The sequence below is a fragment of the Suricata suricatta genome, chromosome 4, assembly GCF_006229205.1.
Source record: "Suricata suricatta isolate VVHF042 chromosome 4, meerkat_22Aug2017_6uvM2_HiC, whole genome shotgun sequence".
In the NCBI taxonomy this organism is placed as follows: Eukaryota; Metazoa; Chordata; class Mammalia; order Carnivora; family Herpestidae; genus Suricata; species Suricata suricatta.
In genome coordinates this window covers 71,855,281-71,919,147 of record NC_043703.1, presented here as the reverse complement: position 1 = coordinate 71,919,147, position 63,867 = coordinate 71,855,281, and the positions used below count along the sequence as shown (strand labels likewise).

The following is a 63,867-nucleotide window of genomic DNA, read 5'->3' as shown; positions in this document are numbered from 1 at the left end:
TTCTGTTTGGAGTATCATTGAAACTACTGTATTGTAAATGACGGAAAATAATTGCATATGTTAAAAAAATAAATTGTATAAAAAAAAAACTGTCCTTGTTCACATAGCTAGTTTTATGTTCTTGGCCAGTCATAGAACGCTGCCCTTGCCTGGGCTGGGCTGTGGAAATTGGAGCCTGGCATGTTCCAAATGAAGCCTGCCTCACACACCCTGTCCTATGGGTCTTTCCCAGCCTCTCCCGGAGCAGGGGGGAAGTGACTGCTATGTTAGGGTACCCATCAAACAGATTTGGAGATGGAGGTACAACGGGGTCTGACCCAGGTGGGTCAAGACAGTGAGCCCCAGGGAGACATGGGCGCTTTGCGAAACCCGGCACTGCCCATCCCCTGCACCCTGCATGTTGGTCATTAACAGCAGGACACAAGTCAAGAGCTAGGTTTACTAGGAAAAATGGGGACATTGAAACCTCATCAATTAAGCCCAATGAGAAACGCTTCCTCCTTCAAAAACTAAAATGCTTTTGTCGTCAAAAGACCTTTTCATTAAAGCAGTTATGTCAATATGCCATCTGGGCACAAAGAAAAGAGTTCCTCTGAACGTACGTAAACGCTATTAGTGTTACGGTTATTCAAACTGTAGGTGACAGTTGAGTTTCAGCCAGGGTGCCTGCATTCCTACCTCTCCAGGTGCCTCTTGGAAACCAGATCATTCTATTTCAACATTGCCATTTCCCGTGACTAATACAAACAGAAGTTATGAGGCTCCCTACTTTTAATCAGGTTCCTGGGTTGAGAAGAGTTTGATCTTTTTTAAAAATTTTTTTAATGTTTTATTTATTTTTGAGAGAGAGAGAGAGAGAGAGAGTGAGCAGGGGAAGGGCAGAGAGGGAGGGAGGCACAGAATCAAAAGAAAGACAGGCTCCAGGCTCTGAGCTAGCTGTCAGCACAGAATCCAATGCGGGGTTTGAACCTACAAATGTGAGACCATGACTTGAACTGAAGTCGGACGTTTAACTGACTGAGCCACCCAGGTGCCCCAAGTTTAATCTTATTTTCGTCTTGTTCCACCTGTATGTAACTAAATATCGATTCTGAAAAGAAGGTGCTTCACTTCTTAGCATGAGTGTTTCAAGGTTTGTCCCATCATGCTTTTCCAAGAGCAGATTTTCATGTTCGAAACTCTAGGGTGGCTTCCAGATTAAAAGTTTGTTTGAACCTTTTCTCCCCAGAAGGTCACAGGTAAGGGTTCCTCTGCGAAGAGAAGAGTTTCGGAGTCTAGGATACTTCCTTTCCGGCATGGGGGTGGGAAGGGAGGCTGGGAGCAGGGCTAAGTCAGGCCTAGGTGGGAGGAGGGCAAGAACACAGACTCCGCCGGGACCTCTAGGGTCCCCATTCAGTTCCGCAAAAAGCAGAGGTGAGGGATGGAGAAAAATGTTTTTGTCTTGTTATCTTTTTAAACAAATTGACCCTTTTCAGAAAACGTTAAGGTCTGTCATCACTGAGAATTAGATATTGTGAAAAAGCAAAAGCAAAAACTTCCACAGTTGACCAGTTAAAGCATGAATAAGGTTATTCACACAGGGTAAGAAAAAAAAAAAACCAAAAAACACTTTTTTAGTGATTTGATAAAGCATTCCAAAATGCAGGAATCCTTGGACATGTCCCCGGACATTGGAATTTTGGGTTTTATGATCTGCCTGTAATTGAAGTTTTTGGTTAAGTTTTGAAGGGAGAGAAAATTAAACACTTTAAAAGCCAACACCTTGTTTCTCAAAGACATGACCCGGGCAGATTTTTATGGCTTCACTAGGCTTTTGAGTTACTGGCTGGCACTCTCTTCCTAATTCTCAAACTGCTCCTAGCACTTCCTCTTTATGGCGGGGGGCTGGGTTTCCGGCAGGGGCAGGGCGCCAGAGCAGACCTGCCCGGGCCCATCTCCCTGCAGAAGGACCAGCCGGCAGCAGCCCCTGGTGGGGGGTGGGGGGGAACATGGCCTCCAGGTGGGGGGCTGACGCTCAGGTGGGGGGTAAGCCCAGGCCTAGCTGTTGGCCAAATTATAAACTGAGGGAAGTGGGAATGGAAAAGACCATCACTGTGTCTGGGAGACAACTAACCTTCCTTAAATCACAGTCATCTTCGTGCAGGACATTCCCGATGTGCCAGGGCGGCTGGTGCAGGCTCACAGGAATCTTCCAGTCATTTTTCGGTTATTGAACATTGCTATTACTGAGAATTAAATTATGTACAAACCAAGGGAAAATAATACCCGAAGATCATCACATTCTGATTTGCTTTCACTACATTTACTTTTTATCATCTCTGTCCCCCAGGCTATTTGGGTCGCTGTGACAGGGCCATAGTCACACTCTCTGAGGGTGGATAACCGGGCCTCTTCCCCCACTTACTGCCGGACGTCACGGCAGTCGATCGAAATCGTTGCAATGGGAGCGGTTGACGCCACAGAAGTTGGCTAAATGCTATAAATCAGAGCTTGGTTTATTGTGTTGTTGATTGTCTAGACTTAAGAAACTGACGGAGAAGACGTCAATACCACAGATTAAACTTGAAAGTGTATCATGTGCTGGCGGCACAGTTGTGGATACTTGAAAAATGGAAATCTATCCTTCCAGTATTTGTAAACATTATCTGACTTAGCAGTCACACACATCCTTGACAAACGACTGACGCTTAGACATAGTCTTTGTTGTTTGACTCTTGTACTGCTCTTAAAACATATCACCCAGGGGCACCTGGGTGGCTCAGTTGGATGGTCGTACGACTTCAGCTCAGGTCAGGATCTCACAGTTCGTGGGTTCGAGCCCCGCGTCGGGCTCTGTGCCGACAGCTTAGAGCCTGGAGCCTGGTTTGGATTCTGTGTGTCTCTCTCTCTCTCGGACCCTCCCCGCCTTACACTCTGTCTCTTCTCTCTCTTTATCTCAAAAATAGGGAAACATTAAAAAATTTAAAAAGGCCATATCAACCAACATTTGTGTCAGAACCACATTTCTTCAGTTACAACTATAGTTTGGCCACAGATTCAAGAGTTCAACCAATGTCCACAGAAAGCTCTCTGAGACTCCATTGGCTGTGTGGAATTCCCAGTGAGAGTACTGCATATGTCCTTGTTTGTACGTTGCGTGTCACATGTCTTCTGCATCGGTGACACTTATACTGAAGCAGTATGCTGAACATATACAGAGATGCACACGTGCAAGCGTGTACACACACACGAGCTGGTTGCTAAGTATCTATTAGCATACCCTGGTGTAGTGTGACTACAGACCTCTAGCACAGTGGCCAGAGAAACTTCTGACAGCAGCCCACTCTGATAAGCGAGAAACCATGGCCCCCCTACTTCAGTTTCCGCAAGGTAGAGGGAAAGATCTCAAGTCTACTCAGCACAATTATGCACGTTTTCTACTTAGCAATGGGGACACGGATGGTGTACGTTTGAGCCTCAGTGCGCTGATGTGTGTACATATAATTATGGGGAAACCGGAGGCAGATGCTGAAATATGCCCCTTGCACGCAGCAACGCTCATCAAACAACCCAAAACAACCTAAATTGACAGTAAAGAAGCGAAATCAAAGCGAATTATAATTTAAAACCGAGAAAAGCACCACAATTGTAAAGCCTGACAACGTCTTCGGTGCTGATAACCAAGTGCGCCTCCCCCAAACTGCAGGAACCCCAACTATGCCGCACACACCGGGAGCTAATCCCTGCTGGGCTCCCACAGCTCTCTCTGGGAAGGAACCCAAATGGACCTGTCAGTATATTGCAGCCTGGTGCTAATTTTGGTTTGTGGATAATAAACAGTGCTGATTCCTCATGACTCACGGCTTGGATCCCAAATTATTAAGGCCTTAGTCGTCTGTAAATATGTCAGGGCCTGTCATTAACCAATGAGAAAGGAAGGGAGGAAGGACCTAACGGGTCACCTCAGCTCCCGGCTCAGCGCACGGGGCCGTGTGACAAGGTGAGAGGCCCTGTGGCCACCCAGACATTTCCCATGTAAATGCTCTGTCCACCAAGTGCAACTCAGACTTTGGAGTCCTGGTGCTCTGTTAAGGTCCTTGCTGGTAGTTACCGGTGGTGAGCAGGGACCTCTGCGGAAGCATCAGATCCTTCAGGTCATCAAAGAGTCAGCTGGTCCTGGGGCCAAGTCCGTCACAGAATGTCTGCGGTTAGTGGGAGGTGACCCTCTTCCCCAGGAGGGCCGAAGGACCTCCCTCACTCCGGTCACTACAAAGGCCCGGGTCCCTGCCAGGCGCTTAGGCAGACAGGCCCCGATCAAATGCAGGCCGAGCAGCCGGTTATCTGCACTTGGGAAATTCTGGGTCTGCTTCACAGTGCACTTTAAAGAGCTTATCTTTCTGTTTATTTGTTCTCCTGATGGAAACTGCATTGGCCCAGTCACCCAAAAGTGACCCAGCAGCCCGATGTCCTCAGCCTCGGTCCAGGGAGGTGACTTGGCAGTTAAAGGTTATACTTTTTGAGAAAGGTAGTAAAACATTAATGGTGAGTCAAGTTCTTTCTCTTTCGCCCCGTAAGTTAGCTGGGTGATCCTGTTTGCTCTGTAAAGTGAACTGTATTTGCCAAGGATGATGTGAACCTCGCAGCACAAATGACCGTGACTTCCTCCTGCCGCTGGGCTGCTGTGTTGAGGTGAGCCTGGCAGGAAGTTATCAGGTGGCCGGAAACAACCCCGGGGAGCCCAGGACCACGCTAATCACATCCTCCTAGGGGGACAAACGCTGCCTGTGAGAACCGCTAGACTCGAGACCAGAGTACCCAACGTGCTAGCAAGGCACAGACTTCCCGGCGCCCAACCCTCGCTGCCAGTGTGCGGATGCCTGTGCGTCACACAGAGTGATGGCCGCTGAGGCTGGGAGCCAACTCGCTTTCATAACTGAAGGCTCTGATTCGGTTTCGGTTTTCTGGCCCCTGGACTCTCAGGTGGCCTTGGACCATGCCTTGGATTCTACATGAAGAATGTGATGTGTTTTTGTAGTTGTTGTCTGTTGTCTTGCCACTGGAATGGAGACTGCACCAGTGTAGGCCGTTGGCCTGTTTCGCTCATCGGGGCTGTCCCAGTGCTTAGAGCAGTGCCTGGTGCGCAGCGGGGACTTGGCTAATGACCAGATGAATCTTCTCACCTGTTTCACACTTGTTGCCCCACCCCCACCCCCCTGCCTTTTTGGCACCCTCCCCACCCCCTGGCAGACATGGGTGTGAGGTGGCACTTGGGAGATGACAGGATAAGACCAGCAGAGCCGGGGAGCTAACATGGACTAGGCTGGCACGCGTTGGCAGGAAGTCATCTGGCTCAGAGGCCCTCCAGGGCCAAGGGCTGAGGTCAGGGAGGCAGACACCTCTGTTTCTGCTGGGCACAGATGGGGTTGGTGCAGGGCAGGGGCTGGATCAGCAGGGATGCACCAAAAACACACCTGGGTTGCCCTAAGGAGGTGGGGAAAGCTGCTAGTTTTAAATATCGAACTGAATCCTGTCCTCGCTGACTTCAAGAGCATGGCTTCATAAAGCCATTTCTCGGGGACCATCCGCCGTCTGGTGGGAGGCTGTTCCTTAGTGCCTGGAAATGTCTATGGCCATGCTGAGGCTCGGAGAGTTCTGCTGTTTGTGGTTCTGAGTCCTAGCTTTCCTAAACACAGTCCAGAAGTTCTCCCCTTCCCAACGCTGGGCTGAGAGATTGCCCAGATCAGCGGAATCATGTAAGCAAGGTGAGACAGACCCTTATCAGTCACCACATTAAAAAAAAAAAAGGCTCTGTCTCTCGTCACGAGTATCCAAGACGGGAGCATCTCCTGAGTTAGGCAGGAGGCTGTTAGCTTCCTGGGGGCCTGAGTTTTGCATGCAGAAAAGCGCATGTACATCAGTGGTCCCAGCGGACGACCAGGGGAAGTTCTTTGTCACCGTCCAGGCTGTTCCTAACCTGGAGATACAGGTGAGACCTCCAGCTGCCAGCGACCGGGCTCGGGAAACAGCCATTTGGCAGCCCGCACTCCGGAAGCCTGTCCCGGACGCCTGAAGTCAGTCCCACACGGTCTCAGCAGGCCGCGTGTGTCACCGCTGTTCGCAGCGTGATAAAAGGCCCGCGTGAAACGGCCGATGCATCCAGAAGGGGGCGGGGAATCCAGGCTGCGCACAAACCCCTCTTCCTCACCTCGCACTGCCTCTGACAAACTAGGCTTATCCTTGGCACAGACGGGTGGCTGCCTAGCATTTGGCAGTAATCAAACTCATTTCTTATTTTCTAAACAATATAAAAATCAAAACCACATAATTGAGGCAAATAACAAATCTTTCAGGACCGTGATTACACCATTTGGCTGTTTACTTTAATCAAATCACAAACTAATGATCAAATTTGGATTTGATTACGTGCTTATAAAAATAACCAAGGAGCCAATGTAAGTGACTGTCAGTCACAGGCTTTTCAGACAATGGCTGACCTTACAACACGCCAATTACATTTTTATCAGGTAGTTAAGATAATTACCTGTGGTAAATGTGTTAGCGGGACAAATATAGATCGCTGTAAACATTTGCTGACCACTTTAGATGCTGCCTTGCCGTATGGGAGGAATCAAGGGTACAATAGCAGTATGCAGATGTATTTACACCCTCTGATGTCATAAAATCCAATAAAGTTTTCCACCCGGAGCCTGTGTGTCTTTTTTCCACCACAAGATGGCTCTGTACCGTTTCTCCTTAGAAGCAACCTGGGCTCCAGGGGAATTCAGGTGTGCAAAGCGTGCAAGCCCTGGGTGGGCGGGGAGGGGGGCTGGGTGGGTACCATTTTCAAAACTGGACAGGCAGCTTGAACCAGTGACTTCAGCCCCCCTCCTGGGTGAGTGAAGCCCCCTCATCTCTTCCTTCCTCCTGTCCCTGATGCCCCGGGCTACCCATCAGCCTCCACACTGGCGGGTGCACTGCCTGAAATCTGCCCCCGGTGGTGACACTTTATATATATTTTAATACACCACTTACTCTTTTGGCTATTTGTGTGAAGACCATCCTTTTCCCCACCCCCCAAGCTTAACAGGACTCAAAACTGGCTTTCCATTAGGAATGTGAGCCTACCCCACCCCCATTCCTCCACCTCCCGTTCCTGGACCTGCCAGCTGGTACTCGTCCTTTCTTTTAGGAAGGCTGTGGATTTATCTCATGGTTTCCAAAGTATTTTCTTTTTGTCTTAGCCTAAGAGCCTCCAAAATGGTTTTACCGCATTTGGCTGGTCTGAGTGCTTTCCATGTATTAACCCATCTGATTTTCCTTTTGGCTTCTTGACTCTGCTAAATCAGTTACCAGCCAAATGTCTTGCTTTGAGGCATACAAGATTTTCTTGCTACAGTCTTGTCTCTTGTTCTTTTGTCCTTCTGGGATAATATGCTTTTGGGGGGAAATATCCATTCAGTCTTTTTATTAGGATTTCAGAAGTAAGCAGTAAATGCTCATACTTAGTCCACCATCTTTATTAAGAAGCCCAAAGTGAGCACTCTGTTTATAGGAGTTCGTGTACTTATCACAATAACCCTGTGCTGTTAATATCCCTGCTTTTCAGATGAGGAAACTGAGGCACAGAAAAGTTGAATAATTTGCTCAAGGCCACACAGCCAGGAAGTGGAAATGGAGCCAGAATTAACCACAGACTGACTTTACAGCATTTATGTCTATCTCTGGAAGAAATAGAAGAACTGACTGACAGTCTGTTTAAGAAGCAGACAGAGCGGGGCACCTGGAGGCTCAGTCAGTTAAGCGTCAGGTCATGATCTCATAGTTTATGAGTGGAAACCCTGAATCAGGCTCTGTGCTGACAGCTCAGTGCCTGGAGCCTACGTCAGACCCGTGTCTCCCTCTCTCTCTGCTCCTTCCCCACTCAAAAATAAGCACTAAATTTTTTTTTAAATGTTAAAAGATGGCAGCAGAAAGTATAAACACATAAAAATAGTGTGGAAAATTTTAAAAACTCAATAGACAGTTTAGAAAATAGAGGTGGGGAAATTTTGCAAAAAGAGAGCAAAAAGAAAAAGGAGTGAAAAATAGGAAAGAAGAGGTGAGAACAGGCAGGCAGTCAAGGGCATCATGTAAGAAGTGATTAATGGTCCAGTGGTGAAATAGGCCACAGCAAGACACAGCACTGCATATCCCTAGAAAGTTCCAGAACACTGAGGGGAAGAAGATCCTAAAAGTTTTGGAGCCCTTGAGGAAAACCAAAATCCATGCATAAAGGATATGTGTCTATGTCTCTGTATATTTAATATATACATATAGTACATAAAGGATCAGGAATCAAAATGTCTTCAGACTTTTCAGCACAATGCTAGAGGCTAGAAGGCAATGAAGCCAATGTCTTCAAAATCCTGAGGAAAAAAGATTTCCAATTTGGAATTCTATACTCAGCCAGATAGACAAAAGATATTTTTCTTTTTAAAAATTTTTTAAGTTTATGTATTTAGTTTTGAAAGAGAGAGAGAGCATGTCAGCACAGGGGGAGCAGAGAGAGAGGGGGACAGGATCTCAGGCTGGCTCTGCACTGTCAGTGCACAGAGCCCAACGTGGGGTTTGAACTCACAGACCGTGAGCTGAGATCATGACCTGAGCCAACAGAGTAGAGGCTTAACAGCGGAGCCACCCAGTGATCCCTTCTGTAGAAGAGTCCCCTAGGATTGTTATTTTATAGCCGTTTAGGGGAATGGAAGGAGAAGTGGGTGTGCATGGGCGCGTGTGTATTAACCTTCATGCTCCGTTTGGGAAAATCAAGAGACGGAAACAGCCCTGCAAGATGGTGGTTGAGAGATGTCATGTAAATGAATGTACCAAAAGTAAAAAAGAGAAAATCTAAGATGAATACAATATAGTTGCTTCTGGAGGACAAGAAATGGGAGGGAGCCTGGGTTGGGGCAGGATTCTCCACCGCCACTCAGAGGCATGCTGCTTTGTTAAATGCAAGAAGCCTTGTTAAATGATTACCCCCGGGGTCCCCCAAAACAGACCGTGAGACAAGGATTTGTGCACGGGATTTAGCAAGGAGACATTCCCAGGGGACATAGCGGGGCAGGGATTCCTGGGCTGGCCTCTCCCACACCTCTGACTGAGCTCCTCCCACAGGCCGCAGATGGTGGGAGGTGTCCTAAGGCCCCAGGGTGTGCCTCTGGAGAGAGTCCCAGCTGCTGGCCCCCAGAAGGATGGTGTCAGACCTCAGAAATGTCAAAGGACCCGGGTGGTGGCCTTAGATAGCTAGAGGTCCTAAAAATAGAATTCACAAGTCTCCAAGTTGTATCTCCAGCCAGACTCTTCCTGACTTCACTGGGATGGGCAATAAACCCACTTGTTCGATTATAGGCCCCTGGTAGCTCCGGGCCCGGAGGGTGTGGGAGAGCTGTCGCCCAGGGAACATTTGTTTGTTTGTTTTTTCGGGGACCCAAATACCTCAGTGTGTGCGTTTAAGCGCGGGTTCCAAATACCTCAGTGTGTGCGTTTAAGCGCGGGTTGGAGCCCGTCCTTGAACCCCTGAGGTCACTGCAGGCAGGCGGCTTTGCCTTCCTAGTTAGTCTCTGTGCTGTGCTTGGGCTGCTGCTCAAGAAGTTTATTCTTATTATTTTTAATTTTTATTCTTTCTTTATTTTTATTTTTTTAAGTATTTATTTTTGGGAGCACGCAAGCGGGGGAGGAGCAGGGAGAGGGAGACAGAGGATCCAAAGCGGGCTCTGCGCGCTGACGCGGGGCTCAAACTCAGGAACCCCAAGATCATGACCGGAGGCGCAGTCGCTGCTCAACCGAGACCCCAGCCACCCCAGTGTATCCTTATTATTTACTGTCACCCCCCCTAAAGCAATTTAAATAGAAACACCAGTGCTTAAGTATATTTTAGTCCAATTATAAAATTCAAACAGCCCTTTTGGGCAAATACAACTGGCAACCCAAGGTTCTTAATGGCTCGAGGTAATTTAAAAGAAAAAAACCAGTCCTTCAAATTTTCTCAGAGGACACTGAGGACCTTACTTCCGGATTTCCATACTTTGACTGCTAAATAGGAGCTTGTGTGATGACATAACTGAAACTCACAGGGTCTTTTTTTCCACATCCTGGCTGTAAGCCAGGGAAGAGCTCACGCTAATGTTTTTATAGTTTTTACCACGAAAATGGCATTGGCCCAGGTGGTCTGGTTGTCAGCTCCCAGGCTCTGCAGGACACCCCCGAGCATCCTGAGGGGCTGGCTGGTACAGCCTTTCACACAGAGATCCCCAATGAATGTCTCAAAGAACCAACCTGAGGCCAGGTTCACTCCCATTATCGCAGGTCCTACCCACACATGTCGCCCTGTGGCAATGGTGCCACACGTAAAAAATGGTAAATCTCTGTGGGAGGGGAATAAGCAAGCCACTCATTTACAGTCAAGGGTTGTTGTCACGTGTGATGGCCCCGGAGAACATGCTCCCTTCTAAGCTGACGGTGCTTCCTCTCCTGGGCTCTCTACCCTTTGAGATATTGGAGGACGCCACTGAGCTGGAGACTACCCATTCGAAATAGTCGCTAACTCCAGGTCTTAAAATGATGACGACAACAAAAAACAACGCAAAGATCTACAATTCTAAACCAAATTGCTGGCTCTAGTTAGTTTCAGCTGCTCTGAATGTTACTTGTGGAAAATCTTTTTCTACTCACCCTCTGGAGCAAGAAATTCTTTTTTTTTTTTTAAGTTTATTTATTTATTTTGAGAGAGAGAGAGAAAGTGTGAGTGTGGGGGAGGGGGAAGCAGAGACAGAGAGAGGGAGAGAGAGAGAATCTCAAGCAGGCTTCGTGCTGTCAGCATAGAGCCCGATGTGGGCCTCGAACCCATGAACTGTGAGTTCATGACCTGAGATAAAGTTGGACGCTCAACCGACCGAGCCACCCAGCAGCCCCAGAACCTGACTCCACTTTAAAACCCTGTTCCTCAGAGGCTGGAGACCACCCTCCTCCCCACCCCCAGTAGTCCTGGCTGGAGAGCTTAGCGTTTCTTGTCCTCTCTAGGGGGGCTGCTTTGGAAAAGATGCCTTGTCATATCATCTTTCCGTTCCCAAGGGAAGCCTGGTGAGGTCTTCTGTCGGATGAGCTGGAGGCCACTGTTCACATAGCCCAGTGAGTCCAAAGACGGTCATGACCACACAGTGCAGGAAATAAATGCACAGTTTTCTGAGTTTGAAACAGAAGAGAAAGCCTGGAATGCTGGCCCAGACAGAGCATTGTGCCCACAGTCGAGCTCCCCTATGGCGGTTCCCATCTCCGTAACAGGGGCGCTCTAGTTTGTTTGTTTGTTTGTTTGTTTGTTTTAAACGTTTTCTTTTTGAGAGAGTGCATGCAGAGGTGGGACACAGAGTGGGGGACAGAGGATCTGAAGTGGGCTCTGCACTGACAGCTGCAAGCACAACACGGGGCTTAAACTCACGAACTGTGAGATCATGACCTGAGCTAAAGTCAGATGCTCAAGTCGGACGCCCAGGCAGCCCTGGAGCCTTGTTTTCCAAGGAGATTTAATAAATATATATTTTTTAATGATTATTTTGAGAGAGAGAGAGAGAGCACATGAGAAGAGTAGGGGCAGAGAGAGAGAGGGAGACACAGAAACCGAAATCTGAAAACTGGATCCAGGCTCTGAGCACAGAGCTTGACGCAAGGCTTGAACCCACAAACTGGGAGATTATGACCTGACCTGAAGTCAGATGCTTAACTGGCTGAGCCACCCAGACACCCCTAATAAATCTTTTATGAGTAAATGAATGCCATAGCAAATATTTTAGAAATTGCCACGTACCTGCTCTCTGCTGTGAGGTAAGAAGTACAAATGATTCTCTAGACTCAAGAAGGGTGCAGGTGTCACTCTAAAATGTAGACAATGAGGGGCGCCTGGGTGGCTCAGTCGGTTAAGCGTCCGGCTTCGGCTCAGGTCATGATCGCACGTTCGTGTGTTCAAGCCCCGTGTCAGGCTCTGTGCTGACGGCTCGGAGCCTGGAGCCTGCTTCAGATTCTGTGTCTCCCTCTCTCTCTGCCCCTCCCCGCTCATGCTCTGCCTTTCTCTGTCTCAAAAATAAATAAAACACTAAAAAAAAAAGTTTTAAAATGTAGACGATGAATAAACAACCCCACCTATTGGTAAAGGGGCTACTCCACAGAACTGCCCAGAACTCACGGGTGTGAGGACGAGAAAGAGGTCATAGGGCATGGGGACCGCAAGGATGAATGAGCAAGCGTGTGGCCTTTAGACTGTCACTGACACAGGACCCCGAGAACACAGGGCTTCCTCGTCAGCGAGTGAGAATAACAGTCTGCCTCACAAACGCAGGGGACGGATGAATGAGATGGTGCATGTAGAAGTGGGTCCAACATTGACCTCAGTGATTGAGAAGAAAAGGGGGAAATAGTATTTCAAAGTCAATTTACAGGGTCCAGGGAACCCATGAAGCAAGTGAGAGAAAGGTAGAAGATAAAAATGTCAGCAGCATACTAGAAAGCGATAGTTCTATCTTTTGTTCAAGGCAAAAATTAATGTTTTCTATGAAATGCTTCCTGGACCGATAAATGTTAGACTGAGTGAAATGTCACAAAACCTCCCAGTGTCATTTCCACTGCTTTCTGGCGGTAGTGGGAAATATAGTGATTCAGCTCAGAAGCATTTATTGGCATCTACCATGTGCCCGGCCTTGTGCTGGATGCCGGGGTCACAGTGGTGAATGAGGTCCATGGATCCCTCCAGAGCTTGCATGCTGCTGGGGAAGGTGACCTAAAGAATTTCAGTGAGGGGTGTCCAGTGCCGAGGGCGGGGACTTGCCAAAGACTGGCTGGCATGGAGCAAGTGAGAGATGGGTAGGGGTGAGCAATGAAGGAAGTATAGCTGGGTGAGACAATGGTGGGCTCGACCATGGTGCTAGCAGTAGAGGTGAATGGAGAGGGATGGATTCTGCTTCTGATGGAAACCCAAAATCCCTAAATGTGCTTGCTCATCTCTGCTGGGGGGTGTGTCTGGTGGCTCAGGGAAAAAAGCTGGTGGAAGGATTTATCAAACGCAAAAATCTTGTACTGGGCGTTGGGGGAAACTGCTACATTCAAGCACCTGTCCCCATGGGTCATCAGGAGGCAACTGGGTCTTGCTTGTTAGATGGAATCTGGCCCCTCCAGACTAAAATGGATTTGAAGTGGGAGGGAGTGATTTAGCCCAGCCTGTGGTGGGACCCTGGTAGGCTGGTTACAGCTACAGGGAAATCGATGGATGGTCAGACCGAAGCTGGAGGAGGGCTAATTAGAGAGACCAATGGAAATGCATAGTGAGAAGACAACCAAGAAGGAGAAGGTACTGGGTTTAAGCACCATGCATGGGACGATTCCAGGAGAACACGCAGAGTGGGTGCTGAGAGAGGGCTAGAAATCTGCTGACACAGCCCAGCAGGGAGCAAGGACAAAGATACAAGGGACAGCCTGGGGGACCTCTTTTACCTTGGCAATTAGACAATCAGTGACTCCTCAAGGCTCCTTGGGAGATGGGCAGTAGGGTGAGAATGTGGCCGAGGGGTGGAATCTCTCTTGCTCAATCCAAAGGCAAAATAGAGGGAACTGCACCTAACCAATGACTTCCAGCTCACTTTGGGTTGACCTTGGCCGATGTAATCGTGTTCAGCCATTCATTCATTTTTTTGTTTGAGCCAGTATTTGAGAACCCAGCGTCCATAACAGTTCATGGTGTTCACTCAGATCGCAGTAATGGTGGTGACGAGAGCTAATATTCACTGAGCAATTCCTCAGAGCCATGTGTTTTGTTAGGCGCTTTACGTGCGTTTTCTTGTTTAACCTTCACAGCCTATGAGGCAGGTGCTATTGTTTGTAATTGACTGATGAAGAACCTGAGAGGTTAATTAACTTGCCAAGTTCTCCTTACAACTCCATGAGGGAGGTAGGGCAGGGTCTCCTCTATGGTATAGATGAGGCAAAGCAAGGTGGGAAGAGTTTTCTGAAGTCATACTTGAGTCAGTGGTGATTGGGGCCCAATCCAAAGGTCTTTCTAACCACATGCCTATAGAAAGAAGAAAGAGCATGTGCTTCTACTTCTTTAAGTTAAAGGTGTGTTTGCCTGATCCAAAGGGCAATGGCTCTGGCTAACCACCTTGCTTATGCTGGACCAATCCAAGAGAAGTAAACACTATAGATAAGAGTAAAATTGCAGTGAAAGGAACTACATGTTGAAGGTCTTCCCAAGCTGGACACATTTGAGCTATTTTGTCCAGTTATCACAACAACTACATCGATTCTTGTCATGCTGTGCATATGACTTGGTTAGGAAGAGACTTGTACAATGGCTGGATGCTTGTGTCAGAGTCCCCTCTCCTGTCAGGACGCTCTTTGTTCAGACGCTCTCTCCTTAGGGTGAGTTTAGGACCACCAGGTCTAGAGTCATCTCTAGAATGAAATGAAAGATTCTGACTCTATGTGTTGCTTATGCTGTATAACAAATTACCCCCAAACTTAATGGATTAACCCAACACATATTTATTACCATACAATTTCTGGGCATCAGGAATCTAGCATAGCTTTACTAGGTTGCCTGCTTCAGGGTCTCCCCCATGCTGCAATAAAGGAGTCAGCCAGGGTTAGAGTCTCATCTGAAGGTTTGACCAGAGAAGGATCTGCTTTTATACCCATACGGTTATTGGCAAGATTCAGATCCTATTCAGTCCTGTTGGACTGAGGGCCTCAGCTCCTGCTTGGCTGTTGGCCAGAGGTCACCCTCAATTTTTGCTGTAGGCTTCTCCAACATGGAAGCTTTTTTCATCAGATTGTACAAGCCAAGGAAAGGAGGGGAATCTTCTGGGAAGATGGAAGTCCCAATATTTTGTAACCTAATCATATCCCATCGCCTTTGTTTTATTCTATGAGTTAGAAGCAACCCACAAGGTCCAGTCTGCACTCGAGGAGAGGGGTAATTGCATAAGGACATGAATACCAAGAAGCAGTGATTACTGGGGCTCACAGAAGCCTGCCAACCACAGGTGTATCTTGAGAGTGAAAGGCATATGTCAGCAGCAAATGGGGAAAAAAATTAAAGGCTTCTAATTTTTTATGACTTGAAATGCTGACCCTTGTGCTGAGCACCACACAAGAATTAAATGTCTCACATAATTCTCACAACAACCCTGTGGCATATATATTATTATTCTCATTATATAGATAATACAAAGTTCAGAGGGATTCAGTAACTATCACAAGGTCAAGTAGTAAATGGTAGAGCCAGGATTCTAAGATCTGTCAGACTACAAAGTCCATCCATCATTGAGTTGCCTTTTTACTTATAAGCTCAAATGTCATCTACTTGCTTCCTTCTCTCAAGTCACCCCCTTGAGCCCAGACCTTCTGCTCTGTTGACAATAACATGTGTAAGGGTGTGCCTTTCTGACTCCAGGACTCTCTTCTTCTAATCCTAATGTCTTTTCCTTTAGTGCTATATTAGTGTTAGAAGGGCTGAGTCTTGCTACATTAACTGAGGGAGCTCTGGGGAGATCTGGAGCAGTTTTGAGGAAGATAGCTCTGAGAATTCTCTCCACATGCTTGGGGAGTGGCCTAATTTGATCCCCAGACACCCCTCTTCTGACGGGGTCATAGCTGACCATGGCAACTAGAAGGATCAAGCCTTCCTTGGTTGTAACTGAAGATGGGGAGGTGACATCAACTACGATGGCCCATTTAATAAATTCAGGGGTTGAGAGAAGGGAAGAAGCCATGGGTTAAGTCAGCTGGATGGGTGGTGGCCCCATTCATTGGGACCAGAAAACTCTGGAGGAGAGGGAGGGGAAGAGGAGAGAAGTTTTGAATAGGCTGAGTTTGAGGATCTGTGGGTGTTAGATGATTTTAAGGATCTACTGTTCATTTTGCTGGGTATGATAACAGAATGAAAATATAATTATAAAATTATAATTATCAGGGACACCTGCGTGGCTCAGTCAGTTGAGCGTCCAACTTCAATCAGATCATGATCTCACAGTCTGTGAGTTCAAGCCCCGTGTCGGGCTCTGTGCTGATACCTCAGAGCCTGGAGCCTACTTCAGCCTCTGTGTCTCCCTCTCTCCCTGCCCCTCCCCCACTTGTACTCTGCCTCTCTCTGTCTCTGTCTCCCAAAAATAAATGAGAAACATTTAAAAAATTATAATTAGCAGTTAGAGGTAATTCTCCAAATAAGATGATGTAGGAGACTGCTTTAAAATAGTCTAGCAAAGGAGTGCCTGGGTGGCTCAGTCGGTTAAATGACTGACTCTTGATTTCGGCTCAGGTCATGATCTCACAGTTGTGAGACTCAGCCCCCTGTCAGGATCTGCGCTGACAGTGCAGAGCCTGCTAGGGATTCTCTCTCTCACCCTCTTTTTCTGCCATTCCCTGCCCTCTCTCTCTCTCAAAATAAATAAACACACTTAAAAAATACTCTAAGAGACTTTTAAATACAGAGAACAAAGTGAGGGTTGCTGGAGGGGTTGTGGGTGGGGCATGAGCCAAACGGGCAAAGGGCATCCTAATGGAGGACACCTGTTGGGATGAGCACTGGGTGTTACACATAGGGGATGAATCACTGCAATCTACTCCCGAAATCATCATAGCACTAGATGCCAACTAACTCCGATATAAATTAAAAAATAAACAAATAAAAATAAAAAAAATAAAGAGAAAGTAAAAACATACTCTAACAAAAAGCATGAAGAAGGGGATGGAGGAAGTTAGAACGGCAACAAACTGATGGTTGTGGCTGCTGGGTTGATGGATCCATACTCTTCACTCTATTTTTATGTAGGCTTACAATTTTGATGATGATGAAGAACATGATGACAGTGGCGATGATCAGATAAAGAGGAGGAAGGACACAGAAACTTTGCTGTGAAGGGAAGAGGTGAAATTATGCAATGGACAGGAGAAGGACAAGGACATAAAGGAATTTTGTTTGGTTAGTTTTGTTGTTGTTGTTTTTTAAAATTTTTTAGTGTTTTATTTATTTTTAAGAGAGAGAGAGAGACAGAGCACAGCGGGGGAGAGGCAGAGAGAGAGAGAGGGAGACAGAAGTGGAAGCAGGCTCCAGCACAGAACCTGATTCGGAGCTTGAACTCACAAATGGTGAGATCGTGACTTGAGCTGAAGTCAGATGCTTAACCCACGGTGCCCCAGTTTTGATTTTGGTTTTAAAGACTAGATATTGAAGCATGTTGATTGGTGGAGGGAAAGCGCTAGTGAAGAGAATGTACAACCCAGCCATTGCCACAGAACTGCTGCATATTAAGGTGTCCTACAACAATGGCTCCTGGTCGTTTATGGCCAAGATGTATAGATAGGTGGAGGGCCACGCTGGGGCCAGCTGGGATGACTCAGCTTTGTTCCTCCTGTCTCTCTTCTCCCTTGCCAGGCTAAAGCAGAGATGTCCTTGTGGCAATGGCAGAAGCCTAAGAGAGCAACACACAAGGTCTCTTGAGGCCTAAACTTGGAACTGGCACACTGTCATTTCCAACTTCCATGGCCAATGCAAGTCACACAACTGAGCTTAACGTTGAGGAGAGAGAAAACATCTCCAGCCCCCTTCATGGGGGGATCAAAGTCCCATGGCAAAGAGTGGATAAATAGTGGAGGCTGGTAAGTCAATTTTTAAGCTATATCAGAATTCTGTCTCTGCTAACCTTTTGGCTTGACCAACAAGATGCATTGTCTTAGCCCTTCCAGGCTGACGCTGTTTGGGCTTGGGGAAAAGAGCCTGGACATCAGGTGGGCCTAAGATTCTCTTTCAGGAGTAATTAGCCATGGGGAGATAAGGGACTTGATTATGTAAGGTCAGGGCTGCTTGAGTTGAGCCAAAGCCTTTGGAAAACTGCAGGTATGGGGGCAGAAACTGAAGAGTCTTATAGAAGAGGCTGATCTGTAGAGAAGAGTGAAGAGAAATGTAGCCCAGAGACCTGGAGCTATAGGGCATGAAGCCTGTGAGAGAAAGAGGAAGGGGAGGGAAAACATGCACACACAGGCATAGAAACCAGTAGTTTCCTGGAGTGGCCTAAGAGATGCCTGGAGAGGGGCTAAGGAGGACAGCAGACCCAAGGAACGAGAGACTGGAGATGGCTATGATCTTAGGAGGCCATTCTGCAGTCAGCGCAGAGAGATTCCCTTGAAAGCTTCGCCTAAATCTCTTTTCACATAGGTCAGTTTGAATGGGATTATGTTCCTGGCACATAAAGATTCCTTGGTGAAGACATTCATGCCGAAACTTTAAGATTTCACACTGGGGCCCACTTCAGCTCAGGTCATGATCTCGTGAGTTCAAGTCCTGCCTCGGACTCTGTGCTGAGGGCTCGGAGACTGGAGCCTGCTTCGGATTCTGTGTCTCCTACCCTCTCTGCCCCTCCCCTGCTCATACTTTGTCTCTCTCAAAAAGAAAATAAACACTAAAAAAATAATTAAAAAAAAAGATTTCACACAGTGCTTCATGGCTGTGCTCCTGTAACTAACAAATAATGTTAGCTCCCAGCGTACACACATCACCTTGCTACTGAGGATTCAAAATATGATTCAGACTCTGCCCTTATGGAGATGAAATCAAGATGGGGAAACAGGAAATTACATGCCTGAATATATAATTGGGTTAAATATAACCCAACGCATTCGAAAACTGTCTACTCAATGCTACAGAAGGAAAGGGTTGTATAAGTTCAAAGACAGAAAAGATGGGTGGGGGTTTCAGTAATTAAGTAAGGCTTAACTAGAGGAAGTAGGACTTTATCTGGGCTAAGAATTGTGTCCAGAGTAGGAAGGTGACTGGCAGGGAGCTGAGCACAGGACCCCCATTTCCCACCTGAGTGCTGTTACCTGAATTGCAGGCATAATAGCTCAGAGACTAAGAATGCTTTGCAATTACCAGTCTCACACACTTAAACCCATAACATCTCAGATGTTTTAGGGAGGTGATGCTGGCAGCCGCATGAGAGGCTGTTTCAGGTGCCTAGGTCCAGAGCACAGAAAAGCCAGACTGAGCATGAGAGGGGGGATGGACAGGACAGGTGTACAAGCCAGCCAGGCCAGTGACGGGCAGAGGAAGGAGGAGGACCCTGGACTCTGATTTCACAAGCATGGGTCATCATTTTCAAAAGCTCCTGGGTGATTCTCAACTTGCAGCCAGGGTTAAGAACCACTGCTCTAAGATTTCATGAGTGGGAGACGGAATTCCACTAATGTTGCCTGGGAGAGAGAGGGAAGGAGGTGTAACCAGATGGAGATTGTAAGATTGACTGCTTGGTGTTAAAGTAAAAAAAAAAAAAAATGCACTTGTCATTTAGAAACATGGGACATTGGAAAAACACACTGGGGAGCAACGGATCTAGATGTTCACAGGAAAGAAAGAGACGGAAGAAATAAAGGCACGGCCTGGATCCTGTTAGTGCTTACCCGGCAGTGTTGTTGGGAGAACTGAAAGTTGGTGGTCAACGGGCATGTAAATGGGACTGTCAGTTCATATAATGTCACTCATTCCAGAAACGACGATAATAGATGGGTATTAACAGTCTACTTGAAAGGTGAGAAAAGAGGTTCAAAGAGCCTTACCCAAACTCCTACAATGAAAACAGTTGGAATCCAAAGTTAAGTGACAAAGTTAGGTGTAGTGGAGGCCCTCCTGTCACAGTACATCACAGCACAGGGCTGAGCACGAAGCCGGGCGGGCAGAGCTAAGAAGGTGGGAAGAATAAGAGACGGGCAAGGTCAGGAAGGCAGGAGGAGAGCCATGGGCGCACCACGTGGGGTTAGGAAGGCACCCTGAGATGCCCATGGCACAGTGGGGGTGGGGGATGGGGGCAGGAGCAGAAGGCCAGAACCAACACAAAGGAAACTATTTGAGACTCCAGGAGATGTCAGACTGAGGGATGCGTGTGGACTTGTCCCATGGAGCAGGATGAGAGCAGCAGTCAAGAAAAGCCAACAGTTGGACCCACTTCCCAGACGCCCACTTCTAGTCCTCATGACACTGAGACAGGTGTTAGAATCATCATTGTCACTGTAAAGACGAAGGGACTGAGCTCATGAGGGAGTGTGATGTGAGGATCCCAGCTCAGGGCTGGTGGGCAAGCCTGGGCCCGCCTTCAAAACCGCACTTCTCTGCAGAGACCTGTTCACCACCTTCTAAGGATCTGCTCAAGGATTTGGAAGGATGCAGGGTGTGAACATCAGACGATCCATCCTGTCCTTGTTACCCTCATCCAAGGACATCCTTTAAACATGTGACCCTGGTAAAACCAGGATACGTATATCCATTCAAGCCTCTGACAGCACTTCTCAAACCTGAATGTGTGTCACACCACCCGGAGATTGCTCTGATTCAGATCAGGTAGGTCTGTGGTTCTGATTTCTAATGATGCTGCCGGTCTGCAAACCACACTCGGAGCAGCAAGGCCTCAGGGTACTGGTTCCCAAAGTTTCCTGCACACCGGAACCCCTAGGAAGTCTCCAAACCTTCTGTTTCCCATCCCCAGAAACTGTGGCTTAATTGGGCCAGGGTATGTGCTCTGGGCTGGTAATTTGTAAGAGATTCTAACGTGCAGACAAGATTTGGAACCAATAGAAAGCATGCAAGAAAATCTATCCATAAAAAAGACAAACTGCGAATGTAACTTAAATTATGCACGGCTAGTGCTTTATGGAGAGTGGTGGCGGACGGAAAACAGGTCACACAAGTTAGCAGCACGTCGCTGCTGTGGAAGCAGGCTCATTAGTGCACATCAGGGAAAAGTGCATTTTACCGGGTAAGAGGGAGACTGGGACCCGCAGGCACCGCGCACACGCCCAGGTGGGGCGTGAGCCTGCGAGCCAGGCTTCCCAGAGCATGCGCAAATGCGGCGCCGGGGGCGGCGGGGCCTGTTTTGCGCGCGCGCCGGCACTCCAGTCCCGCCCCTCCAGGGTCGCGCTCCCGGAAGTACGGCGGGGTCGCGCGCAGGAACCTCCGGAGTGGAAGGAGCTGGGCCCCGCCGCGGGGGGCTGCGTGCGGCCGTTCGTCTCACGGGGCTCGGCACGTGGCTGAGCGCCGGCTCAGGCGTCCTGGAGCCTCAGGCCTCCGTCGCCGAGGCGGTATCATCCCTGACCATCGCCGATGCCTTCACCGCGGCGGGCGAGAGCCCCGCCCCGCTGCCCTCCTCATTCAATAGGAGGTTCATCTGTTCCTTCCCTGACTGCAGCGCCAATTACAACAAGGCCTGGAAGCTAGACGCGCACCTATGCAAGCACACGGGAGAGGTAACGGGGCCGCCGGCCTGGCCACGGAGGGGTGTGGCGTCCAGGCGCAAGGATGGGTGGGTCGCCAGGTGGGCTGTGCCCCAGACGCCCGGGGCTAGCACGTGGCTGCACCTGTACAAGGTGCAGGATGTATACAGTTCTGGCACCCCGATCACAGAGGCGAACCAGCTCTGCCGTAGGTTCGGGAGAGCTGAGAAGAGGTAGACAAGTTCTAAGACCGAGACAGCCTGGCCATGGGCTTGGAACACCCCAAGCCGCTGCTTCTCCTTTGGTCTTGAGTCTTGGCCAGTCACCATCTCCTGATGATCTGTAAATAGGTGCAGAGGAAGGATTCATTTACTCGCATGCATTCTATGCCCCCCACCCCCAGCTAACACCCAACTTAATCCCTGGCCTCCTGGAGGGGGAATGGAGGGTAACTGCTTAGTACTGGAGGTTCTGCAAGCAGCATGCGTTCATTCCTTCATAATTCAGTACCTTTCTAACTCTGAAGAGAGAATAGTCAACAAAACAGAAGAGGCTTCTGCTATCCCCGACCTGATCCTTTAATTGGGACAGAGGAGGAAGTAGGAATGAGACACAGTAAATTGAGGGCTCCTGAATGATGGTGAGAAAAGGTGTCTTTTGACCTGAATGAGAAAGAAAGGGATCCAACCATGCAGACACAGGGAAAAACAGTCCGGGCAGGAATAACTGCTGAAGGAGCCTGTGATTGAGTGGGGGACCTATAAGAGGAGGTCTGAGAAGCAGGTCTGGTGGGGTCATTTGTAGGCCAGGATACAAGTAGGGTTTGGAGTTGGGGTTTTATTTTGAGGGCTATAGGAAGCCTTTGGAAGATGACTGTGGGGAATGGGGAAAGGGAAGGAAGTTCATGGAGGCCAAGGAATCTGCCCTGTTTCCCAGGGTTTGGCAGAGCCTGGCTTGACCCTGCCTCAGCTAAAGTCCCTTTACTTTTTTTTTTTTTAAGTATTTGTTTATTTTTGAGAGAGACAGAGTGTGAGCAGGGGAGGGGCAGAGAGAGAGAGAGGGAGACACAGAATGTGAAGCAGGTTCCAGGCTCTGAGCTGTCAGCACAGAGCCCGAGGTGGGGCTCAAAGTCTCGAGACCAGGACCTGAGCCCAAGTCCCAATGCTTAACAGATTGAGCCACCCAGATGCCCCTGAAGGCCCTTTATTCTTAACCCCAGGATCTGCAGCCCCTGCCTTTGCTCCTACACCTGCCTCACTTCCGGGCCGTTCCTTCATGTGACCTCATGTCTCCCATACCCTCTCTGGCACTGGAAGGTTGACCATTTCCTCCAGCTTTTTCTGTCATAGTTTGTTCACATTGCTCTTCTATGCCCTGGGCTTTACCCGTGCCACCAGCTGTCTTGGCAGTCTTGCCCAGTGACCGGCTCCACTCAGAGCATCCAGTATGTTCTGCTTTCCTGTCCTCTCTCTTGCCCATTCTGCCCCTCAGCCTCTGGGTTCTGAAACCAGTATGTTGGGGGAGAGAAGCCTGCAGTCACTTTCATGTCCCTCCATGAGAACCCCTGGGACAGCGGGAGCCTCCTCTCCCTTCTGTGGGTCACCCCCAGAGCCATGGCCCAGGGGAAGGACAGATTGTGTCCTTGGGGCATGGCAGCAGCAGCCCTGCAGTCCCCTGGCTCACTTCGCCTCTCTCACACAGTAAATTGCACTCCCTTTGAAACAAACAACAAAAAAGAAAAGGAATCACAAATACTGTGCAACGTTCCTCGGCTCTTCCGCTGGTCATACAACTCTTCTGTCTGTCTGTCTGCTTGCTCTGCTACTAGTACTGACATTTGAGGCCTTGGTACCTCCCTCCTGGACTGCCTTGGGGCTACGGTTTTCATAGTTAAGTACACAAAACTGGGTGTTTGGGGGATGTGTTTTGACTTTAACGGCATGGTCAGAATGGAGACCCCCTTCACCCCCCGGCCCAGCTCCAACTCTGGGGGCCCAAGCGGTGGTCGCAGTGAGGCATGAGCATTTTCTGTAGGGATGCCAGGCATTCTCTTAGCACAGACCCTGGGCTGGTCCAGGATGAGAGGGCGCGTGCATGCTCAGTGCATAAAAACATGCTGTGGTGGAGATCTGTGCACATCCGCCAACACCAAGAGCCGACAAGTAATCTCGAAGGGGTTGCAGTTGACGCTCACTGTCGGTGGGAGCGGGCTAATGGTGCTGTTACTGGGAAAGCCACCCACTTTCATAAGCTGTTCACAGAGCAGAATTGTGGCACCGACTTCCTGAGGACGTTGTGGCATTTGTGTAACTTACGGAGCCGAAGCCGGCCCTGCCTGACCCCTCCACATTTTACGTCTGTAACTAGTACGAGAGATACTAATGAGGGCAGGACTGACATACTTTTTTCTTTCCTTCCTGCTAGAGACCCTTTGTTTGTGACCATGAAGGGTGCGGCAAAGCCTTCGTCCGGGACTACCACCTGAGCCGCCATGCCCTGATTCACACTGGGGAAAAGCCATTTGTGTAAGTTTTTTGGCCCTTGAAGGGGTTGGTTTTGGCATATAGACCTGGGAAGAAAATGGATCATCAACTTCGTGCGGCCAAGAATGTGCAGCGTCCTTCATTTCCGCTTCCTGGTGGAAGAGGAGACTGGGGTTTGAACGTGGGGAAGAGAGGAGGGGCCAGTGGGTCATTCGTGAGAACTCCAGGAATGAGGTTATCTGAAGTTCCCTGAGTTTGCATGAAGTTTGCATCCTCTCCTTTCCCTTTATTATTTTAAATTTTTTAAATTGTTTTAAGAAAGGGAAACAAACCACAAGAGTCTTTTTAAAAAATGTTTTTATTTATTTTTGAGAAAGAGAGAGAGACTGTGAGCAGGGGTGGGTCACAGAGAGGAGACACAGAACCCAAAAACAGGCTCCAGGCTCTGATGCGGGGCTTGAACCCACGAACTGTGAGATCATGACCTGAGCTGCAGTCGGGTGCTTAACTGACTGAGATCCCCAGACGCCCCTCCTCTTCCTTTAAAGTATGTACTCAGTGGGAAATGCGCCTCGGAAACCACTCCGTTCAGACTAGATGGGGTCCTGGCTCCACATTGACCGGGGTCTTCATGAACCAGTAAGTGGCTGGGATAAGAGACAGAAGCATAAAGAAGTAGAGCTTTTGATAGTTTATCTTGTATTTCTTTAGATTCAGCCGCTTCACCTCTCTCATACCAGGCTTAATTTTATTTTCCTTGGAGCTGCTGCTGATCTCTGAAAGGGTGGAGGTATCGCTTGTCTTTTAAATCAGCTTCTTTAGATGCTTTCTTTTTTTAAGTTTGGAAATACTTTTTTAATTTTTTTTTTTTTTACATTTATTTATTTTTGAGAGACAGACAGAACATAGTGGGGGAGGGGCAGAAAGAGAGAGGGAGACACAGAATCTGAAGCAGGCTCCAGGCTCCGAGCTGTCAGCACGGAGCCCCTTGCGGGGCTCAAACTCTCAGACTATGAGATCATGACCTGAGCTGAAGTTGGATGCTTAACCGACTGAGCCACCTGGGCGCCCCTAAATCAGCTTCTTTAAAGCAGCGGCTCTCAAATGTAGGGAGCATGAGAGTCACCTGGAGAGCTTGTTACAAAAACACAGAGTACTGGATCTCATCCCGGAATTTCTGATTCAGTAGGTATGGGGTAGGGCCTGAGAATTTGCTAGCAAATTCTAGAAATGCGAATTCTCAGGCGATGTTGATGCCGTTAGTGTGGCATCCACACTTTGAGAACCACTGAACAGAGTGTTCCATGAAAACACTGAGTTTTCATTGAAAAAAGAATCACGACTTAATAGATACCCAGGGCTACATCCAGGAGACCATATCGAGAAATAGCTGTGCGGCGCGTTTTGCGGATGTCAGAATTTGATATTGTAAGTGTGTTCTATGAGACAGCTCCTCGAGCAGGGAGGTTTTCTAATGATCGGAGTTGATTTCTTTTAGTTTTAAGATGACGAAGAATGTGAACTGTCTCATGTCTCACTGCTAAGGCCCAAACAGGCTGAGGAAGGGGAGCCGTCAGCTGTTGGCATGGAATAATCTTCACTGTCACTGTCCACTCGGAGAGCCACCTCCGCATGAGCAGCATGCTGGTGCGAACGGGACAGAGTACCGAGGGGGCAGATGTCTTCAGTCCCTGTTCAAGCACGCAGTGTGTCACCAAAATCAGTGACCCTAAGTGAAGCCTCTCGTATTTCAAAGTGTAGTTCAACTGGCCTGGCAACGGGTAACGAAGCGTGGTCTGGCAAGCGGGGCTGGGAGCGTGTCTTCGACCTGGAAGTTTCACTTCAGGGAATTCATTCTGCAGATGCGCTGGTGGCTGAATTAAAGGCCGGGACGGGGTTCTGTGCAGAGCATTGGACTCCAGCCACGTGCTCGGCAGGAGGGACTGAAAGGTCCCTAGAATACATAGAATCGTAGATGTCTGGAAAAGCAGATGTTGTCTGTGAGGCCATGATCAAGTCTGCAGGGCGTGTTCGTCAAAAGAAGAGTGTCCAGAGGGCTGCCTTTTTGTGCATAAAAAGGAGGGAGAAGAACATGGGGAGATTGTGCATTTGTATTTGCTGAACAGGTCTCCTGTCCTGGCTGGGGAGGAGGCAGGGGTAAGGGGTGGAAGGAGACATGCAGCTCCCTTTTTATGCTTTTTGGTGTCTGAGCTGAGTTACTGTGTGCCCTTTCAAAAACTGGCTCTTAGAGAAAGATGGGCTGGACACAGACTCCCAGGGTGAATTGCAAAGGGAGGGCTCTTCGCTCCGGAACAAGGCAGCTCTGTGGTCTCCCCGTCCGGCTGTCTCTCCAGCCGGACCTGTGTCTTAGCCCCAGGTCCCCAGCCGGTTGGTGTGTCTCAGCTGTCTCTCTGGCCTCTCAAACTCCATGTGGCCAGAATCTCTCCAAGTGCAATCCGAACTCTGCTTCCTGTGGCCTTTCCCTCCCTTGTTCTTGTCCGGGGCATCCCTGTCCATCCGATGACCTGCAGCAGAGACAAGGCCATCTCCCTGGACAGCCTGTCCTCCCAGCTGTCCTCTGCGGGAGGCGGGGCATCAGCTTCTGTTACTTCCCGTCGGGCCCTTGCCCCTCCTCCAGTGGCCGTGGGCTTATTTCCGGCTCTGACTCCCACCCAAACGTGTTTGGCCTTTTCTCTGCCTCCAGACTGCATCCCTTCAAGCTGTGCAGGGCTTAAGGGTTGCTTTCATCACGAAGTCCAGTATGTTGGACTTCGTTATGAAACGTTGCAGAAATGACCTCTGCGATCTGGCCTTTTTGTGATCTTGCCCCATTTGCTTGACTCTCGGACATAAAGTGTGGGCTGTGCACCACCATGCAACTGGGTCCGCATCTTCTGTGCGCCAGTGCCTGCTCTCTGCTCCGTCAGGACATTTCTGGGCCCCACCCTCTTGCCCCACACTTGTGTTGGGTTAGATGCCCATGTCAGGATTGAAGTCAAGAGTGACCGGAAACCCAGCACAATAGAGGCTTACACAAGTCAGTCTTTGTTTCTCTTGTGTAACAAATGGCAGAGATGGACAGTTGGGCGCGTTTCACAGTCAGTTGGACCTGTGCTCCTTGTAACTTGCCGCACTGCCCTCATGGTGGGGCTTCGACATCATGGTCCAAGATGACCAGTGGAGTTCCAGCCACCACATGCGTTCCAGCCCCCAGGATGGGTGAAGGAGCATAAGAGGTGTGCCCCCTTTGGGACACTGTGGTTGTTGTGCAGGTTGGGCCAGAAACAGCCATGTGGCCACCCCTAATTGCAGGGGAGGCTGGAAAAAGTTCTATTTCTATTGACTGTGTACCCAGCTAAAACTCAGCCTTCTGTCCCTGGGGTCAAAGACAACACCCGTCGGCATCTGTCGTGTTCTCTGCCCCGCAGCCTGCCTCCCTTGTGCTCCCGGTCACACGGTCAGTCCCCTGTAGACGGCCCCGCACCGGACGGTGTCACCCAGTGTTTGTTGGTGAGTGATGGCTGAGATGGCTGAGAACTCTCACAAGAAGAGCACACGCTTAAAAACAACTTGACGAAGAATTTGGATAATTCAAGGCCAAGATCTAGAAACACTCATTAAGGGGAACCAGAACAGCTTGGTGATATGCCAGAGGCCATTATAGTTTGTGGGTGTGCTCCAAAGATCTGTTTTTAACTCTGAACATAAGCTAAAAGTAGTGTTTTTGAGGTCTTTCTGAAAATGCAGTTTATTGTGATCTTTCAAGCAAAAGTAAGGTTTTCTGATTTTAAATTAAGGAACAATTTAGCTTCAACATTGAGTTAAGCCTAAGCAGGGTTTGGACTTTTGGAAGTAATGTCCTCTACCTTCCTTCCGCCCAGCTCATAAAGGATGTGTGATGCACATGCCTAATTTCAGAAGCGTCATATGGAGACGCATCCTTTCCATGGTAATCATATCAGGAAGAGGCTGACACTTCAGCTTAACGCTTTGGAATTTGTTGAAGTCTGTTTTATCCTGTACCTTGGACAGTGCTTCTATAAAGGAGGAGGGTATGTACATCTTAAAACTTCTCTTCCCTCATTTAATATTTTGACTTCTGCAATTCCTTTCAGCTGTACAGCTAGTGGCTGTGACCAGAAATTCAACACAAAATCTAACTTGAAGAAACATTTTGAACGCAAGCATGAAAATCAGCAAAAACAATATGTAGTATGTATGAATGATTTTCTGTGCTTCATTTGTCTGCATAGTTTTAGGCTTCTTATCTTCTTGTTCCTCAAGTGCTCATCAGCCAGATTTTGTCTGTCGGATACCTGAATTTAGCCCAACCACTAGCTATCATACTAATGGCTTATTTTGAAAGCATACTTTTTTTGGGGGGGTGGGTAATGAGGTTTATTATGGTAGACTGCCCCAAACGAGACAGTTTTGCTGTTTTAAACGTGTTCATCTTGAAAGCTTCCTGGCATAGAATTTGACGGTCACTCCGTGGGAGCAAGGAGCGAGTATAAAATCGTCACAGTGTGTTAATCTTGAGGGAATTCTCTTGTGAACTATTCTTTAAGTTTTCTGCAGACTTATGAACCTCTGTCCAACAGTGCACTTTTGAAGGGTGTGACAAGGCCTTCAGGAAACACCAGCAGCTGAGGACCCATCAGTGCCAGCACACCAATGAACCGCTCTTCAGGTAAGCATTTCACGTGGCTGGGGTCTCTTGCATTTCCGGTGGGGGTGAGAGTGACAGGCAGGGGCCACCCAGGTGGGTGGTTAAGCTTCCGACTCCTGAGTTCAGCTCAGGTCATGATCTCAGGGTTCATGAGTTTGAGCCGTGGGACAGGCTCCGTGCTGAGGGTGCAGAGCCTGCTTGGGACTGTCTCTCTCTCTCTCTCTCTCTCTCTCTCTCTCTCTCTCTCTGGCCCTCCTTAGCTCATGCAAGCATTCTCACTCTTTCTCAAAATTAATAAAAACAAAACAAAAACAAAAAGATCGAAATGCAGAGGTTGGATGCAGGTGTTCTCAAGCTATGCCTTAACGTTGTTCTACACGGTGAGTGGCCATGTATATATGGGGGCATTTCCAAAGTTCAATTTTGCTTTTCTTTTCTAAAAGAAATAGGTAATGTGTTTCAGAATGATGTATGAGATCAGGACAGTTGTGGGGAAGCTTGAGGGGAGAGCTGAGAAATGTCGTTATTCAGCCGTATGCAGACACGAAGCAGCCCCTTCCTACGGAGCCAGAGTAGGTGGGCCTGTCGGCCTGCACTCGCGAGGCTTTCAGGAACGACGGACGGTGACCATTCACGGGGTGGGAGGGGCCAGCCCCGGCCGCCTGCTCCCTTGTGGCCTTGCTGGCGGCTGTGTGTGCCTGCGGCCAGGGCACTCCTGGCCCACGGGGCGCTGTGCTTTGCTGGGAGTCACCTCGGGGCAGGAGTGGGATGCGAGGGCGCCCTGGAGCTGCTTGCCTGCCACGCTGTCCCTTGGCCACTGCCCTGGAGACCCACTGAGACGGCGCAGGGGGCCATGGGGGTCTGCCTAAGCCATCTTTTTGCAGCCAGAACAGTGTCTTTTCAGACCTGTTGAGATGACAATTATTTGATCATGTGCTAAAAAAAAAAAAGTCCCAGAACTAAGTTTGTTCAGTCTCCAGGCTGGTCCAGTCCCTTAAACTTCACCTGCGATTCGGTCTCAGTTTTAAACCTCCTTCTTATCTTGGTTGTGGGGTGAGACCTGGGTAGCCGGAAGGGACAGGGTCACGTTCCCCCTCCCCCCAGTGGACGCTGCATGGAAACGGATTGGCTCACGTGTCATGTGTCGTTACCCAGGTGTGCCCACGAGGGATGTGGGAAGCACTTCGCCTCGCCCAGCAGGCTGAAGAGACACGGGAAGGTCCACGAGGGTGCGTACGCACGGCCCTGGCGGCGCCCGCTCTGAGGGGACACTCACGGCAGCGGGTGTCGGTCTAACACTTGGCCTGCAAAGCACTTCCTGCTCGGCTCCACGGCCACGCAGAGAAACTCGACACTGTCTAGGCTGGGGTGGCACGCTGTCTGCGTGTCCAGGTGTCAGACTCCTCACCAGGGGCCCCGCGTGTGGGCTGTTGGCGCGCCCCTGTTGCCCAGAGTGAACGCTGTGTCGCCTGCCTCAGGGGCCTGGCGGGCGTCATGCTTGAGCAACAGCGCTCCCCCCGAGCTCGGCTTTGTCACCGCCATTCTTTTCCTTCCTGGTGTTCACAGGGCTGGGAGAGCCGTCTGGGGTTCTGGGGGAATCGGCCCACTAACTTTTCTCAAAAAGACTTGGTTACATTACTTGAATCTATTCTGTTCCCATCAGGGATTGTTTATATCTGTTTTCCAGTTTTCTGAGTATAGAATATGGTTCTGGGTTTTTGTTTTTGTTTTTTTGTAAAACAGACGAGGAGCTGAAGCCTGAGCAGTGGCCTCGCTCCTTCCAGTGTCACTTTGGCATCTGGGTGCTGAGACCCGGGTTGGCCGGCACACTGCCTGATTCTCCAGTGCCGGTGCTTTGCAGTGTCCATCCTCGTCCGCAGGGGTTTCCTCTGGGTTCTTAGGCCCTCCCATAGTTGCACCCTGAGTCTCTCCTGCAGTGCAGAACTTAGTGGAGGGTAAGACCTGAGGAGGCCAGGGGTGGGCACGTGGCCACTGAGACTTCATGCTGGTGGTCGTCAAAGCCAGAGGACCCCAGGGCTCTTGCCCTGGGGAAGAGCAGAGGCGAGCAAAAATTAGGGAGGGAAGGGGCTTTGGGCCAGCGTCGGGGAAGTGACCGTGGCCGGGAGCCCAGGTGCAGGCCGCCCACCCTGCTGACCACGGGGGATGGGGAGGCGGGAGATGGCACCGCAGCCTTCCCTGGAGTCTGCTCAGGTGAAACCCTGCATGCTGTGAGCACCTTGCTAGGCGATTATTTGGATTTACTGTAAAATAAACCCTTCTTAGCGTTTATTCCCACTGCTAATGGCTAACAGGACAGATGCTGTTGGGAGGTCGGAGCACGGGTCTATCAGCTTGTACATTTCCTTTCTGATTATGATCGGTGTTTATGCAAATATTGACAAAAGGTGACGCGCCGATCTGGTTTTCCTGAAACAGGCTACCTGTGTCAGAAAGAATGTTCTTTTGTGGCAAAGACATGGACGGAGCTTCTAAAACACGTGCGGGAAAGCCATAAAGGTGAGGCAGGCGTGCCCGGCTCGGTGTGAGGTTAGATCTGCAGTTCTAAACGGGGGAACAGTCGGCGGGTGCCTTGAGACAAAGGCGTGTCTGGGACGTGTGTGAAGCGCCAGTGCCTCCGCCGTCAGGCAGACGCGCAGAGAGAGTGGGGCACGGTCAGGGGTCGGTGCCCTGGGGGACAGTTTGGGAGGCAGTGCCTTAGGTGCTGGACGACAAGGAGGGACCTGGGTCTACTTCATCTCCTCCCCTTGCCCACGGCTGCCATGCGGAGACCCCCACTCCCTGGGCAGGGCACGGAGGGACTTGATGTGATACCAGGACCTAGGAGAACTGGGTCAGACTTCCAGGCAGTAAGAACTGGAGCTGGTGCGCTGGTCTGTGATAATCAGGACCTTTTTGGCCTCAGATACGTCACTTCCAGACTCAGTATGACATCTTCCTGTGTGGTGAGCCCCGGGGAACCTGGTAAGTGTGTTTGTCTATTCCGCCAGAGGTCATAAGATGTGAAGTGTGCCAGAAAACATTTAAACGCAAGGATTACCTTAAGCAGCATATGAAAGTTCACGCCCCGGAGAGGGAGGTCTGCCGCTGTCCCAGGGAAGGCTGTGATAGGACCTACACGACAGTCTTCAACCTCCAGAGCCACATTCTCTCCTTTCATGAGGAAAGGCGCCCGTTTACCTGTGAGCACGCGGGCTGCGGCAGAACGTTTGCAATGAAGGTAAGTCCTGCCTCACAGATGCGGTCCTTTAGACGTGTGGCCTCCCGGTGGGGTTCCCCGGAGCGCCGGTGGTGTCACAGGGCCTGCAGAGGGGGAGAGCGGGGTGGTCCGGGCCCTACGCTCTTGCATCAGCAGGACCGGTTCTTACGTCTGCACAACAACCCGATATGCTGATGCCAGGGGTTCTCAAAGTATGGCCCTTGACCCAGGCGTCAGCATCACCAGAGAACTTGCTAGAAATGCAGATCCATACCCCCGCTCCCACTGAATCAGAAACTGGGGATGGGACCCAGTCTTTGTGTTTTAACAAGCCTTCCGGGTGGTTCTTACATTACCTAAACTCGAGAGCCACCGGCCTGTGGTGCCACATGCATGTTAGTTACAAGAGTGTGCTGCTGTCTGCGCGTCCCTTTAGACCGTCACCATCTAGGGACTGAGAAGAGAAGTGGGCAGCAAGGACACGACGGGGGCCAGCAGTTCTGCAAACACCCTGGCCGGTGCTCTCCCAAGTGCAGCGCGGTCATGACTGAAGAGACCTGGGGGTCAGGCTCCGCATGGGGGCGGACTCGCAGCTGCCTGTGGTGCACATCACCATTGAGGACAGTGGGACCAGTCAGGTTTTCCACTGGTGTCCGGGAAAGCCTCTGACTAGGTTCCGTTCCAGGAATAGCGCGCTCACAACTGGCTCCCCCGCCCCCTCCCCCCGCCTCAGAAACAGCTAGGAAGCCCCAGCGGGGTGAGACCATCCCCCATCTCAGTTCCTAACCCGGCTCCTTGGGACAGGCAGCTGAGATCTAGGCTGTGAGGAAGCATTCTGCTCTGGTGGGGGAATCTCTAAGGAGAGGGAAAGCCCCTCGACAGGATGTAACAGAAGGTTGGCGGTTTATTTAACTAACTCGTGAAGTCTTCGTATTCCAGGGCACCCAAATGGCAGTGCTTTAACAATATGACTTTTCCTTTTTCCTCCATTGTAGCAGAGTCTCACTAGGCACGCCGTGGTGCACGACCCCGACAGGAAGAAAACGAAGCTCAAAGTAAGTGAGGTGGGCGTGCTGGTAGTTCTCGACCCAGAGCGCCCGCGCCAGCCGCGGTCCGGGTGTCTCCCGCTGCGTGCCGCCGTGGGAGCCCGCGCTGCTGGACGCCACTTTCTCCTCAAGGGGTGCCGGGTGCCCGCTGGGGTGGACGGTATTAGATTGGGTTGGGCAGTTTGATTCCGAGTTCTCACTGTCTTGCTTTCTTATTTCCAAAGGTCAGACCATCTCGCGAGAAACGGAGCTTGGCCTCTCGTCTCAGTGGATATATTCCCCCTAAAAAGAAACAAGGACAGGGCTCATCTTGGCCTACAAACGGAGAGTCCCTGGACTGTGCCGATGCCACGGTGCTCTCAACAGCCCCAGTACTTACCCTCAACCGAGCACCAGACTGCTTTGTGTAAAGGACGACAGACCAGCCAGCTAGTTCTCTCCTCTCTGAGGCACAGTTTTATTAAAATCACGGATGCACAACATCGGATTCTCCCTTGTTTCTGTTTTCTTTGTTCAGAGTGTCCTCTTTTGGGGTCCCATGAGCTTCTCTATATGCGTGCTCTTCCTTTTTGCTCAGGGGACGAAGAACACACATTACAGCTCTCCCTCCCCTAACAGGCTGTGGCCGGGTCGAGAAGGCGGCTGTCCCAGGCAGGGTTCGGAGTATTTGATGACACATCTCCTCCTAAGAAGGGGGCACAGCCAAAGGTCAATTTCAAACCAAAGTCTTCGGATCTTTCTACTGCTGGTGCTCTAGTACCCATGCCAGTCTGCATTCTTGAATTGCTGTTATTTAAGGGATTCACTAAATCAAACTGGGCCTTTCCGGTTAAGCTGACGGGAACGTGTACGACAACCAGGCAGTCTCACAAACGCCACGTGACGACATAATGCACTAAAAGTCGATCGTTTAAAATCCCCACTCCGTCAGTGGCACTGAGGGGCTCTGCTTGGCTCCAACCACCCTCTCGGAAAAAAGAAGTACAAAGCAGCGGGTCTGGGCATCAGCGGAGGACCTCCATGTCCCCAGCACTGTCAGTCCTGGGCGGTTCCTAACACACTAGCGGAGTCCTGTGGGGTGTAGGAAAATACACCCAGTTCTAGAGATCCAGGGTCAGCTGGGCTGGGTCCTAGGCCCAAGGGATTCCAACCACTGGACTAACGCTGCCTTTTAGCTGCTGAGTTTTCGGACTCTAAAAGCAAAGTAGATATTCCCTAAACTTACCCTGGGAGTGTAAACTGATACTTTTTAAAAAGCCTATTTAACTGTATATGAGTAAGAATTCTCAGAGGCATTTATAAGCCAGAAACAGACTTTGAAAAAATGCATCTATGTTTTTCTATTTGAATGTGAGGTGCTGTACGACTTGTAAAAGAGGATACATTACTCTTAAATTATGAAGTGCAGGGTTTTCCCAGGACAAAATATTTATGCTTCAGTGGAAAAACTAAGTGTAGCGTCTGCCTGCATTTTGAAAAACGAATTGGAAAGCTACTGCTGTCACTGGGTAGAATTGGCCAGTTACTTTTCTCTGCCTTTACATTCTCCAGATTTTCTGCAGTCGTATTTTTAGATCAGAAAACAAAACGAGCAGTTACTCATACCTGCTTTTACTTACCATTTTATTTTCCGGCTCCTCTACGTTCTTCCCTTTCTTTATGGTAATTTGAACTTTGTATTTTTTCTCAATCCACTGCCGAATCTGTTTGCTCTTTGTGTCCAAATCATGTTGTCCAATATTTGAAGAGAAAGTCAGCTCCTTTGTCAGGGTAGGCTCTAGTGTAAAACAGAGACTCAGTGCTAGGACTGCTTGCTGGTCCCTTTCGGGGGACCTGAGCTGGGTCACATGCGCTCTGTGAGATGTCCAATTGCCGCAGGGGCCCGGGCAGGCCTCTCACCTGACTTGGTTTCACAGACTGGTAAACACTTTTAATAAGGAAACTAGATCTACATAAAGGTATCAATTTTTACCTATCAAATATTTAGATATGAAATGCTCCCATTTATTATGACCCTCATTTGATGAAAGTACAAAAGAATGGCCCTTTAAAAGGAACAGGTTTAGCTTTATGATAAACTTGGCCTTTTTCTTTTTGACTGGAGCAGCGTTCAGGAAGTACTCTTTTTTAAGAAAAATTTAAAAACATGTTTATTTTTGAGAGAGAGTGAGTGGGAGCGGGAAAGGGGCAGAGAGGGAGACACATAATCAGAAGCAGGTTCCAGGCTCCGAGCTGTCAGCACAGAGCCAAAGACAGGGCCTGAACCCACAAAACACTGAGAGATCATGACCTGAGCCAAAGTCGGACACCTAACCGGCTGAGCTACTCAGGTGCCCTGGGAAGTACTCTTCTCATCTGACTCCTTTAGTGGTGTCCTTCGAGTGACAATGGGGTCACCCAGACTGCGTCAGATTAGAGGGAACTCTCTATGTGCTACATCCAACAATGGAAATCCTGACTATTAGGAAATCACGGGGAAGGAACAGATTCCCTGGTAAAAGTGTTGGGACAATTCAGAGTTTTCATCTGAGGGAAAAGTTAGGTTTCAAACCCTACAACAATCTCCCGAGGAACACTGACTGCATGTGAAAAAAACACAACTCTTTTAAACAGAAGAAAAGAACGAGTATGTCTGTGACCTCAGGATAGAAGGATTTTGCTAAGGGATGCCTGGGGGGCTCAGTTGGTTGAACCCAGCTCAGGTCATGGCTTCATGGTTTGTGAGTTCGAGCCTCACTTCAGGCTCTTTGCTGACAGCTCAGAGCCTGGAGCCTGCTTGGGATTTTGTCTCCCTCTCTCTCTCTGCCCATCCCCCACTGACACTCTGTCTCTCTTTAAAAAATAAACATTAAAAAAAAGCTTTTTTAAAAAGAAGGATTTTGCTAAAAAAAAAAAATTGTAATTTCCGATATCAAAGACACTATGGTGTAACTTTGAAAAGGCCAAAAAAAGAAATCTAACTAGGATAAGGCTTTTTGCATCACACAGAGAACCTTATAAATTCATGGGGGTGGGGGAGGAACCACGCAAGCAGAGGAAAAGAGACTAAATAGGCAACTCACAGAAGAGGCGACTCAAATGATGAAATGAAATACAAATAAATCATAAGACCCAGTTTCTCACTCATTAGCAGGACAAAACCTGGATGAGCGTACCAAGTGTGGGTGAGGATGCAAAGAAAGAAATTCCATACATTGCTGACAACTTGCCCCACAGATTGGAGGCACTGACAGACATGCTCTTTGGTCTCCATGATGAAAGCCTGGAAACAAGCCCAGTGTCTGTGGAAAAGCACTAACAAATCCACAGTATGTGGTATATTCTCAGGATTCCATTTAGTAATTATAGTAAATTAGCTGCAGCTCTTATATAAACATAGCTCTTGAAGACAGCAGGATGTAATGTTTATGCGTATACCGTTTGGAAGTAACTGAGGTTTAACAACACAGATCCATGTCCGTGTCCATGGCAGTGAGGAGGGAGGACAACACAGGAAAAGGGAGCACGGGGGATTTCAACTTTTCTGCAATGTGATATTTTGTTCAAAAATCTGAAGTACGACGTTAATGCTTGTCCATTTTGGATGGTGGGTAACAGGTGTTTATATTTTTGTATATGCTTTCTAATTCCCCAAAGTAATTTTTCTAGAAAGCTCCTTTGATGAACACCCTCTTGCTGCCTTCAAGCCCCTGCAGTTGACCCTACGTCTCCATCAGAACAAAATAACGGCTTCAACACCTTTGCCCTTCAACTACCTCTGAAATCAGCAACGTGTCTTCTCCAAACCTCTCTGGGCTGCTCTACATTTTCTCTGTGACGCAGTTTGATGTCCTCACCATCCTAGATGGTCTCTTCTAAAGAGACATTTTGTTTTCCAGCCCACATCCTTGCTGCGCGGTGTTACAAAACCGAGCTGCAGAGAGTGTGTGCCTTTCCTAAGACTCTCGACCTCGCGGTGGCAGCTCTGGAACCCATCTCCTGCCCCCACCCCAGGGTGTTTTCCATAATACAATCTTCCGTCAGGATCAGCACTTATTAGGAATCATGAAAAGTTTTCACTTTGTGTCTGGTTCGTGGCTCCACAAGGTGTGAAAGACAAGGCGGTGGCAAGGTGATTGGCAAATGTGTCCACGAGCGTGCCTACAAACAGGAAGTGCAAGACACGCTATGAACCACCTGGGAGACAAGGAAGGGCTTCCAGCCAACTGGCCAGGTACCCCCACTTCAGACAAGAGGGGGATAGGGACTCCATTCCACCTCTTCTGAGGCTCATTTCCTTCCAGCTCCCAGACAGAAGCACCCAGCCGGTGCCTCCTTGATTTTCCCCCTCATTTTACCCAGGCCTCAAGGAAGAGATGCGGACCACAGGGCATCAGGGAACAAAAGACCAGGAACGGAAAATAAGCGAGAGCTGGAGAAAGGTGTGGGCATCGGCGCTGAGACCGTGAACTTCGCCGCCGCTCACACCCCGGCTCACAAGGCACCAGCTTCTGGTTTGCGGGCCCCAGGGCTCGGGGAGCGGGCAGCAGGCCACCTACCGGGTTTCGGCTGCACCTTCTCCAACTCCCGAAGCCTCAGGCGTTCCTCGTGAATCTGAGCCCCCGTCAGCAGCTGGTACTGCGGGGGCTCCGCGCCACTGTCCCTTTTCACGAGCCTCAGGTCCCGCTCGTTCATGAGCTGGATCACATCTGCTCGGTGCATGTGTCCCAAGTCGTTGCCCGCCTCGTCCAGCACGTGAATAATTCGCTCGTGGATTTTCCTTCCGACGTTGCTGAAGGCTGGGTCATTCTTTTTCTTCTTCTTCCTTTCGTCCTGGGTGGTGTCTGCCACAGTGCCGAAAGCTTCTGTGCGAATCGGGTAGGACAGCGTGGGGACAGAGGCTCTGGGGGATGGCAGCGCCGGTGCGGTCTTGTGCAGGGCATATGGACCAAGACGTCTAATGCAATTATTTTCAGTCTTCAAGGTTTGTAAGGTCAGCCTCTTTAGGAGAAGAGCAGCCATCCTAAAAAGCAGGGACAAAGGTGTGTTATGCTTCAATAATCTCATCTCCACTGTGGCACGTGGAGGGCATGTGTGAGGCTGTAGGTCATTTGTAAACCTGTAAACATTGCGGATCTGTGTGCAGGAAATTTACACCAATGATACAGACTAATGGGACTGTAGTCACACGAACTCACAGTGGGACCGTCTCCAGCGCAAGTTACTGTCAGAATGAGCCATGTTTGCACAGTGCTTTCGTCTTCCTCAGTTCTTCCCCCAATACTACCTCCTTTCATCTCTTTCACAAGGATCTCATAGTGCTGACTCCGAGAGCAAGTATCCTGTGGGTTTATTAAGGAGAATGCGATATGTAAAATCCTTGGCGGATTCATACATACCGATTCATAAACTTTTAACACAATCAGCTATTGACAGCTTGTCATCAATAGGTCTGCTGGTACCCACAAGACAAAAGAGCTATTCTAAAAAAGCTGGGAGCACTAATGGAGACTCTCGGAAAGGAAAGATGCCAATAGGAATTAAAGTGCTGTCCTCATAAACGGAACGGAGGACTCATAAGGTCGGGCATTACGACCAGCTGTTAACTAAGTGTTACGCACACGTGGGATACTGGTTTACTGCAGGGGAATAACTGCTGCTCTTACAGAGGGCATTCTGACTTCTGACTTGCTCCTCTCCCCCAGTACGTGTCTCTCTCCTTCCGCGCGCACATCAGGCAGAGCCTAGTGGTGCAGGCTGGAAGAGGGATGAGAGGACCACTTGTGTCATCTGGGATTTGCTGAGCAACACAGGAACTCAGGGAGGTGGCCCTGTCCACGACAAAAGAGGAAAGGATGGGGTGCCTTAAGCAGTGCTTCTCAAAGAAGGGTCCTCGGGTCACCTGCATGAGAGTCACCTGGGGTGTTTGGTAAAACTGGAAGTTCCCTCTGGCCGCTGGCCCTGATCTCACTGGGCTGCACCTCCTCCGATCCTACTCCCATCACCACCCCTCACGCATCTGGTGACGAGTGATATGGAAAAAAAAAGACACAGTAAATTAATGGAACGTGAAGGGATGCACACAACCTCACTCCGTCCTCACCTAGCTGGGTAACGCCTGCATTTACTGCTCTGGCTCCGGCCTCACTCCTGAGTCCCTAACTTGTAGCATTGACTGCTGACCCAACCCGTCCCCTTCGAGGTCTCACTGTCCACCCAATTCTCACAATTCTGCCCTGCGCTGGCTCTGCCCTCCGTCTTCCCTACCTCGTATAAAGACCACGTGCCCTTCCGGCCACTCAAGGACCTAAACAGCAAAGTTATCCTTCCCTGTCCCTCTTCTCTTAGCGATTCATCAGTCCATCTCTTTTCAACCTCTAACAACGCCCAGGTTCCAACCGCTCCTCACCTCCTGTGTTGCTATCACCCTGCTCCAAAAATATCCTGTCTTCCCTGGTTTACAGTCATGCCTGACTGCCCTCCGCTTCAGCCCTTGGCCCCCTTTATTTCATCACCCACATGGCACACAGAGATCCTTTAAAAATGTACACAGCAGATGACGCCCCTCCTCTGCTCAGACTCCTCCACCCACTTTCATCTCACACAGGGTGACAGCCAAGCCCACGAAGGGGCCTACGGTGCCCCCCACCACCCACAGCACCTGCCCCGCCTCCTTGGCTCCGTGCCAGCCTCACCGGCCTCTGCACACAGGCAGCCCAGTCATTCCCTTCCCTTACGCCGCGAGGACCCGGCTGGAGGGTTACTGCCCGGCGAGGCTCCCCATCCACTCTGTAGAATCCTGCACGCTCCATCGCTCTCAAAGCCATTACCTTGCCTTTCAAAATACCCACCGCCTGACACACTGTATACTTATTTTTGTACATGTCCATCATCTTTCCCCACCAGGATGCAAGCTTCGAGAGAAAATGTGATTGTCCATTCTGTTGGCTGCTGTGTTCCTAACACCGGAGCCTAGAGCCCCACTCAGCACGGTCTCGCCGAGTGCATGTGACAAAGGAGACAGTTGGGAGGGGGTGGCAGCCAGTGCATCTGACCTCAGTGACCTGCGTCATCCCCTAGCAGGGTACACACATGCTGGTGAACCCCGGGTTCATGTTCCAGCTGGCGTGTCCAATGTCCACTGACCCTGGTGAGATCTGCAGCCAGGTCCTCCCCACACCCCCCCCCTGCCCCAGGAACGGGATGAGGTCACTCTCAGTCATTACGTGGTTGGGGACCACGGCTGTACTTGTGCTAAGGGCTCTACGACAGGAGCAAGTCGGATTTTAAACAGCTGCCATAGTATTGTTTTGCCAAAAAGCAAGGTATTTGTTGGTGGAGGAAGCCCCCAAGCCAAAAAAAAAAAGCAGGACGGTCTGAAGAGACCAGAGACGACTCTTCCCCCCATTTATCGGCAGAAAAGCAGCAGCGGCACCAAATTTCGCAATGAGTTGGGGTGGTCCTAGTAATAATGGACGAGAGCGGACGCGTCCTGCATAATGGATTCTCAACACAGTAAAACAGATGATATTATTTCAAAATGTAGGCTTTTTAACAAGTAAGCAAATAATAGGCAAGGCACAGGAAAAAGATGAAAAGAAATTTATGAAAACCCTGGTTGTCTATGGTTGAAGACACAAGTGATTTTTTTCCCCCTCCATCCTTCTTATGATTTTTTCCTCAGTCTTTTTAGGGAAGAAATTTTTCTATTTATTTATTTATTTTAAAAATTTATTTTTAAAAATTTTCAGTAGGCTTCATGCTCAAGGTGAGGCTTGAACTCAGGACCCTGAGATCCAGAGTCACGTGCTCTACCAACTGAGCCAGCCAAGAGCCTCTGGAAGAAGTATTTCTTATACTAGTACATTCATTTATAAAATAAAAGACTATTTTAAGAATAATGATGGGGAAATTTTTTTTAAAGCTTTAAAAACACTTTCCAAGAAGAGGAAAAGATAAAGAGTAGAAAAATATCGTAGCTACATTTTTCTTTCAGTTCTTTGCCACTGAATTTTAAAAAGTCTTAAATTTCCTTGATTTCCACTGCAATTAAGCTCCAATACTAGCTCAATTTTGGCTTTATGTCAGCAAAGCTGAACATGTATACCTATTCCTTCAAAATAAGCTTTTCATAGATAAAAATATAAATACACAGTTAAGAGAAAAGCTGTGAGATGACTAAATCTGAATCGCAAATACCAACTTAGATTTAAATAATTAAAAAGCATTCCATTAGGAGAAGTTTCAAACAGGTACCAGCAGAATAGCGTAACAAAAACCCTAGGCATCCTTCACGCAGCTTCGAAATTAACAGCAAGTGGCCACACTCTTCCTTTCTGTCTCAGCAATTCCCCTCACCCCCTCATCGCCAGCTGCCCATGAACTATTTCAAGGTAAATCCTATCTTGCCAACAAATACTTCAGTATGTCATCTCCAGGAGGCTAGGACTCTTCTGTTTTTTAAATTTATTTTAGAGAGGGGCTCCTGGGTGGCTCAGTCAGTTAAGCATCTGACTTTAGCTCAGGTCATGATCTTACGGTTTGTGAGTTCGAGCCCTGAGTCAGACTCTGTGCTGACAGAGCAGAGCCTGGAGCCTGCTTCAGATTCTGTGTCTCCTTGTTTCTCTGCCCCTCTCCTGCCTCCTGCTCAGTCTGTGTGTGTCTCTCTCTCAAAAATAAACAGAGAGTGCAGAAGCGGTGGGGGGGGGGGGCGGGGAGAGACAGAGAATATCTTAAGCAGACTCCATGCTCAGCACAGAGTCCAATGTGGGGCTCAGTCCTACAACCCCAGGATCATGACTTGAGCCACAATCAAGAGTAGGATGCTTAACTGACTGAGCCACCCAGATACCCTTCTTTTATCTTTTTAATAACCATGATAACATTACCCCCACTAATAATCATTCCTTTAAATATCCAGTTTTCTGATTTCCCTGGTAATTTGTTGACATCTCATTCACAGTGGATAAACTCCCACTGGCAGTAATTTCAACATTCAAGAATAATGGCTGCACACTGAATATGCAAAAATCGATCCTGTGCCAGAACTGTATGTGACTATTAACCCTGACTCCTGACTCTGAAAATTGGTCAAGAAAAAAGAACTAAGCATCCATCCTACCTCTTTAGGAAGAACAGCAGTCACCAACCATCCTCAGTCAGTGAAGGAAAAGCTTTTCATTAGAGGAGAATGCCAGCTTAAAATGGAAAGGAGAAGGAATTTAGAAATCACCATTTTGCCACCGTCAATCAAATCACGGATCCAGGTACAAAAATCATGACATAAAAGCTAATGAGGAAACAAAGTGTCTGTACAGTGCCAGAGGGTGACCCAAAGATGACTTGCAGATGGAAATGGGGAAGACACACGTTAGCTGTCACCCTGCCTAAGCTAAGGCCAGACTCAGCATCCCTGCGCGGGGAACAACCCAGCATCCTGGCGTACACCTCCTCATGCGATGCGGCACCTGCTTGGCCCTTCTGCGGAGCAGTTTTGCCAGGAAAGGTTTAGGCACCTGGTCCAGCCTCTAGACCTAGCCTCCAGTTTCCAAGGAACATAAGGACCAGACTCGGAGAGGAACAAATCAGATGTTTTGCTCCTCAAGGAAACAATCGGACAGATCCAGACTGTGGGACAAGGCAAGTGTCTCGGTGTCTTAAGAAAAGGCAGTGTTTTGGGGAACGAAAAGGGAGGCCGGGGTGGGGGCGGGGGGGGGGGGCTAATCTTGATTAAAAAGAGGAGACATAGTGATAAAATACAGTGTGTTTGAAAAAATAGCAACTAAAAATGTACATTAAGTTACAGGGGACGAGCTGGATGTGGAAGGGATTCCTGATGCACCGGATGCTATCAGAGAAGTACTGTGCATGAGCTCAGCGAAAATGCCATTCTTGGGAGGGGACTCAGTTGTTTTCGGATAGAGGACAGGGACATCTGCCACTTACTCTGATAAGACGTGGTAGAAAATACACATGCAGTATGGCAACACCTGCTGAATCTACGTTAAGGTTACATGGGTATTGTAAGAAGTCTTACAACTTCGGTTTCATTTTGTTCATCATTAAAAAGTTTTTAACAGGCGCCCGAATGGCTCAGTCAGTTGAATGTCCAACACTGGCTCAGGTCATGATCTCACGGTTCGTGGGCTTGAGCCCCATGTTGGGCTCTGTGCTGACAGCTCAGAGCCTGGAGCCTGCTTCGGATTCTGTGTCTCCCCCGCAATCTGCCCCTCCTGTGCTAATGCTCTGTCTCTCTAAAATAAATAAACATTAAAAAATTAACCAAAAAAGTTTTTAAAATAGAAGCAATTGCCCATGGGAAGGAAAAAGCCCACTAGTCATGCAATAAAACTGTTCCAATCCGTACAAGCTATAATTTAATAACTTGGCATTCTGGCTTTACACATCTTTAAAAAATGTTCACTTCATTAGTTTCAATGCTGTATCTAAAGGAAGCCTATGTCTAGGGACTTAACAGGTTTAAGACGGAATTTTTTTCACAATGCAGATCACCTTCATTTCTCTCATCTAGTTTTCATCAAAGCAGTCTGAGAGTGTCCCACCGTCATGAACGGAGATGGTTTCAATTTGAAGCGGAACTGTACAATGCTAACTGGTACTTAAAAGTTAACATGTTTTGGAGCAGTGTTTCTCAGAAACCGAGGCCTACCGGCATCATCTGGGAATGCTTTTTCAATATACAAAGTGTTTCCTTGTTCTTCTTGTTAGGAACCACCAGGTCAGGGGCGCCTGGATGGCTCAATGGGTTAAACGTCCGACTTTGGCTCAGGTCACGATCTCACGATTTGTGAGTTTGAGTCCCATGTCCGTCTCTGTGCTGATAGCTCGGAGCCTGGAGCCTGCTTTGGATTCTGTGTCTCCCTCTTTCTCTGCCCTTCCCCTGCTCATGCTCTGACTCTCTCAAAAATAAACATTGAAAAATAATTAAAAAATAAGAAATAAAAACTAGGCCAGGACCCCCTCAAAACAATACACAAGAAAATAAGTAATAAAACATTATTTTCTTACTTTTTAAACTTTATTTATTTATTTTGAGAGTGAGACAGAAAGCTGCGAGCAGGGGAGGAGCAGAGAGAGAGAGAGGGAGAGACAGAGAATCCAAAACCAGGCTCTGTACTGTCAGCACAAACTCATGAACCTTGAGATCATGACCTGAGCTGAAATCAGGAGTTGGACATTTTAACAGGCTGAGCCATCCAGGCACCCCATTAATAAAACATTATAATGTTAAGTGGGTTCACAGAGAACAAAGGTTAGGAAGCCTTTCAAGGTGGATGTAAAACAGGAAGCCTTGCCCTCTCAGGAGAGATTACATGTCGTTGGTATCTGTCAAACAAACAGGCTGAATGGGCCAGCGGTCTAAATCGAAATAGAAATGCTTACCTTCTCATGACAGTATTGGTGCATCTAGTCACTTACTTCCACAGTTATCCCTTCTGAAACATCCAAAACTATTTCAAAAGCCAATTATCTTAGAGTCATTTACTTAAATCACACAATTTTATAGTCTCAGGCATCCATTTCTGGTCTGGTGGGAACTCGGGCCTTATCGAGATCATCTAAGATCCCACATCTATGCTGTGGGAATCTGCCTCTAGTGGTGGTTTTTAATTCGGTAGCTGATTGTACATCTAGGAATAGAAGTATTTTTTTTGGGGGGGGTTCCTTGTTTACTCGAGATTGGATCACTGAAAACATATCTTGCAAGCACTGGAAAATAAACTGACAAGTGCCCCCAAAAAGCCCCTTCACTCTTACTAATTTCAGTCCTCTCTCCAATGCTTGGATGTCTTCACCACCATCACTAACCTGCCTGGAACCATGGCAGAAAAACAACAGCTGCATTAGTCCAAATGTACACAACACAGAGTAGTTTTAGTGTTTGACCCACATACTCCATTAGAAATTGAAATGATTTAAGATATTAAGCCACAAGGCGGGTCGTTATGAAATAAACATGTGGCTACTGCCATACGCTGTGTATTTCTGGTGAGCTTAGTTAGGGCTGTGTTCTTTATCTTTTCACATTAGTCTGCAGTTGTTTAAAATGAACAATATTCTTTCAGAACTATTTCCCCCAACTTTTATTACAAAAATGTTTAAGCATACAGAAAAGTTGAAAAGACCGTACAGTGAACACCCCAATACCCATTCATCTAGATTCTACATGTTGGTATTCTTGTTTTACTTGTCTATTTATTCCTTCTTCCATCCATTTAGGTTTCGATACATTTCAAAGTGGAATGCAGACACTGGTACACTTCATCCTCAAATACTTCAGCATGCATACCCTTAAGGAGGGTTCAATGTTTAGGATCCCTATCATTTTGAGGCAAAATTTACATACAATGAAACATACAAATCCTAAGCATATCTTTTAATCAGTTTAGGTAAGTACAAACACCTCAGTAACCAAAACTCCTGCCAACGTGTAGGATATGACCACCATCCCAGAAAGTTCCCTCATGCCTCTTCCAAGTCAGTCTCCATTCCCATCCAGAGGCAACTGTTCTGGTATTTTTCCATTCTCTTGTAGGAGCCTACACATTTGAACTCTGCAATCCCTTCCTGTCTCTGCATGGCTCTCACCACACACCGTGCCCCAGCCACCTTAAACTGCCGCAAATTACTGGCCAGCACCTTCTACCAGGCCAATGGCTCTTGCCACCTCTCTAGCATATCCTATACCAAACTTCCTATTTGTCTAAACACTGGCGGTCCAGATTCTTGAAATGCTCTTCCCTTAGGCTTAAGAAACGCCAGATCGTTGCTTAGTGCTCCCTTTCTCTGGGCATTTTTAGGATTACCTTCCAAACTAGGCTCATCGGCCACTACTCCCCTTGTTCCTTCATCTCTTTGTTGAGCTCACCATTAAATGTTTGTATAGTTTAACTTTCCTTTATAACCCTTATCACGATTACAATTTTGATTACTGTACTGCTGTTTCTCTCCTTACTAGACGGCAGGTTCTCGGAGGCTGGGAACGAATCCGTAATCGTTTACTGTATCGTCCCTGGCACAATAAACAGTGACTTTACAGAATCCCCTCCACTCTCTGTACTTTCTTAGACTGAGGCCTTCCACGAACGTGGAACTGAAGCTTTTCAGTAGGAAAGCTATTTACTTCAAGAGTCTTAAGCCATGGAGCCTATTAAACAGTTAAGTGGGGAAAACTGAAATCCCGCAATCGCTTAGTAACCCTCCCCGTCACGGCCTCCTCGGGCGGCTGCCGGTGATAGAAAAGGCGTGTGACCCCCTTTCCTCCGCGCTAGCACCAGGTACCACAGAACCGGAGGCGGGTCGCTTCCGCACCCCAGACCGCGGTCACGTGTCTGGGCCAAGCCCCGCCCACCCCCGGAAGGGGATCTCTGGGCGCGCCTCTGGCAAAGAAGGGGCCGGGGGACTTGGGGCGCGCGCGCACGCGGGCCCGTACGTGCGCCGCGAGGGCGGGGCGGGATGTCCAGGGAGGAGGCTGGCGTCTAGTGTGTAGGTTCCGCGGTTTCCGAGTTCGGGCAGCGTTCCTGTCCCAAAGGCGGCCTTAGAGGCCGGCCGAATCCCCGGCACCGCGGCAGGCTTGCGGTGCCTCTCCGCGCTCCGCTCGGCGGCCGGGGCGGGACTGGCCTTCCAGGGACACGGCCAAGCGCGACGCCGCATCCTCCGCAGGCCTGCGCCTAGGCCCATGCCCTCCTGCCACAAGCCCCCTCACCCGCTCGGCGCCTCTCCGTCTTTAGCTTTACCTCTGCCGGGCCAACGATTGGGAGGTCTGGCGGAAGAAGCCGGGAACGGCCCCCTTCGCGCTCCGTAGTGGGCGGGGCCTCAGCCCGCGGCTTTTAAAGGAAAGGTGACGTAGGGAGGAGCGCCCTCCCGTTGCCCAGTGGAGGTCCTCCGATAGAAAGTGCGGAACACGAGGGGATGGTTCTCGCGTGGCCTCTCTTTTAATTTAACTTCGAATAAAATATTTCATAAACGTCCTTCTAGTTCTTGTGATTTAAGGAGCAGTGCCCCCAGTGAGCAAACAGATTTGGGAAATAAAAGGCCATCTTGGGGTTCCCGAACCCTGGGTCACGGAAGATCCATCCGGAAATGGGGCCCAGGGTGTAAGATTCAATTAATGTAACTGGGAGAGCTTCCAGCAGGCCGTCGGTTTTACAAAGCCGAAGACGGGCCTGTGGTGGTGAGGCGGTTTGTCTGGAGTTGGTAGGGCAGTCCCAGCCAAAGCTTCGGTGCTCCCGCCTGTCACTTGCCTGTCCACGAGGCTGCAGTCCCCTCTGTTGCATTGTTGGTGTCCATTTCCTGCCCTCTTGCCTCGTCTTCAATTAGAAATTCTTTAGCCACCCAGTGGAAATCTGCAGTCGTAACTCAGGCCACATCATTAGGGACTTTACCGGATTGGTAGCAAACTTTACAGGATATTACATTCTCCTTAAATGATTTTGAATCAGATTTTACCTGCTTTATTACAGATCAAAACACTAGTTCAGCTTTAAGTAGCTCTTTGGGAGCAGAGTCCCAAGTTTCTATTTCCTCATCAAATCCCAATGTCTGGCATGTTACCTGCCGACTATTTTGTTGAGATAGTGAAGTGGGAAACCCAGAAACAACAGAGTTGTAGGTGGCCCAAAGTCCAAGGTTAGTATTTGCATGCTGGCCATTTCCAAGTTAAGAAGAGTATTCTTAACAAAATTATTCCATAATACCAAGATACAAGTTTGTTTAGGGTAGATAACAGGGATAGAGTGACAACCGGTTATCCTGGAAATGGTAGGTGTTCAACGATGATAAATATGCACCTTTATAGAATTTACCCAGGTGCCTGTCAGGCACCTTCCTAAGCGTTTTACTTCTCTCAAATCACTTAATCTTCAAGACAAGCTTCTTACCTCGTTTCACAGATGAGAGAACAGAAGCCTAAAGAAGTTTAGCAGTTTGCCCAAGGTCACACAGAATAAAGGCTAGGGGCGCCAGGGTGGCTGGGTCGTTTCAACATCTGGCTCTGGACTTTGGCTCAGGTCATGATCTCCTGGCTGGTGGGTTTGAGCCCCATGTCAACACAGAGCCTGCTTGAAATTCTCTCTCTCCCTCTTTCTCTACCCCTCTCTGCTCGAGTGCTTTGTCTCCCTCTCAAAATAAATAAACTGAAAAAAAAAAAAAAAAGAATAAAGGAAGGCAGGCAGCCCAGAGCCAGAGTTGGTGCTCTTAATGCTAAATATTCCTTCCGCTGCTAGACTCAAGTATCGAAGCAGTAGAGTTAACAAGTCTGTGAAGCTATTTGGTGAAACGTGTAAAATTGAAGAGTTTTGTCCCCAAACTAAGGACTTTGAAATGTGGTAAGATTGTCATTTGAATGAATTCACACCAAATAATCATTAGTAACCGGAGCTACCTGCCAGGACCCTTTTGGTATCCCCTCTTTGAGGGCATATCTGTCCAGAGTAGATGATTCGGAAAGTTTTCCTGACTGTCATCATCAGCTCTCTCAAGAAGGAAGCACTTTAGTGTTCCTGGAAGCAGCGGAGTCGAAAATGCTCACATTGCAGATATGCCCTCAGAGAGAAGCATTTTTTGTTTGTTTGTTTTATTTTGAGAGAGAGAGGCCAAGAGCATGTGAGGGAGGGGGAGAGAGAGAGGGAGATACAGAATCCGAAGCAGGCTCCAGGCTCTGAGCTGTCAGCACAGGGCTCGAACCCATGGACTGTGAGATCATGACCTGAGCCGAAGTCAGATGCTCAACTGACTGTGCTATCCAGGTGCTCCTCATCTGTTTTGTTTTAAATTTCTTCTCTTGAACTCTGCTTTGACCTCCAGCTGAAATGGTGTGTGGCCGCTTTTAAAGAGTCATTGAGAGTCTTGAATTGAGCTCCGTGTGGCAGATGTTGAAGATCCTTGAATAATGATGGTAAAGCAGGCAGCTGGCTCTTTCAGGTCCCCTTCCTGTATTTATGGCCTCTATTTCCTGGTTTGGGGGAAGTATTATTTCTATGCCATGAATCTTCTGTAAACCAACAGCATATGTGCATAGGACTCTCAGAAATTTACACAGCTTTTCCAACTGCTATTGTTTCTACCTGTAAGAACACGAGTCTGAAGCTAGCAGTCGCCATGACAGGCTTTAAGTTTCCCCTCTAAACTAGGTCTAAAGGTCAGTCTCTCCAGAACTATTAGGTGGTTACACATTGCCCGAGGCAAGGGAGACCACCCTTGTGATACCCTTAACATTCCTAAGGGCAGACCTATTGCTTAAGGCTAGTTACACCCTATGTGAGGGTCCTGGGTCCTGGGTCTACTCTGTGATTGGTTAACGCTCTAAATGTTGTAATTGGACAAACCTGCTGTCAATAATATTGTGTAATAATAATTGGATCACTGTACCTATGTCACAATTTCCTGTAACTCCCCCTTCCCAAACTCATAAAAGTCCTACCCCACCTTTGTTCGGGGCTCTCAGCATGGATCCACCACGCCGGTAAAGTCTGTGAGCCGGAGTTTAGGCCCCGGCGAGCCTAAACCCACAATAAAGCCCTTTGCTTTTGCATGCGTGCTCGGCCTCCCTGGCGGTCTCTGGTTTTTTGGGGGCGATATTAAAATCTGGGCATAACATACCCATAATTTCAAAAATAAAACTCAAAAAATCCCAAAATATAAAAGTAACTCACTCAGTAAAACTCAACTCCAAGTGACTCTAAAACTTCTGCATTTTCCTCCACAGAGTAATTTCCATGTTAATTTCCATGGTTGGTCCCCAAATGACATGATTTCTCACACACCATGTATATTGGCATTTTGCTTGGATAAAGGATTAAAGGCAAATTCTGCCCCTCTCTTTGAAAAGTCCTTCTCTCCGCGGGCGTGGCGGGAATCTTTGGCACAGAGAGGCCCCTGAGACCGTCTCAGCCTGTCACTGAGGCGCAATATATCGGTCCACAAAGTATTCTACGGGCGATTTCTTCAAAAAGTGATTGGCACTAGGCTGTGTCTTCATGAGGCCACAGTCACTACAAACAATTACTTTTTTTTTAGTATCAACTTGTTCTATCTGGAATTTTATTTTATTTTTTAATTTTTAAAACATTCATTATTGAGAAACAGAGAGAGACCGAGCATGATCGGTGGGGGGGGGGGGGGGTGTGCAGAGAGGAAGACAAGACACAGAATCTGAAGCAGGCTCCAGCCTCTGAGCTGTCAGCACAGAGCCTGACATGGGACTCGAACCCACAAGCTGTGAGATCATGACTTGAGCCAAAGTCGGACGCTTAACGAACTGAGCCACCCAGGAGCCCCACAAACAATTACTTTAAGAGGCTCATCTTACACTAATCAAATCCTGTGCTTATTCTGAGATGACACAGATGAGTCAAACTTTGTGTGGCTTCCCATGTTCAGGGGATATTCTTCCACAACGAGTTGTCAATGGATTACAGCTGGCTTATCTATTCCCTCCATCGTCAGACTTCAAGCTCTGGTCAGGACAGTTTTGCTAAAATAGGGGAATCGAAGTCTATTTTGTGTGAGATCCTCTGTAGTACCTACTTAATCTAGCTGACAGTAGTTGTCTTAAACGGCAGCGAGTTTCCCATTCCAGTACCTTCTTAACAGCTGAGAGGGTCCATGCTCTCCTTAATCTGTGTTCCCAAGCTTGTCACAAGGGATATGGAAAGCAAGGTACGCAAGGGGCTGTGGCTGAATGTGATGCAACTCGTCAAAGACATCCTGATGATACCCTCAGCCCAATACCACGTGTCCACGATCACAACACGCAAAAGCTCGAAGCCTCTCATAGACTGTCTACTCTTTACCCGCAGAGAGAACCGTGATTCATCTATTCCATGCATGTAAACATTCACATGCTTAAAAAGAGAAAACTCTGAGGCAGGGATATTTAGCCTTCCATAAGTAGCTCATTTCAATGTTCTGACAGACTGAGGGCCTCTCTTCCTTTAACCTACATGCATCATGTGGCTGCGTGTGCCGATTCCCGGGAGAGCGGGAGAACATGTGGTGACCACATCTGTGTTAAAACCATTTACGTCCTCTCAGACTGTGACTCGATTCAGAATCACTTGACCATGTGTAAGGTTCCCCATAACTTTAGACTCCATATTAATCATTCCTCTTCTCAGAAAATGGTGGCACCAATGATGAAGCCATGATGGTAGTTGTGAACAAGTGAAATACATTCATCTAAAATGAATGACATATTGTAATAAATTTTTGGAAAGCTTTTGTGTCTGCTGAATAAAAGAGTTCTATATGGAAGATCCATTTATATTCTGTGAAAAGTCTTGCAGCTGAACAAAGCAGAAAATAGGATGGAGTGTCTCCATTGGGAACACAACAGAACCTTTTCAAAAGCATTGCATTTTGGGGGTGATTCAGTGAACTTCGGCCATTTAAAAAGTTTTTTTAACGTTTATTTATTTTGGAGAGATGGAGAGAGACAGAGCATGAGCAGGGGAGGGACAGAGAGAGAGGGAGACACAGAATCCAAAACAGACTCCAGGCTGTCAGCACAGAGCCCAATGCAGGGCTCGAACCCATGAACCGTGAGATCATGACCTGAGCCAAAGTCGGACGCTTAACCGACTGATCCACCCAGGTGCCCCAACTTTGGTTATTTTGAAACACTCAATGAACATCATTGCCATTACCATCCTAGGAAGTCCTGCAGTACAAAGAGCTGGGATGGGAACCTTTCACAGAATGCACAATGCGTACTGTGTACATCCAAGCAAAGCAAGACCACATTCTTAGCCTTTTACATTTTCAGTAAAACCCAGTACTGTTTTTCAACACTTGAGATTTTCCAGTTAGGCTCTTCAAGGAAGGCAGGACTGAAGGCAAATACTCTGTTGGTAATAAGACAAATTTATCCTCTCACTTTGAGAAGCTCCTCAGATGTGGAGTTTTAACACGTTTACTGTATCAGGAAGACTTTCCACTGTACGTTTGTTTGGCTGCCCCCCACCCCCTCCCTTAAAGATGTTGGTTCTGCTGCAAAGATTTTCAAGGCTGTTTTGTCGGCAGCTTAGGACGCATCCGTGACCTTACCAAAGTGGAAGTGAAAGCTCTCTGTTTTTCTTCTTTCTTTCTTTCTTTTTTTTTTTTGCAACAGTAAATCTATTAATTTTACAGTCAGTTGAACAGCAATGGTTAATTTGTTTAAAGTCTGCGTTCACAAAGAAAACCTGACCCACACTGGCTTGAATGCCTGAAAACTGCGGCGTGGTGGCTGAGGGGTGGACACTTTTACAACTTGCTCGGGACGGATGCAGGCCGACCACTGTCACCTGCTTCTCCGCACAGGTGCTGACCCCTCAGTCGATCCAGGGCCTCCTGACGGGGTAGCAGGAAGGCTGGGCCTTTTGTGTGCTACAGAGAATGCTTTTCCAAGGACTGGGCCCGTTTTCTCCAGCAACCACAGGAAGCTGAAGAAAGAAGAGGTTAAGGGCCACCATGAGGGTCAGAATGGGTTAAATTTAGTTAACATCAGAGGCTATAGCTTTTAACAAGAGCTTCAAGAAAACTTATTTGAAGACGCAATTTGTTTCTTCTTTGTCGACTGTTATTATTATTTTTGGCCCTATTGATAGTGACAGCTTAACAACGTTTTTATATGCTGGAGGTTTTCATCCTTTATAGAGAATAAAGGATTGTGTGCCTAAAGAGAGTTGCAGGTGGAAGACTTTATAAAGTTGCCATGATTTTCAAATTGGGAGCTTTAAAATAGGCTCCCTGCTTGGCTAAATCAAAAATAATCTGTGAGGGGTGTTGACAAAAATCCCCATTAGAAATGGAGGAATGCATCAGCCGTCAGATGCAGGGGCTCGAATTTCTAGAAGCTTCTTTGTGTGTGTTTCCTTTCAACCATCCTAGCATAGTTTTCCCAGTTGCTGTTTTATTTTTTTTTTATATTACCAAAGAGGCCCCCTCTTAGGTTTCCATACATGTGTGTCTTTAAATTTAGAGCCTCACACTGGGCGTACCTAGCTGTGTATTAATTATTTCTCTATGCAAGCAAAAGAGATCATCATAGATTTCTGCATATGTCCTGCATGCTCTTACCATTCTAGTACTCCATACTTTCTATCCAAAGATGGAAATCTTATGGAAATTGGTCTTTGGAAAGAGAGTCATGTCAACTCTAGCATTTCAGTTGGAAACTCATACCTTTCAGTAGGTATGCTTTACCTAGAACTGATGTTGAGTGCCTTGTGACACACGAAGGCTTCAAGTATTATTTAACTGCATTTCTATAAGAGGCTCGACTTCTTTTTCATGAGTTTTATACATTCATGTGGTTGATGTTTTAGAATACCAAACCCGGGTTTCCAGAGCCACAGTTTCTTTTGATGGTCAGAAGGGTAAGTGCCATCAACAAATCTACGTGTTGTATTATAATATACATTTGACAACATGTTTGCTTTAGGTACAGTAAGGACTCATTAATTATTATTTGGGAAATAAGATATTTTGCATAAGAGAATATTCCACATACATAAGCGTACCTTTCAAAAAACACAGAACTTCTAACCATTTCAAATAAAGGTATTTTATATAATGTCTTATAAAGGATTGCATCCTGAAACATGGTATAATGATATTTTTAAAGAATAAGGGCATCATTATGACTATACATTATTATATGGTGCTGTTTAATACAGTCTCCGTACTCCATGTACCAAACTGCAGTGGTTTAGAATTTGTGATTTATACTTGTCATAGGCTTTCTCTCTCCTCTCTTGCCATAATACTGTGAATGTCCCCTTCTTGTTGGTATATGGCTACCGAACTTTATAATTCTCCCCACCTTCTAACGTTCTGCTCAAAGTCAAGTTCAGTCTCACCTGGCCTAATGCAGGCCTTGTTTAAGGAAACTTCTGCTCTCCAACTGTCTTATTCCAAATCAGGAAATTGCAGGCTCCGTGAAAAATGGGGTAGGAGGCTTCCTTCCTAACTTTATAATTCCAGTCCCCGTGGAGTCCACAGGTCTGCATTTCCTGTCTGTAGATACCTTGTAGGTGGATTTTCTTAAGATAACTTTCTGTTCAGGACAAGCAGACATCTTTATGGCTTTAACTCTCCCTCCTTCCCCCACCACTGCCGAGCAGCTAAATGACTACTTGCTGTTCCCGAACCGTCTTTTGTGCTGTTCTGCCTTTGTGCCTGTTGGTGCCCTACCTTCAGCCTGGAGCACAGAGCCATCTCTCCAGCCCTAGCCCAAACGCTGCCTCTTCCATGAAGCCTTACCTCAGCCCAGCTGGGTAGCCCTTGCCATTTTCTGTGTGTTGATTCTGTTGCATTTATTTTTCTCTGCCTCCTCATATAGTTGCTCGGATACTTGGCATTTCCAGCCCTCTGCATTGTCAGCCCCTAAAAGGCAGGGACTGCACCGTTGCCACGCTGGATCTAGCACCAGCCCAAGGCCCGCGTGCCTCCAGTGTGCGTTAAATACTTGCAGAATGGTTGCAGACTGTCAAATACACAACGGAGCCTTTTCAAATGGTCTCTGAAAGAAGAGAAAGCAGACTCTCTTGGCTAAGACGTATGAGCTTTGGTGTAGGACTTTGTCTTCTAGAAACTTCCCTTCCTTGTTTCTCTGGCTCTGTGTTGAAAGTGCTTAATAAGAGACCACTTGGTGTTTTATTGTGGTTTTAGGAGGAGTCTGTCTGAATCACTACGGGAAACTCTACTGAAGGAGCCATCTTTTTTTTTTTTTAATTTTTTAATGTTTATTGCTGAGAGAGAGAGAGAGAGCACAGGGGAGGGCCAGAGAGAGAGAGGGAGACACAGAATCTGAAGCAGGCTCCAGGCTCTGAGCTGTCAGCACAGAGCCCCACATGGGGCTCGAGCCCATGATCCGTGAGATCGTGACCTGAGGTAAAGTCAGAAGCTTAACCTACTGAGCCACCCTGGTGCCCCTAGCCATCTTTTGTTGAAACAGACTTCCATGCTTACTACTGTAGTGATTTACCATCACTGAATTAAAAGCACAGAAAGTCTGGGGTGTCTGGGTGGCTCAGTGGGTTAAGCGTCCAACTCTTGATTTCGGCTCAGGTCATAATCTCATGGTTTGTGAGTTGGGCCCTATGTCAGGCTCTGAACTGACACTTTGGAGCCTGCTTGGGATTCTCTCTCTTTCTTTCTCTCTGCCCCTCCCCAGCTTGTACTCCCTCTCTCTCAAAATAAACAAACAAACTTTTAAAAAGGAAGCAAAGAGAGTTCAAACAATTTGTGAAAAATGCCATAAAGAGGTAGTAACAACTGTCTCGTAAAGGAGTCACAACTAAGTCTTTGCATTTCCTTGTATTAATTACTAATTAATTACTAATTCGGGACTCTCTTGCTGCAGCCTACATTCCATATAATCATCATTTTTCAAAAGGATTACTAAATGATCACACACGCCTAATGCTGGGTTCACCTTGCTACCTCTAAGGCAGAAAGTTCCCAGCACAGTAGAAAATCCAGTCTGATGATTTCTTTAATTTTCTGTACATAATTGATGGATTTTATGACTGACTTGGTCAAAGGTTTCAGTAGTAACGCTCACGGTGGGAAAAAAAAACCCTGACATCATAAAATAGACCCATGTGTAATTACAACAGCAACTTTATTATAGTCTAGAAGTGATGCATCATAAATGTGAGGTATGCAACAGAATAATGTGGGATAATGGAGATGAAGGTGTGTGTGCCTCACATTTATGATATGTCACTTAGAGACTATAATTGATAGCCTCTGGCATTCGTAGTGTTCCTTTCACACTCAACTGTTATGTCATGACCCGCTGCGTGCACGTAAGTTTATATTAATAATAGCGTAAATCATGGAAGTGGGCACTCATTTCACTTATTTGATATTTTTTTACAAATTAGGATGGATTTGAAGTTATTCTTTTTATAATTGGCCTCTAGCTCACTTGCTTTCTTTTTTAATTTTTAAACAAAAATTTTAATGTTTTATTTATTTTTGATACAGAGAGAGGTAGAGCATGAGAGGGGGAGGGGCAGAGAGAGAGGGAGACAGAATCTAAACCAGGCTCTGAGCTGTCAGTACAGAGCTTGATGCAGGGTTCAAACCCACGAACATGAGATTATGACCTGAGCCAAAGTCTGAGGCTTTACTGAGCCATCCAGGCATCCCCCTTCTTTTTTTTAATTTTTAAAAAACGCTTAATGTTTACTTATGTTTGAGAGAGACAGAGAACGAGCAGGGGAGGGGGAGAGGGATGGAGACACAGAATCTGAAGCAGGCTCCAGGCTCCAAGCTAGCTGTCAGCACAGAGCCTGACACAGGGCTCGAACTTAAGAACAGTGAGATCATGACCTGCGCTGAAGTCAGATGCCCAGCCCAAATCACTTGCTTTCTTGAATGGGGGACCGAGCTGCTGAGTTACAGGTGGTTTGTCAGCAGCTGCCTCGCAGCCCACATCTGGGGGATGAGGCCCTTCTGGCTTCCTGGGCACCTCGACTGGCCAGAGGGCAAACACACGAGCTTCAGGCGAGAGCGAGGGCAAGAATGAACGGCTCTAATGCGCTAAGAAGCACATTCATGCTGTTCTTGCAACACAGCCAGAGGAAGAAACACACGGCAACAAAGAATTCTCCATGCGTAAGGAGGTGCAGAGAGCCGCCTGGCCACCACCCATCGCTAAAAAATCTCGGCAGCAGGAGCACAAACATGGACCAGTGACTTCACGTTCTGCTCCCTTGGCCACCGTGTGCCTTTGCTCAAGTTCTGTACTGCATAAAGCTGTGTTGTGCCATGGGCCACATAGGGACAGCAAAAGTATTTTCCATGTGGGCTTGTTAGCACTCAAAACATACTCATGACACACATGCAGACACGCTCAGTTCCTGGCACGAAGGGTGCTTGGCAAATATTTGCTATTAAAGTGATACACAGAGGGGCACTGGGGTGGCTCAGTCTGCTGAGTGTGGACTTCGGCTCAGGTCATTATCTCACGATTCGTGGGTTCGATTCCCGTGTTGGGCTCTGTGCTGACAGCTCAGAGACTGGAGCCTGCTTCGGATTCTGTCTCCCTCCCTCTCTGCCCCTACCCTGCTATTCTCTGTCTCTCTCTGTCACTCAAAAATAAATAAACATTCAATAAATAAATAATACACAGAAAACATACCTGTGGAAAGTGTGTCATTCACAGAAAAGACATAGACAGGCTTTTTGGGAACAATGGTAGATTGTGTTGGCCGAGTTGTCCCTGATCCCAAACAAATCTTTTCCTTTCACCTTTCAATTTTCTTAATTAAAAACAAATTTTTATCTTTTCATTTTTCATTCATAATGTGATTTAAAACGGGATGATAAAATTAATCATCCTCATTTTTTTCTAATCTTTATTTTTTGAAAGTGATGAGTGTGAGCAAGGGAGGAGCAGAGAGAAAGGGAGACACAGAATCGGAAGCTGGCTCCAGGCTCTGAGCTGTCAGCACAGAGCCTGATGCAGGGCTCGAACCCACAAACCATGAGATCATGACCTGAGCCGAAGTCGGACACTTAACTGACTGAGCCACCCAGACGCCCCCATCCTCATTTTCTTTCATTTTAATCCATTCTTCTTAATACCTGTAGCATTGCTTAATTTTTCTAGGCTTCTCTGATTGAGTGAACCTTGATTACAAGTAACCTATGGATTTGTATACCTTTTTTATTTAATACCATTTCAAGGAAACAGTTGTTGACTTCAAAATGGAAGTGAGATCACCAAAAAAGCATTAATAAAGTCTTAAATGTTGACCATGCATGAGTTTAAGGATTTAAAAACTGAGGAAGAAATACAAATCAAAACCACAATGCACTCCCTTTTCTTACCCACTGGAATGGCTAGAATCAAAAAAGAAAAAAATACCAAGCGTTGGCAAAGAAATGGAGAAATTGGTACCCTTATAAATTGCTGGTGGAAATGCAAAATGGTGCAACTACTTTGGAAACAGTTTAAAAGTTTCTTTAAAAGTTAAACGTAGGCTTACAATATGATCCAAAAATTCCATCGGTTAGGTATCTAACCAAGAGAAATGAAAACAGATGTCCACACAAAAGCTTGTATGTGAATGTTCATAGCAGCATTATCCACAATAGTCCAAATGTGGAAATAACCCGGGTACCCCTCAACTAAGGAATGGTAAAGCAGAATGTGGCATTTCCACACAATGGAATGCCCTTGGGCCATTAAAAGGAATGGAGGACTGACCTGTGCTACAACATTGGATGAACCTCAGAAAGTTAGGGTCAGTAAAGGAAGCCAGACAAAGAACATTTGTCATTTTCCCATTTATATGAATTATCCCGAAACAGCAAATATTTAGAGACCAAAAGTTGAGTAATGGCTGCTTAGGGCAGGGAGTGAGAATGGGCAGTAATTATTGATAGAAAAGGGTTTCTATTTATTTTAGGGCAATGGAAATGGTCTAAAATTAGATTGTGGTGCTGGTTGACTAACTCTGTACATTTGCTAAAATTCATTTATGGTCTGTAGTATTAGGGCATGTAAAGTTCGATTTTATGGTCTGTAAGTATTAAGGTAGGTATTGATACTATATATCAATAACGTTATCTTTTAAAAAACAAAAGAAAATACTGTTTTAATCATAAAGCCATAAAAAGGCTTCTAGGAAAATCTTATTTAATAAGATTGTCATTTTACCAAACCTCTGTTCTTAGTATTGCATTTGTTTTGCCTCACCCAACTGTAAAATACTTATTGCGATATTAAACACGAAAAGCATTTCTATTTTCTAAAATGACTATTGTGTAGAAGAACAGCTTGTATTTGTTTCAATTTCGGTAGGTAGAGATGTATTTTCCCTAGTGTGACAGTATCTCGTGGGATTGAGGGCGTTCTGGTTTTATACTTTGCCTTAGTAATTAAAAAAGACAATCACAGCAGAGTTTTTATGAAAGCATATGTTCAAATGCTGTCATAACTGTAAAGTATCATTTTGGTTATGGGGGTAGACCATTATGTAAAATGAAAACAGAAACACAACTAAATTTCGCATTAGGTTGCCTGTGAATCAATTTTGGTGACAGATACGTTGTAAATTCAGCCTGTGTGTAAATGGAATTTTCTTTTATAAATTAACCTGTATGAACAGTAAAGCTTACCGTTCCATTATTCAAAACAGTGAAGCTTATTATTCCATGTTTCTAATAAGCATAGAGATTTCTTACTTTTACCAATTGTCTAAAATATTCTCATGAGAGAGGGCCGGGTGAGAGCTGACCGACCCTTCATGTTCAAAGCGCTTGGGTGTTTGAGATGCTCCGTAGATGCTGGGGGTGGAGAATAGTCCTGGAGATTCCAGAATTCTCTTCAGGGAAAGTCTTGTCTTGCCGGTTTAAGGGTTTCTGTCACAAAATAGTGTTACTATTGAATGATTTTTATACGCCCTGAAGATGTGATACGGAACAGGAGTCAGGCTCCTGAGGAAAGGACCCCAGTGGGGTGGTGAATTCTGTCTGTCATGCCAGGACAAGTGACCCACAGGTTTCCTGAGGGGGGCAGCACACACAACCGTTAGGAAAGCTGCAAAGAGAAATCAGTGGGGGTTTGCAGCGCGGAAGGCAGAAAGGATTTGCCTGTCAAGCACTAGCAGTGAGAAAGAGGGCTCAGGGCTGCTTGAGGACAGGACGGGTAGAATCAAGCCCGGGAAGTGACTTCCCTGAGCTGGGGACCTGGAGTTGGTGCACAGCTGGCTCAGACCAGTGGCACGGCCAGTGGCAGCGTGGGCGCTCTCTGTTGAGTTTTCCGGCTGCCTCATTTTCAGCCTCAGTGCCTTCTTGGGAGCGATGCTGTAACAGCCAGGAACCTGGCTGACCCTGACCAGCAGAGTGCAGGTGTCACGGCAGGGGTCGGGGTGGGGAGAGACAGAGAACCAAGGTGCTCAGCCAGCGAGGACTGCCTGTCATCTCTCATCCTGGTCCTCTGGTCGTCCCAGACTTGCTCTCCCCGGGACCCTTGGGCTCTTCTCCAAGACAAGGGCTGGATTCGAGGTGCCTTGCAAATTCTTCCTGAATAATTCTTTTCCACAATGACTCCTCCCTGGTCTTATGGATGGAGGAATTCTATCTTGGATTTTGAGAGAGACAGTTCTGGGACAGAAAACTGAGCCTCAACACCCAGGAAGTCCTAGCCTGACTTGAGGCTTCCCACAGCACCCACTTGGCCCCAGCCTGAAGGCTGAATGCCTTCAGGTCACATGTCAGCAATAATGATGTAATATGTAACAATATGTGCACGTGAGTACTTATGTATCTAGCTTATCATGTGTGCCAAGGACACCTCTGAGCACTTTACATATATTGACTCATTTTGGTCTCATAAATAACTTTATGATTAAGTATGGCTATATTCTTATATATCCTTTCATAGATAAGGAAACTGAGGCAAGAGAGGTAAAGTAACTTGTCCAAAGGCACACAGCCCTGGATGGCAGAGATGGTATTAGAACCTAGGAGGTCTGTCTCCAGAGTTCATACCCCTAGCTACTAAACCATAAGTGAGAGCTGAAATCATATTGTGGTACACTATTTACTAATAATACCTTTATAGTAATTTATTATTATTATTAAACTGAACATATGATCAAATCTTAAAGAGAATTATAATCTCAGAACTTCCTTCCCTTCTCACAAACACTGTTGGGAAGGCCATACTGAAAATCACTCAGTGGTTTTATTATTATCACTAATAATTCCGTGTGTTCAGTGTGGAGGACTTCATAGTGAGGATTAGGGGGCCTGGGTGTATTTCCTAACTCCATATTTTACCTGCTGTGCTTCCCTAGAGCAACTAATTTTTTTAATTAAAAAAATTTTTTTAATGTTTATTTATTTTTGAGAGAGAAAGAGATAGAGCACAAGCAAGCGGAGAGGAACAGAGAGAGAGAGGGAGACACAGAATCCGAAGCAGGCTCCAGGCTCTGAGCTGTCAGTACAGAGCCCGCCGTGGGGCCCGAACTCACCAACTGTGAGATCATGACCTGAGCTGAAGTCGGACGCCTAACTGACTGAGCCACTCAGGCGCTGCCTAGAGCAATTAATTGTGATTCTCTGGATCCTTGCTTTCTTATCTGTAAAATGGGGTAATGATATCCCAGGATCAAATAAGACCTATTAAAATATTTTTGAAATGACAAAGCAATCTACAAATGTGAGATGTTATTCATCTCCTGAACCAGGTATTCCCTTGAAATACTTATCTCGGAGTATTTTCACACTTCTGGGCATAAAAGGAAGAGATCTGCTGTGTAAACCAGTGCAACTCAAAGTACGGCCTGTGCACCAGCAGATCAACAGTCCCTGGGATGTTAGATGGGATTTCAGGGCCCCCTTCTTAATCTACTGACTCAGAAACTGTGGGCCTGGGGACCAACAACCTTGTTTTGATGAAACAAATTCTCCAGGTGATTTAGGTGTTTGCTGAAGCACCAGCATGGACAGTTTTTCATTCATTCATTCATTTGTTCGTTCAGATACTTCTGGAATATCTCTAGCAAGGGTCGGTCACCGTGTTGGGAGGGTGAGACACAAGTACTGTTCTTATAGAGAGAATATTCTTCTTAACGAAATCCTTTTCATTCTTCAAGATTGTGTTCAATGCCCCCTCAAGGACCCAAGAGGGGCTCCAAACAGTGGCCGTTTCCACCCAGCCCTCCGGGAGCGAACGGCGAACGGCCCATCGCTGGAGTTTCGTGTGTACAGTTATGTTGAGCAGACCATGCAGTGATGGGTGTAACTTCTCAGGCCATAATGCAAACTCTGTCATGCTCAGGAGCCCTCATCCTTCCGGCAGAGCAAGGATAGGGACCCTGCTGAGTGCTGGTAAGGTCCAGACCTGACATCGATGACCTGGCTTTGGTGATTGCTGCCAGACTCTGGGGCACATAGTCAGGAAGAGCAGGTCAATGACTTCCTTTTAGAATATTGCTTCAAGAGAGCTCAGTGTGGACAATGCTTTGTGCAACTTCTACTTTGCAGTGCCTGCTAACGTCTGCTGCTGGCCCCTGGGAGCATGGACAGACTCACATGAGAGGGGACAGTTACAGCTTCCTTAGAAAGGAAGAGCCCTGCGCAGTTCTCCTGGATTGGCATGTCTCCCCGTTCCACCCCCCAGAGGCCACCCACCAAAGTGACAAAGAGCAAAGGCTTAAAGCCCGGCCGTGCCGTTGGTCAGCTGTTACTGACCAACAAGGCAGAGTGCAGACCTTGTCTGTCTTTGCTTACTCCTCTGCCCGATGGAGATAAAGGATTTTGACACATAGCCAGAATGCTGCATAAATATTAGATATGACAATTTCATTGCTATTATGGTTTTATGATAAAATGCTACATGAAGTGCTGGGGGAAGGGCAGGTTCGAGGTTTCTGGGAGCTGGTGATGACGCATGTGAACCATTAACATTGAGTCTGCTGAAGAAGAAGGCCTTCAGCAGGGTGGCGACTGAGGTGGCAGTGGCTGGGGCCAGGGTGGGGGGGGGGGTCCGGGGGGGGCAGCCACCTGCGGGGGTCCCTGACGTTGCCTCCCCACGAGGGCTCTGGACCCTCTCCCTATCTTACTGCTGTGTTTCCCCTGGGACTGGTCTTCACCTGCTCTCTGCACTTGAACCACCAGGGGGAATTTCAGGTTAGCATGGGGTGGAGGGGAAGGGATGATTTTTTGATTAGTGGTGAATCATGGGACATTGGCTTTCTCATGACATTCTTTTTTTCTTTGTTTGAAGTTTATTTATTTTGAGAGTGAGAGAGAGGTCACATGTGTATATGTGTGTGCATTTGGGAGGGGCAGAGAGAGAGAGGGAGACAGAATCACAAGCAGGCTCTGCACTCTCAGTGTGGGCTGATAGGGGGGCTCCGACTCACAGTCTAAGACCATGACCTGAGCCAAAACCGAGACTCGGAGGCTTCACCGGTTGAGCCCCCCAGGCACCTGCTTCTCAGGACATCCTTAAGGCTTCTCGGACTTCCTAAAAGTAAGGCTGACCCCAGAGCCCTCTGCTAAGTCCCCCTATTCCTTCCAGAAGCTCTCGTCTGAGAGCCAGGACACGGCCTGCTGCTGGAGACCTTCCGCGATTATATTTGAGCTTTTCCCAGTCCCCCTCTTTTGTCTGGAGGTGGGCGGTGGGAGGAAGAGGAGGTGTGGAAGGCAGAGGGAGCAGCTGAGGGTGAGGCTGGGGCCTGGCTGATAAGACAGAATTATGTTTCCAGAAGCACTGAGGCTCCTTTGAAATATCGATTCCTCCCTGGAGGTCACAGCCCAGCCTTTGTTGTGCTTTCAGAGGGGCTATTTATACATTCTGGTCCCCATTTCGGAGCTGCCTCTGGTGCTGGTGACACTCGGCTTTGCGGCAGTGGTGTTTAAAGAGGGAAGCAGTAATTACTCACTGTGCACCCAGATGCGGGCATCAGGGCGGATTCTGAACAAAAGCTTGCACAGAAGCCTCAGGGGGAAGCTGGAATCCTCTTTATTTCTAGCTAAGGCAAAGTTCTTGGAAGGAATTAAATAAGGTCTTCCGTGCCCTGGAAATCCGTCCATGTCGTGGGGTGTGGGTCTGCTCTTGGACTCTCACGTCGGGCTGCTTTATCCCTCATCCTTCCCACATGCCTGCGGGGGAGGGGAGGGAAGGGAAAAGATGCAGATCGAAATGTTTGATCTTAAAAGCAATCTTTCCTGCTCACAATTCTGCATTCTCTGCCTTCCTCCTGATGCCTCGCTTGGGAGTCTATTTACTAGAAGCCTGGAGATTTCACACCAAAGTCTCAGGACATGCCCAGGTGCTCCCTGACTGGGGCTGAATGGAAGACCCCAAACGAGACCAGCAGAAGAACCATCCAGCTGAGCCCTGGACAGCCCTCAGAACCATGAGAAATAATGAAATGCTGGTCATTTTAAGCCCCTAAGTTATGGGGGTTAGATTAGTATTAAGGAAGTGGAAATATGGCTTTTTTTGGAAACCAGACAGGTAGCACTTCCCAAAATCTAGAAAGGCATTTTGAAGCAGAAATTCTCTTCTTCTAATAGTATCCTTAAAAAGGATATTCAACGAGCAAACACCTGTATGCCTAAAAAGTGTTCATTGTTGCATGATTTTTTGAAAACTTACAAATAATGTCATGGGGCAAGAATTAATGACTGCAGAAATCAGTGATGTGCTACATTATGTACATGGGAATATCAGCTTGCTTT

General features: G+C 47.6%; 2 protein-coding genes across 5 annotated transcripts; one reads left to right on the top strand and one right to left on the bottom strand.

Moving 5' to 3' along the window:
- The first annotated feature begins 20,889 nt into the window (after positions 1-20,889).
- On the top strand, positions 20,890-33,157 carry GTF3A (general transcription factor IIIA). Its single transcript, XM_029938482.1, has 9 exons — positions 20,890-21,288; positions 23,680-23,780; positions 27,854-27,950; positions 28,340-28,428; positions 29,563-29,636; positions 30,844-30,924; positions 31,416-31,645; positions 32,620-32,679; positions 32,895-33,157. The coding sequence occupies exons 1-9, from the start codon at positions 20,890-20,892 to the stop codon at positions 33,078-33,080; spliced, it is 1,317 nt and encodes a 438-aa protein (XP_029794342.1). The 3' UTR covers positions 33,081-33,157.
- MTIF3 (mitochondrial translational initiation factor 3) lies at positions 33,101-46,481 on the bottom strand. 4 transcript variants are annotated; one of them, XM_029936915.1, is made up of 5 exons: positions 46,407-46,481; positions 41,771-41,846; positions 37,209-37,672; positions 34,290-34,447; positions 33,101-33,355 (listed from the first exon to the last, which is right to left on the bottom strand). In XM_029936915.1, exons 3-5 carry the CDS (start codon positions 37,669-37,671, stop codon positions 33,137-33,139), a joined length of 840 nt encoding a protein of 279 aa, XP_029792775.1. In that variant the 5' UTR covers position 37,672; positions 41,771-41,846; positions 46,407-46,481; the 3' UTR covers positions 33,101-33,136. The 4 variants fall into 4 exon arrangements, with proteins under 4 accessions (XP_029792775.1, XP_029792776.1, XP_029792777.1 ...); XM_029936916.1 differs by having other exon boundaries at positions 46,376-46,416; XM_029936917.1 differs by lacking the exon at positions 46,407-46,481 and adding an exon at positions 37,848-37,991.
- Between the last annotated feature and the right edge of the window lie 17,386 nt (positions 46,482-63,867).

What these genes read in the sequence shown, in the direction of transcription:
- GTF3A (XM_029938482.1), top strand. Translation starts at nt 20,890, where the DNA reads ATGCGGCGCCGGGGGCGGCGGGGCCTGTTTTGCGCGCGCGCCGGCACT. An exon ending in ACTGGGGAAAAGCCATTTGT is followed by an intron (nt 23,781 to 27,853) that starts GTAAGTTTTTTG and finishes AATTCCTTTCAG; the next exon opens with CTGTACAGCTAGTGGCTGTG. An exon ending in GGAAGAAAACGAAGCTCAAA is followed by an intron (nt 32,680 to 32,894) that starts GTAAGTGAGGTG and finishes TTATTTCCAAAG; the next exon opens with GTCAGACCATCTCGCGAGAA.
- MTIF3 (XM_029936915.1), bottom strand. Translation starts at nt 37,671, where the DNA reads ATGGCTGCTCTTCTCCTAAAGAGGCTGACCTTACAAACCTTGAAGACT. An exon ending in GAAGGTGCAGCCGAAACCCG is followed by an intron (nt 34,448 to 37,208) that starts GTAGGTGGCCTG and finishes GTTTTACACTAG; the next exon opens with AGCCTACCCTGACAAAGGAG. An exon ending in AGGAGCCGGAAAATAAAATG is followed by an intron (nt 33,356 to 34,289) that starts GTAAGTAAAAGC and finishes CCCCCTTCTTAG; the next exon opens with GAGGAGATGTGTCATCAAAT.